At 35.0% G+C, this 72,089-nt stretch overlaps 2 protein-coding genes and 1 non-coding gene across 3 annotated transcripts; 2 read left to right on the plus strand and 1 right to left on the minus strand.

Annotated features, from left to right (window-relative positions):
* The first annotated feature begins 19,561 nt into the window (after positions 1-19,561).
* LOC112716034 (ubiquitin carboxyl-terminal hydrolase 18) lies at positions 19,562-24,238 on the plus strand. Its single transcript, XM_025767872.3, has 11 exons — positions 19,562-20,253; positions 20,524-20,728; positions 20,826-20,914; positions 21,034-21,119; positions 21,197-21,359; positions 21,494-21,617; positions 21,837-21,994; positions 22,384-22,468; positions 22,659-22,871; positions 22,976-23,037; positions 23,295-24,238. The coding sequence occupies exons 1-11, from the start codon at positions 19,958-19,960 to the stop codon at positions 24,040-24,042; spliced, it is 2,229 nt and encodes a 742-aa protein (XP_025623657.1). The 5' UTR covers positions 19,562-19,957; the 3' UTR covers positions 24,043-24,238.
* Positions 24,239-27,598: 3,360 nt separating this feature from the next.
* Positions 27,599-29,680, plus strand: LOC112716035 (F-box only protein 13). Its single transcript, XM_025767873.3, has 2 exons — positions 27,599-27,834; positions 28,199-29,680. Exon 2 carries the CDS (start codon positions 28,227-28,229, stop codon positions 29,478-29,480), a length of 1,254 nt encoding a protein of 417 aa, XP_025623658.1. The 5' UTR covers positions 27,599-27,834; positions 28,199-28,226; the 3' UTR covers positions 29,481-29,680.
* A 19,148-nt stretch (positions 29,681-48,828) lies between these two features.
* Positions 48,829-48,936, minus strand: LOC112718622 (small nucleolar RNA R71). Its single transcript, XR_003160954.1, has one exon. It is a non-coding gene; the product is annotated as a small nucleolar RNA R71 (small nucleolar RNA).
* Between the last annotated feature and the right edge of the window lie 23,153 nt (positions 48,937-72,089).

The following is a 72,089-nucleotide window of genomic DNA, read 5'->3' on the forward strand; positions in this document are numbered from 1 at the left end:
TAGCTTGAACTTACTAAAAACTACCTAAAAACGATGCCAAAAAGCGTATAAATTATCCGCTCATCACAGGGCTGCAGTGTTGTCATTGTGCCCGGCCTCTATGAGGTCGGGTAGGTGTAGAGGATGCATGATCTCTTGCATAGGCCTTTATCCTTTTTTGGGCCTGGCTTTATTTTAGGCCAGGGTATGAACAGTTCCCCTACTTGAGCTGGGACTTTTATAAGGTTGGGCTCAATCATTTATAGTTTTAGTCTCGCACTTCAGGTATACCGCCTTTGGTAGGTCGGATACTGATAGGCAAAATTGTGATTTATACTTTTTATAACTCGAACAATTCTTAGTAATGGCTCCAAAGACTTGATGCACACTACTATGGTTCTCTCACATTCTTCACAACTTCGCACAACTAACCAGCAAGTGCACTGGGTCGTCCAAGTAATAAACCTTACGTGAGTAAGGGTCGATCCCACGGAGATTGTTGGTATGAAGCAAGCTATAGTCATCTTGTAAATCTCAGTCAGGCAAATTATAATGGTTATAAAGGTTTTCTAAAATAATAATAAATAAAGCATAAAATAAAGATAGAGATACTTATGTAAATCATTGGTGGGAATTTCAGATAAGTGTATGGAGATGCTTTGTTCTTATTGAATCTTTGCCTTCCTACTGCCTTCCTTCAATCCTTCATACTCCTTTCCATGGCAAGCTGTATGTAGGGCATCACCGTTGTCAATGGCTACTTCCCATCCTCTCAGTGAAAATGGTCCAAATTCTCTTGTCACAGCACAGCTAATCATCTGTCGGTTCTCGATCATGTCAGAATAGAATCCATTGATTCTTTTGCATCTGTCATTACGCCCAACAATCGCGAGTTTGAAGCTCGTCACAGTCATTCAATCCCTGAATCCTACTTGGAATACCACAGATAAGGTTTAGACTTTCCGGATTCTCAAGAATGGCCGCCAATAATTCTAGCTTATACCACGGAGATTCTGGTTAAGGAATCCAAGAGATATTCACTCTAGCTCTTGCTTTTAGAACAGAAGTGGTTGTCAGGCACGCGTTCATAGGGACGGATGATAATGAGTGTCACGGATCATCACATCCATCAGATTGATGTACGAGTAATATCTTAGAATATGAATAAGCTTGAATTGAATAAAAGATAGTAGTAATTGCATTAAAACTCGAGGTACAGCAGAGCTCCACACCTTAATCTATGGTGTATAGGAACTCCACCGTTGAAAATACATAAGTGATAATGGTCCAGGCATGGCCAAATGGCCAGCCCCCAAAACATTATCAATAGTCTTCTAAGATGATCAAAAGATTAAAACTGAGACCAAAGATGTCTAATACAATAGTAAAATGTCATATTTGTACTAGACTAGTTACTAGGGTTTACAAAAATAAGTCTAAATGCAGAAATCCACTTTCGGGACTCACTTTGGTGTGTGCTTGGGCTGAGCTTGATCTTTACACGTTCAGAGGCTTCTCTTGGAGTTAAACGCCAAGTTGTAACGTGTTTTTGGCGTTTAACTCTGGTTTGTAACGTATTTCTGGCGTTTTACTCCAGAATGCAGCATGGAACTGGCGTTGAATGCCAATTTGCATCGTCTAAACTCGAAGAAAGTATGGACTATCATATATTGCTGGAAAGCTCTGGATGTCTACCTTCCAAATCCGTTAAGGGCGTGCCATTTGAAGTTCTGTAGCTCCAGAAAATCCATTTTGAGTGCAAGTAGGTCAGAATCCAACAACATCAACAGTCCTTTGTCAGCCTCCTATCAGATTTTTGCTCATGTCCCTCAATTTCAGCCAGAAAATACCTGAAATCACAGAAAAACACACAAACTCATAGTAAAGTCCAAAAATGTTAATTTTGCATAAAAACTAATAAAAACATCCCTAAAAGTAGCTAGATCATACTAAAAACTACCTAAAAACAATGCCAAAAAGCGTATAAATTATCCGCTCATCAGATACTCGATGTGTTTTCAAAAAATTTTGAAACGTTGTGTGCCTTTATGGTACTGCGCATGTTAATTTTATGGTTACCTTGAGAATTGTACACGTCATTAAAGAGGGGACGTGAAATGACCTTTTTGCCCCGAGTGTTTTATAAATCTCCAAACTCATTTTTCTTTCCTCTTTTTGGCTTCCTAGAAATGTTTACTTTCTCTTCTTTCCTCGGAATTTCTTTGATTTCCTTCACAAACTTCTTCAAGATTTCTCCATCTTGGGTTATTGGGAGTCTCTTCTTATTCGACGAAGGTGTTTGGATAGTACATGGCTTGCTGCTATTGTGCTCCTTTTTCTTTTCACAATCCTTTAAAGTTGGTCTTTTATCCCTTCTTTAAATTTCTTTTCAATGTTTTGGCATTCTGGGTAGCGTTATTTTTCCTTATCGATGACCCTTATGTATGTAATGGTGGCATTTTTAGAATACTGCTTGTCTAAAATGTTGCTTCTTTTTTTATCTTGAAATTTGTTATTTACTGCTTGAAAATGCGAGAAATTTTTGTGTTGGACTGTCCCCAAATGATGCCATTTTTAATAGATTAAGTGGCACCATTTCTATATCTACAAATGTAGTGCTTTGGTTGTGTTCATGGGAATTTTAAAAGCTATAACATTTTTGGTATTGCTGACGTTGACCTGACTTGATATGAGTTTGTGGATACTTTATTATACCTAACTGTCCGACTTGTTATGACGATTTTCCCTTGTTTGTTATATTGTAGGTATAGTGTTTGATGTCTCATTCAGTAATTCACAACATCTCCTCTAAAGTACTTTTCGATCTGACTTAGGTAGATATATATGTGCTTACTCCTGTCCCTGTTATTGATAAAGAGTACACTGAGACTTTTCATAGACATTATAGGCTATGCTTAAGCCGGGAGGATGAGAGAAACTATGAGATTGTAGTGGTTGACCTTGAAGAAAGAGTTTGTTTTTCCCGATTAGATAGGTCAAAACGTCACTTTATCTACGTATATGATTGTCTTTTTTCATGAAACTAGGAGTTAGCATTCCTTTTTCTGATTTTGAGTCCGAGGTCCTCAAGCTCTGTAATGTCACCCCTTCCCAACTTCATCCCACCTCTTAGAATTTCTTGAAAATTTATCAACTTTTGTGTTATGCTCTTGATGTCCTTCCCTCTGTTAAAGTTTTCTTTTACCTTTTTGTTCTTACGAAGCCTTTTAGTTCCAAAGAAACAAGGCTAGATCTCTTTTTGAGCTGTTCAAGAAAGGAAGGTCTTTGCCATATGATTCTTTTCATGACTTCAAAAATTACTTTTTTAAACTCTGCTCTGTGGAGGATGTCTGACCTTTCTTCCTTGATAAGAAGGACGAGCCCCTTTTTCCTTTATACTGTGAAGAGGTCCCTATAGTTATTAGGTATGGGTTGGACGACTTGGATGAGGTTGAGGAGAGTGTAATTGCTCTATTCCAAGAGTACTGGGGCCGAGCTCCTCATTTGAACACCAAGAAATTTTTAGAAAATCCTATCCAAATTTAATCTGAGCTAGGTAGTCTTCTTTTCAATTTTTTAAATATGTCTTTGTCAAATTGCCTTAATGTAACCTGGCTTTGATGTCATGCAGAAAAAATGGCTCCTAAATTGGCTGCTATGAAAACACTTCGGACTACTAGAAAAAATGTTGTTGCACGAAACATACAACTAACAGAGGCTAGTGAATCTGCGGATCTCTCCTCCCCTTCTAAGTTGGACTCAGGAGTTTCTGCCTCGATAAAAATAATGGATGATCTGACTCCTCAACCAACTCCCCCTCCCTCTATCTTGGTAAAACAAATAGCTCTTCCTCCACCCTCAATCCCAAGCCGAAGTCTAAAAGATGGAAGACCGTCGAATTAAAGGGTGTCTATAATCAGGGCTTTGAAGCGGTGGCTTGGGCCAAAAAATACATTCTTCCCAATAGTTCCATTAGTATGGATGATGTTTTCGTGCAGAACCACATTCAAGTACTTGTCGGAGGTGGAATTCGTGCGGCCGGGGTGTGTGCTTCATTATTGAAGGAGGTGGAGAGGACTCCCCTTGGCACTACCCAACGTTCTTTGGTTGACCTTCAAGTTAAAGTGGCGTCTTTAAGGGAGTCAAAGAAGGAATTGGAGGGCAAGAAGGAGTCACTTTTGTCCGACCTTGGAAAATCTCAGGAGAGAGTAAAATAAGCAGAGGCATCCTTAGCCATGGCTGAGGGCTTAGAAAAGAAGCCTGAGGAAAGTTATACTAGGGTCTTCAGGGAGAAGCTTGATTTGATATATTATATCGCCAAGTCCAGAGAGAAATATGCAGAGCTTAAGGAGACCATAGCCAAAGGTATGGATGAAATGGTGGGGAATCTAAAGGCTTAGTTCCGGGTTGTTACTCCCGAGGAAGATCTCTCCTTTATTAGCCCTGATAACATTGTAGTTGACGAAAAGATTGTTCCTGCGCCCGAAGACGATGAAGACACTCTCATGCTTGACCCAAAGACCTCAAAAGTTCGAGTTGAAAGGGCATTTCAGAGCTTCCCAACTCGGATGGAAGATGAGCCTATCTCTTCACAACCTGAAACTCTTCCGACCTCATCCGTGTAACCTGAAAATGCTTCTAACATGACTTCAAATGAGCAGGCTCCCCCTTTGTAGTTTTATTTTCTATGTGTTTGATTTGCCTGACTTGTGGGTCTTTTGGTGAACAATATTAATTTTGTAATAACCGTAGTTTAAACTCTCTACTTTTTTCTGCTAAAACCCCTTTTTCTACTACTTTGATGTGTGGTGGCTTTTGGCATGATTGAGTGTTTATCTTTCTTTTTACCTTTTATGACTTAGTTTTAAATCATTTTGGTAGCTTTAGATGCTACTTTGAAAATCTTGGTAAAGATTTTCAAAGATTTTCAATAAGTCAAAAAAGGCGTTGGTAAAGTAAGTCGGCCATCTTTGGACTTTTCCCTTGTAAACTTTGCTTTTCCTTAGTTATTTGAACTCCGACTTTGAGTAGTCGTGCTTAAGTTACTCTTACATTTAGTTTTAGGCCTAACTCTTTTGAGGTTGGACCATGAACTGCTTATGTAACTTCTTACACTAATTTGTATCTCATCATTTCATCTTGCCAACCATTTAGGTTGATCAATGATTTCGCGGTTTTTCGAGCTTAAATTAATGCGTTTAGATGGAAAAATTGGTGGAAAATGAATTATAATTAATAAAAGGAAAAGATTTACACAAGTCTGCTTGCTACTAAGGATTTTTCTTTTTACCCTTAGCCCTTGCAATGGTACCTCGTTAAAATCCCCTTTAGAAACATGCATTTCAGGAAAAAAACCATAAAGTCGGGAAACAGAATATATCAGGGAGAAAAGTGCGCTTTCTAACGGTAGTACCTCTTTAAGTTACATGCGTGCCATGACCTTGGGAGCGTGTTCCCCTTTAGGTTGGACACTTTATAGTAACATTTTCCTAAGACTTCGACAACCTTACAAGGTCCTTTTCAATTTGCAGCCAACTTTCCCTCGCCTGACTTCTAAACTCTGATGTCATTTCGGATTAGTATGAGGTCGCTTGTGGCGAAACTTCTTTTGATGACTTTCTTGTTGTACCTCAATGCCATTCTTTTCTTTAATGCTTTCTTTTTTATTTGAGCTTGTTCTTGGACTTCTGAGAAAAGGTCGAGTTCTTCCTTTTGTGTCGGACATTGTCCACTTTGTCATAGAACCTAACCGTTGGAGATTTTTCAGTGACTTCTCTAAAAATCATGGTTTCTATGCCGTAAGCATGTCGGAAAGGTGATTTCCCAATTGTTGAGTGAAGAGTTGTCTGATATGCTCACAAAACTTGAGGGAGCTCGTCTTCCCATGCTCCCTTTGCATCTTATAGCATTTTAGCACTGCTAGTACAACTTTATTCGTAGCTTCCGCTTGTCTATTGGCTTAGGGGTGTTCTATCGACGTGAACTAATGCTTAATTTTTTGGCTTGACACCAAGCTTCTAAAGGATGAGCTGGTAAACTAAGTTTCATTGTCTGTGGTAATGGAGTGTGGAACTCCAAATCGGGTAACAATATTTTTGTAGAAAAATTTTTGACTTCTTTGAACTGTGATGGTTGCCAAGGGTTCTGCCTCAATCCACTTTTTGTGAAGTAATTAATCCCAACTATAAGGTACTTTACCTACCGGGGTGCCTGTGAAAATGGACCAAGGAGGTCTAGATCCCATTTTGCAAATGACCAGGGTGAAGTGACACTAATAAGTTCTTCTGGAGGTACTACATGGAAGTTGGCATGATTTTGATAAGGCAGACACTTTATGACGAAGTCAGTTGCTTCCCTTTGCAAGGTCGGCCAAAAGTAGCCGGCTTGGATGACTTTCTTAGATAGTGATCGTGCTCCTAAGTGATTTTCACATATGCCGCTATGAACTTCTTCTAAGACCTTTTTAGTCTAGGAGGTCGGGACACACTTCAATAGGGGTGTGGATACACCTCTTTTATAGAGAACATTATGGACCAGGATATAGTTTTGTACTTCCTTTATGAGCCTCTTTACATCACTCTCTTCTCTAGGAATGATATCAAATTTAAGATATTCAATTATGGGGATCATCCACTCTAGGTTTTGGTTGGATACGGTCATTGTGTCCAACTTGTCATCTTTTTTTTAACACTGATGGTGTGTGGAGAGTTTCATAGATCAGGCTTCTATTGCTACCCCCTGCCTTGGTGCTGGCTAATTTAGAGAGGACATCAGCTCAGATATTAGATTTTTGAGCTATATGTCAGACCTCTGTTTTTGAGAACTGAACAAATTGTTCTTATGCTTCTTCCAGGTACTTCTTTATTTTAGCCTCTTTAGCCTAATAAGTCCCATTGATTTGGGAGGTTATCACTTGAGAGTCACTAAACACAATCAACTTTTTCTGTCCTGACTTCTTTAGGTAGCTTCAAGCTATCAAGTAAGGCTTCATATTATGCTTGATTGTTAGAAGCAGAAAACTGGAACTTTAATAAGAGTTCAATCCGAGTTCTTTCTTTATTTTCCAGAATTACTCCTATTCCACTTCCAGCTTTGTTGGATGATCCATCTACATATAAACTCCAAGTTTTTGGATTTCCCTGGAATTCTGTATTCTGCCACAAAGTCAACCAGATATTAGGACTTGATTGCTGTCCGAGTTTCATATATTAAGTCGAATTCGGATAGATCTATTGCCCATTGTAGTATTCTGCCTACAATGTCCATTCTCTGAAGAATATGCTTCATGGGTTGATTATTTCGGGCCTTTATAGTGTGGGCTTGAAAATAAGGTTAGAGCCTTCTGGAAATGATAATAAGGGCATATGCAAACTTTTCTATCTTTTGATTTTAGTTCTACCCCCTACAGATTTTGTTGACAAAGTAGATAGGTTGTTGTTCGTATTCATCTTCTCGGACTAATACCAGATAAAGGATGAGATCTTCTCCTAGGATAGGTCGAGTAAGTAATGGAGGTTGGCTCAAAAAATTTTTAAAGGTTTGGAAGGCTTGCTCAAATTTCTCAGTCTATTCAAATTAATTCCCTTTTTTAAGTATTGAAGACAAGGGTAAAGACTTCAGGATTGATCCTGCTAGGAATTTGGATAAAGTGGCCAATCTTTCATTTAGTTATTGGACTTCTTTGAGGTAATTCGGGCTTTTTATCTCTAATATTACTGTGCATTTGTCTGGGTTGACCTCAATACTAGGGGTGGGCATGGTTTGAATTTTTTAAAATCCAAACCGGATCCATTTCAGAACCAGATTTATGGTTCATGAAACTAAACCAGAACTGGATTGAAGAGAGAAACCGATTTTAAACCGATTTGAAAAAAAAAAATCGGTTTTAAACCGGTTTTAGAATTTAAATTCGGTTTTTACTTATAAACCGGTTTTAAATCCAGTTTTACATATAAAACCGATTTTTTTTAAATCCAAATCTAAAATCCAGTTTTTAAAAAAAAAATCCAAATCTAAAATCCAGTTTTAAATCCGATTTTTTTAAAATCCAAATCTAAAATCCGGTTTTTTTTTAAATTCAAATCTAAAATCCGGTTTTTTTTTATGAAATCCACTTTTAAAATAAGTTTTTAGAAATTTAATTTTCAAACCATAATTTTTTTAAAAGTAAAAATTAATACTAAAGTCATTTTAAAGTGTATAGGTTCATTACAACTAGAATTTGGTTCTTTATAAATCTAATGACAATAGCTAATCTATATAACATTTAATCATTCTCAAGACATCAAAAGAATAGCACCAAAAATCTCTCTAAAACAACAACCACAAAGTATCAAAAGATGCCAAGTTGCCAACAAAATCATCAAACAACCACAACCTTTGAGGAAAATATATCTGCAAATAACAAAATATACCTTTGTCATTTTAAAACAAATCTTTGAATGAAAATATTAAACCAAATGAGAATATTAAGCATACCTAGTCATCATCAAGATTATCAATTGATGCCGCCATAGAACAAGCACCATCATTAGAGGAAAATATATCTGCCAAGGGAATCAAATTAATTATCAAGTCTATATTCAACAACTTTTAATTGGTAACTAATACCTAAATTCTAAAATAGAAAGATAACAAAAACAAAAATAAAATAAAATGAGAAGAAATATGAAACAAATTTTATACCTTGATCAACTTGTTGAAGAACTTCATCATCATCATCTAAAGCAGAGAAAAGATCTTCTTTAAGCCAATCTCCTATGCAGACTAAGGCTTCTACCATTCTAGGTGTTAAGGAACTGCGGTATGGATCGATGACTCTTCCTCCAGTACTAAATGCAGACTCCGAAGCTACCGTAGAAACAAGTATAGCCAATACCTCACGAGCCATATTTCCAAGAATTGGAAATCGGGTTGAGTTGACCTTCCACCAGTTTAGTATATCGAACTTATAGGAGTATGGCTCGCATTCTTCTTGTAAATATCTATCAAGTTCAGATCTTGTATTTGTTCTGCGACCGGTTGCTTGCAGAAAAAAGCCCATGCCATGAAGATCGGTATTAATGTTGTTGGCTTGAACATCTTGCGTATCAGCTTCACTTGCTTCCTCAAAACTTTGGTATTGCTGATAAAGTAACTTTATGCACTTGGACACCTTTGACTTCAATTTGCCTCCTTTTTCTTCTCCAAAGAAGTAATCCAAGAAATAATTGACATACTCAATCTTTTGCATTGGATTAAGTACGATATCAATCAATAACAACATATTCACCGAATCAGGATTGCCCCAATACTTCTCATACTTAACCCTCATCCTTTCTGCCATTGACATAGTACTAAAATCAACAAAATCACAAGAATGACGAATAAATCATCCAATTGCAAATACTTCCTTCATATACATATCACTGGTAACATATAAGGTACCAGAAACACGTATAGTGGCATCCCTGAACACTCGCAAAAATGGTACAATGGACTCAGCATACTCCCAGTCTGAATCAGAAGGAACACCTCTCCCTTTTCCTCCATTCATCTCTCCTATATAGGTATTATCTTTCAAAGCAAGCACTCAAATGCTTTGCGATACTTCAAAGCTACCTCTAACATTTGATAGGTAGAGTTCCACCTAGTCTCAACATCCATGCAAGGCAAGCCTTTATATTGGATTTTTCTAATTCAACACACTTTTGAAACCTATTAGCTCTAGATGGAGAAGATCTAACATACTTTACTACACTACGAATCCTCAAGACTGATTCACCAATCTCTTTCAACCCCTCTTTTACAATTAAGTTTATAATATGTGCACAATACCTCATATGAATAAATTCACCATTCAAAATAATGCTATTCCAAGAATTCAATCGCTGCTTCAGATATTTAATTGCAACATCGTTAGAGGAGGCATTATCAACTGTCACACTAAAGACCCGATTCAAATTCCAATTATTTAAACAAGATTCAATTGTTGCTCCTATAACCTCTCCTGAATGACTTGTCACTTGACAAAAATTAAGTATTTTTTTATGTAATTTCCAATCCAAATCAACAAAGTGTGCTGTCAAACTCATATAAGTAAAATTTTGAATTGAAGTCCAAGTGTCAGTGGTTAGACATACTCTACCACAATTTGCCGAAAGAAAATCTTGCAACTTCATCTTCTCTTCAGCATAAAGAGCTCCAATGTCACGTGCTAATGTAGTCCGTGAAGGGACTTTGAATCTTGCTTGTAGGGCATGCACAAATTTTCGGAATTTCAGGCTTTTAACGAAGCGAAATGGTAGCTCTTCCCCAATAAGCATTTCCACAAGTGCCCTTCGAGCCTCCTCTTGGTCAAATTTAGAAGCACTGGGTGAATTAGAAACACCACGCTCATCTATAGTCGGTGTGGTCGTTGTTTTTCTTCTTTTATTCGAATCATTATTAGGATTTTGCTTGCATCTTCTCAAATGACCACCCATTGAGCTGGTTCCATTCCCATATTGTATTAAGCTACCACAATATTTGTATTTAGCCTTCTTCTCGGTAGCATTCTCTACATCAAAATGATCCCAGAAAGCTAACCGATTCTTACGAACACCTGACGGTGGAGAAGATGGTTGAATGCTAGCGGACATCCCTGTTGCTTCAATATTACTGTTTTTAGTCATCTTGCTCTGCATATAAAGCAAGGTGTACATAACTTAAAATCTGGTGCCAAACATGCTAAAATTAACACAAACTAATCCAAAGAAACAGCAGCCAATAAAACTTCAGCATGATTCATAAACTAATGCATGTTCATATATCTCGCAAAGAAAACACGGCCTAAAGATTATGAAAATTACTGTCCTGTACCTCAAAACAGCAATATCCTACTATCTGCACCTGCCTGCACTAACCAATACAGAGAGACAAAACACAAGCAGTTTTGGAATTGTTTAAGGCACTCTGCAGACGAGACAAGCTCTGTTGAAGAAATCATGACCACCATAAGGCCACTTTTTCAGAGGAATCAGATTATATAACTTATTGTTATTGTTATTATTACATGTTGTCATTGTTAATATAATATCCCATCACTATGTTCCCTTTTCTTATTAATTTATTAGTGCCGATGGCGATTCATTTTTCTTACCGCATAAGAAAGAAACCTAGCTATTTCAAAGTTTGCTACATATAAGATTTATATCAGCTTTAAATTAAATTAAAGTTGCATTACATATATACAATGTTTATAGAAATTACAGGGACCACCTTAGCAAAAGGGCAACAAATTAAATTTGGTTACAGGATTCTATGTTAGTACATACATGCTTCAATCCAGTGCTCAAAGAGTCAAAATTACAATATAGCATTCAATTGTTCAAAAACTACAAATAAATAATGTCAAAACTCAAAAGGCTACAAGGGATTTCTCATAAAGAACTCACAATAATATTAATGTGCCCAAATTTCAAAGTCTATGCGGGAGGTGAAATTGTAAATTACCCAGAATGCAGGAACCTCTGTTTATTATGTCAAATTTCTCAATTGCAAGAACTTAATAGTAATGAGTGCAGTTCTCTTCTAAAATTAAAGAACATGCATAGTTTAACTATTTATGGTTGTAGTAAGGTATTCATATGAATCTATGGCAGAGGACCGTGCCTTATTTATTTATATGTATATATACGTGCATATATTGATCATTGGTAAAGATAATATAAAGCACTTAACCCTAGCTTATTTTTATGTTATTATTATAGAATTTTGAGGCAAATACGAGATTGTATGGTCACGTGTATGAAAAATACAAGCTAAGTTAACAGAACATATAGAATCAAACATTGCAAATTTGCAAGTATATACATATATAAGTTAACATAACCAAAAGAGGAACATAAAAAGCTTGGAAGAGGACAAGAAAATGCTGTTAGATGATTTAGAAAAAACCAAGAAGCTGCTGAAGGAATTGGAGGAGGAAATGAAGAGAGTTAAGCTTGATTGGTTTGAGAAAAACAAGCATTGACTGTACAATAGTAAGAATAAATGACACTACATTAGTTTCTAGCTATGTAGTCAAATATAAGTTGGAGATAAAAACCTAAGATTATACAGAAAGTACCGAAAGAATCATAGTTGTATTCTTCTCTTTGTTTTTTTTTAATAATAAGATTCTTTTATAGTTCAAAAAGAAAAGGATACAACAAAAGGTTTCATTATGAAGAATAATTTGCACTAAACCAAAAGCTAATATATAGCAGAAGTTCTAATTAGAAAGAAAAATCATGCTTCTAGACTTACCAATAGTGTAAAAGTTAATCCAGCTGAAAAGCATATTGCAAAATTATATAACCTCTGCTCATAAACAGAGAGCTTATTAGTCCAACAGTTCACAGATAGAAAGCTTACCGAGTGAAAACAACAAAGGTTTTAAGATGACAAAGATTTCCAGTAAGGAAGAAAACTAGGGGTGGTTGACTCGTTGACACATAATGACATGTTTCAATACAAAATTAAAACAATACAGAAACAATAGCAACTGATTAGGATAAGTCAAACATCAGCTTAAACCATAGAGTTAATAGATCCACTACTCCTGTGGTTCTAATGGGAAAAATCAACAAAATTGGTGCTACATTGCATAAAGTCCTAACAAACCAATCTCCCACAATAAAAGTAATCTGAATGGGAAACAAATTCATTATTCAAAAGTCCTGTATATGTAATTCTTGACCCAAACAATAATACTCATAACTTTAGAAACACAATCCGTCAAAATTATCTCTGCTTAGTAACAAAGTCATATCTTACAACACAAACAAGCCTCAAAGTTATACTATACCACTCTTACATAACATGTATAACTCATAAGTATTCATACCAATAACAAAAGTACTGCATTCATGACTCATCCAGTTCATAGATTTCCTAAGAAATATTTCCCAAAGCATTTTGGTGAAGATATTCATAATCAAACTTAATAAAATAAAAACCTGGAACAGAGAACTAGTATAAACTTGATATTCAACTCTACTAATTAGTATAACAATGAAAGCTTGATATTAAAATGGAGACTTACTACACGTCCACACCCAAGTTCAACGAAAGCTTGATACAATGAGTCAGCGACGGTGAAGAACTGAAGATGATGACGGAGAAGACCAAAGGCAGAAGAAGAGAAACAGAGGTGAGACCCGTTCAACGTTGAATGAGACGGTGCTAGTGCCAGTTGCCTACTCCGGTGTCGGCTGTGGTGGAGAGTGGAGAGTTCCCGGTCGAAAGAGAAGAGGCGAAGGAGTAGAAGAGGAAAGTTCACCAAATCAGAAATCCAAAATTAGGGTTTTTTTAAGATTTGGATCTTAATTTGGATCTGGATCTGGATCCGGATCCGGATTTAAAACCATTTAAATGGATTAGATCAAAAACCAAATTATAAAATAAATATAATTTGGTTTGGATTTTTTTTGGTTTAAAACTGGTTTTTTTTTAAATGGTTTGGTTTGGATTTTTTTGCCCACCCCTACTCAATACCTCTTTGAGTGAGCATGAAGGCTAAGAACTTTTCGGCCTCCATCGCAAAGGTTCACTTTGAAGGATTTAGTCTTATCCCGTGCTTCCATATTTGGTAAATACTTCAGCTAAGTCGGACAAGAGGTTTAGGTCATCTCTGGTCTTTAAGAGCATGTCGTCCATATATACTTCCATCAATTCTCCAAGGTGAAATGAAAACACCTTATTCATTAATCGTTGATATGTAGTCTCAGTATTTTTCAATCCAAAAGGCATTACTACATTAATCAGGATTTGATTGTATCTCGAGTATGCGTCCATGAAGGATAGATATCTATATCCTGAAGCTGAGTCAACCAAGGCATCAATGCTGGGAAGAGGATATGGATCCTTAGGCCAAGCTTTATTGAGGTCAGTTTAATCAACACACATTCTCTATTTCGCATTTTGCTTTTCCACAAAGATCACATTGGCCAACCACAAAGGGTATTTTACTTCTCTTATAAACCCGGTTTCTAGTAAAGCTTGCACTTGTTCTTCTACGACTTATGTTCTTTCAGGACCAAGCTTTTGCCACTTTTGTTGAATAGGTTGGGAGCTTGGGTAAACGGTGAGCTTGTGACATATGAGGTCGGGTTCTATGCCAGGTATATCGGAGGCTTTCCAGATAAAGAGATAGGAGTTTTTTTGTAAGAACTCAACAAGATTTTCCTTTAGTTTTTCATCCAGGTTGGCCCCAATACTTGTTGTCTTTTCTGGCTGATCTCTGATTTGAACCTTTTCAACCTTCCCTTCAGGTTGTGGACACAACTCTTCTCGTGTTCGAACACCATCAAGCTCAATAGTATTGACTTCCGTACCTTTGATACTACCCCTTAAATTAAGACTTCATTGTAATACTTTCTTACTAACTTTTGATCTCCTTTTACAGTGAAAATTTCTTCTGTAGTTGGGAACTTCAGGCATAAGTGAGGTGTAGAAACGACTGCGGCTAGTCGGTTCAAGGTGGTTTGACCAATCAAGACATGGTAGGCTGATGCCACATCGACCACAATGTAGTCAATACTTAACGTTCTTGATTTCATACCTTTACTAAAAGTGGTGTACAATGAAATGAAACTAAGAGGTCGGATTGACATATCTCCTAATCCAAAAAGATTGTCTGGATAAGCCTTCAACTTCTTTTCTTCTAACCCGAGTTTCTCGGGTTTGAATAATATGTCGGCCAAACTCCCTTGATCCACCAAAGTTCTATGGAAGTTTTCATTAGTAAGGAATAAGGATCATTGTGATTACTATGGGGTCGTCATGACTAGGTGTCACCCATTGAGCATCTTCTTTATTGAATGAGATTGTGGGTAGATTGAGAACTCCGCACTCTTCCCCGACTTAACATACTTCCTGAAGATGTTTTTTACTTGAGGACTTAGTGATTTCCCCTTCTACAAATCCTCTACTTATCATGTGTATGTGCCTATCAGGGGTTGTGGTGGCCAATCTCGCTGACCTCTATCTTCGTCACCTCTCTTCCTTTTTCATGGGTCGTCCGACCTTTCAGCGAGGTATCTTTCTAGTTAACCTTCTCTGACCAACTTTTCAATAACATTTTTCAGATCATAACAATCATTTGTAGAATGCCCATATAATTTATGATACTCGCAGTCTCTGACTTCCAGTCTTTTTATGCTTAATGGGGCGGCAATGCGAAAATTTTTCAGTGTGACAGATCTTCCTGTAGATATTAATAAGAGAAACTCGAAGTGGGGTATAGTTATAGTATCTCTGAGGCTTTTCTGAGGTGTATTTCTCTTTTTTCTTTGTCTCCTTATCCTTATCCCGAGCTTGGTAGTGAAGGTTTGGCCTTGGGACTGGATCTCTAAGTCAAGAGTTCTCCTCTATGTTAATATACTTCTCTGTCCATTCTTGTACTTCATATAAAGAGGTCAGATGCCACTTTGATATGGATTGAAAAAATGACTGTTCTTTAAGTCCATCAACTAACTCCATTATTACTGCTTTGGGAGGCAAATTCTGTATTTCTAACAGACTTTGTTGAGCCTTTCCATATAAGCACGGAGAGTTTCTCCGACTTCTTGTTTTACCCCTAAGAGCTTGGAGTATATTTGACTTTGTCCTTCTGAATTGAAAATCAGGTAAGAAACTTTCTTGCCAGGTCATCAAAGCAAGTCACCGACCTGGGGGATAAGCTATCGAACCACTTCATTGCTGCTTTAGTTAATGTTGTCAAGAAAGTCTTGCAACGAGTCGATTCGGACACGTCAGCTAGATACATTCGACTTTTGAAATTGCTGAAATGATTTCTTGGATCGATCTTGCCATCATAGAGATCCATGTCGAGCTTTTAAAATTTCTTAGGACCCTAGCCCGCATGGTCTCTTCTATGGATGGGTCTTCTCCCTCAAAAGGGCTTTCTTCTCGTTTAGCATTGTTGGTTCGATTTTGTAGATTAGCTTCTAATTTTAAAAGTTTTTTCCTCAAGTTCCCTTCTACGTCATATCTCCTTTCAGAGATCTCTTTTGGCTTCTTGTCGCTCGATCTCCTGTTCGAGTTGCTCCAACCGACCAAGATGTCCGTGTACGAATTCTATGATCTCATTAAATTGTTTATGCAAGTGAGTAATCATGGATCAATTAATTGTGGGTGTTAAACTTACAAGTGAGCATAATATTTTTTTTGTGAATTTAATTTTCATAAACAATTAATCATGTATTGCCACTTCAGTAAAAAAAATAATTAATTTTCAAATTTTCTTCCTAAAAAGTTATCTAAATATATGAATTTGATTGAATAAACATACAAAACTCTTTATACTCTCAATGTATACAAATTAAAGGCATATGTTATTTACTTTTTTGGTAACAAACACAACCTCAACTTAAATAAAGAAATCCTCTCGAACTGAGCCACGGAGGCCAATAATGTTTTTGGTTGCAAAAGAGAGGCCAGTACGATGGGATTTTCCAGTATGGATTTCATTTGTAAAATTGTTTGCCATCTAATTAATAGAAGCAGTCACTGTTAATGGAATAGTTTGCCATCTAAAGTTCTTTCACGCTCATTCCAACAAAACCTGCAGACCATCCATTTTTTACTTTATTGAAAAAAAAAGGAAAACACCTATGAGACTGTTAATTACTAACCAAGTGGCGGATGGACTTGTTAATTTGCAATCAGGACCAAAATCTGCTAAGCTGGGATAATCCTCCTGTAAAGGTAGCATTTATTTTCAAATATCGAGATTTTAGAATTAGAATACTAAGGTTTAATATTGTGTTTAGTAGTTTAAAATTAAAATTTTAATTTTGAAACATAAAATTTTAATTTTTTTATCTTTAAAAGTAAAAATATAAGAGATTGAAATTTTTGAAAATAAAAACTAAAACTTTAATAAATTTTTACTAAAAAATATCTTTATTTAATATTTTAAATTCTAAATATATCCCTCAATTTTTATATTTATCTTAACCTAAATATAATATTAAATTCTCAATCTATACCTCAATATATTCTTTTAATTTTGATTTCAATCTTAGTCTTTTTTCTGAAGACGTGTTGTGTTGTTGCCGATTATAGCGTAGCGGGACGTTCTTTCATGAAGGAAAGCAACGAACTAAAACAAAATATAGAAAAAGGAATTGCAATAAAGATGAATCACGCCACAATAATGGAAAGGAAATAACCTAATTGGATTGCGCATGAATACTTATAGATTATTTGAGAAGCCATGAGAAAAAGAGTGATAACAAAATTTATTATAAAACCGCAAGCAAAAGGGGGAACCTCATGACATGTGAATGGATTATTGATTCCCTTTCCAAATGTGTTTGCTTGGACTCTTGGAGCATCATCTTTCTCTCTTTACAGTTACCCACTGGTGACTCAAAGGCACTCATGCACATAGCCCACCGCACGTGACTTCAACCATTCCTTTCTCATCCCAAAGGTAACTTTATAAAACCATCTTATTATATCTAATATCTTCTGTTACGTTACCCATACCAAACATAGAATAATGAGAGAAAGTTTGCGGCTAGGGGTGTTTAAGAATTAAGATTCCATCCGGGTCAGCTCCTCCAAGTATATGGTATGATTTAAAGTATTTTTATATTGAAATATGAATTTTTTAGGGGATACCGATAAATATATTTAAATTCTCTAAATTTTAAATTTTATTTAAAAAGATAAAGTATAATTTTTTATTATTTATTTTATAAATAAAATTTAAAAAATATAAAAAAATATTTAAAGATAAAAAATTATATTTTATTCTCTAAAATAAAAATTTAAAATTTAAAAAATTTAAATTTTTGATAATTATTTAAATTTTAAAATAATATTAAAAAATTTATATCATTTATAAAAATAAATTTTAAAAGATAAAAATGATAAATAAGTTTTTAAAAAAATTTAAGAATGTGATCAAAATGATAAACATATCAAACTTTTTATAAATAACAAAGTATTTGTATATTTGATTGAAATTTTTGTAAGAATATTTGGATAATTATTTAAAAATTATATATAAAAAATAAATTTAATTTTTAGACTTTTTTAATTATGATCACTAAAAAATGTTAAAAAATTCATTTGGCATAAAATTATATCAAAATTTGATATACTTTTTTAAATATACATAATGTCGGGTTATTTTATTATATTTTAAAACTTTTTAAAACTCATTTGTCTTTTACATTTTTTTGGTATTATTTTTGTCATAATATAAATTTTTAAATATTATTTTAATAATTTATTAAAGAGATATCTTGAATCTACAATAAATCAATATTCAAACAATAAGTATATCAATTTTTAGAATGTTTTATACTTTTAAAAGTAAATGAGAATTTTTATTTTATTTCATTCATGTTAAAAAGAAATATTTGTTTTAAATTATACCAAAACTAAACTTGTATTTATTTTATTCGATGGAGTGAATAATGTCTACTTTGGAGGAAAAATAAATATTTGTTTAAAAAATATTTTTTTATAATTTTTTATAATTTTAAATAATAAAAATAACTTATATTAATAATATATTATAGTATGAAACAAGGAAAAAATTTGAAAATTAATAAAATTTATTATTTTTTATTAATATTTTTAATAATTAATCTAATATCTTTTATTTAGTACTCCAACTATATATTTTTAAATATTACTAAGAGAAAGTCTAAGAGACTAGTATTTTGTTAAAATTTGGCCAACACTTACCTAACAAAAAGAAAATGATTAATCTTACATTATTAAATATCATCTCACACTATTGAATATATTGATAATGGCATTACAAATTCTACTGCCCCTAAGACTCCTCTATTACTAATTGTTTGACAAAAAAAAAATTACAGATTAATTAATAATAAAAGAATTTTAATAACTTTCTATGGTGCTCAAATATTAAAAAATGCATGCAGTGGGTTTTGATCCTGTGTCTCCATGCTAGACAAGGATAAGGAATACCACCAAGCTAGTGTGTTCATTTGGGAATTTATGTGCTAATTATTCTATATATTATATACATACACAACTAAATTATTTTATATTTATTTAATTTAATTTTTGTTTTATACTCATTTTTTTTAATTCTTTAAAATTTATAGAATTATTAAAATAAGTATCAAATATTTTAATATTTACATTTACATATTAAAATGTTAGTAAAGATATTTATTTTAAATTTTTTAGAGTATTGAGTTAGTAAGTCTTCGAAGATTTCGACTTAAGACTAATTAATAGGGATATCTAAACATCACCACTAAATTTCACATGAAAAATTAATGGAGGGACGTAATGTGTTCATCATTTGCTATCTTGAAGGACTAAATTGATATTTTTTTTTTTTCAAGGACTAATTAATTTAAAGTAAAAAATTTTAAGGATGGACCTAATTGTCACTTTATTCAATTTTTTTATTTTATATTTTTTATTTACGTACGACCGGTTCTATCAGTTCAACCAATAACCCATCGGTTGAATCAGTAATCCAGTGACCCAATAACTTAACCGATTCGATAATCGATTCGGTTCTGACAACTGTGCTTTTTGTATTCCTCTCCAACAAAATAAAGCAAAAATTTTCTTTTACCTGCAAGATGGAAGAATTTCTGCGAAAATTAATGAGAGTCTAGCAAGCACTAGTAATCAACTAACTAACCACACGTCACAGTCGCAGAAAGGCACATAAGCTGATGAAGTTAAGGGAATGAAGAAGGTTAACCTTCTAATGAACTAACCTTATAAACAGTGTTCTGGGTTGGGTAACTCTCTTCCTCTGTCTAGGATCAACAACTAACATTGCTTCGCAGCGCAGCACTCACTGCCAATTCGGATTCACTTCAGATATTACTCATAATTGAGAGAGACAGAGTACGAATAAAGAGAAACCCTAGAATCGTTGTGTTAATTTGATTAACGATGTGATGATATTGTTGTATATTTGGGTATGGGAAAAACCCTAGGGTAGGAGGAGAGGGAGAGGGAGATGCTTGTCTCTTCTGCAGGCGGAGGAGGAGGAGGAGGAGGAATCTCATGGGATCTCAAATGGCTTCTGCAGTGGGTTTTCTTAGCGGTTGTCGTCGCCGTTGGATTGCACGCTCTCGTCAAGAACACCGCTTCAAGATACTTTGAGGTTCACGCCAATTTCGATTCTGATCGGACTCATCCCATGCCTTCTTCTCCCTCCGCCGCCGCCGCCATTGCAATGGACCAACCTCTTTGCGCCGTCTGCTCCAAACACGCCTCTAGCAGGTGTTCCCGCTGCAAATCCGTCAGATACTGGTATTAACATTACGCTTCATTCTTCACTCCAATATGATTCTGGGCTATTCACTTTTCTTGCTTATTTTTTAATTTTCAAAGCTGTCTTAGGAAGGTTTTCATTATCAGTTGTTTTGATCCTAACATTAGCATCTAATTATTCATGAAGTTGATGCATTTTTATTGATTATTTCTTTGTATGATAATGCTGCTCAATATGTTTTTTTTTTCTATCTGTTGAGAAGGGGGCAAAGCACCGACCTTTTGTTTTTTCCTGTTTTGATTTTTCAGCTCCCAAGCGTGTCAACAGATGCACTGGAAATCCGATCATAAGTTGAAATGCAAGGAAGTTCATAGTACCATGAATTTGGCTCAATCTGGGCCAGCTAGTCCAGGGTTTAAAGCTTCTGCTGCTGTTAATAAAAGCACATCTTCAATTGCCCTAATACCTGCTTGTGGACGTGAAATTTCCAAGCCGATCAAGCAGCCTAAAAATGTAACTATTGATGGAGGTTTTGATGAAATTTCCTTACGTATTCTTTTACCCGTTTGAATCTTAAGAATGCTTTTCTTGTTTATTCTGGGTTTTGCAGCCTCTTTTTCCTTATGATGAATTTGTTAAATTCTTTAACTGGGATAAGCCTGGATTTCCTCCTTGTGGGCTCTTGAATTGTGGAAATAGGTATGACGTTATTATAATCTTGCTTTGGAATCTTGCTTTGGCTGTATTATATACTGGAATTGATATACTGCAATAAGTGGATTCTGGGGGAGACTTACATACACTGTGAATCTGTGCAGCTGCTTTGCAAATGTGGTTCTCCAATGTCTCTCATTCACAAGGCCGCTTATTGCCTACCTGTTGAAAAACGGCCACCGCAGAGAATGTAATGATATATATTGCTGGTTTGGTTCTTGCTGCACTATTCTTTGTACTTACTTTTGTTAGTATGTGGTGTTTCAGGCAGTCGTAATGATTGGTGCTTTCTGTGTGAATTTGAAATCCATGTTGAGAAAGCAAGGCAAAGTTCACAAGCATTTTCTCCAATGAACATTCTCTCTCGTTTGCCTAATATTGGTGGCACACTGGGTTATGGAAGACAAGAGGATGCTCATGAGTTCATGAGGTTTCTTCATTTTTGCTGCAATTTTACTTGACTTTCTGTAGAGAATTGTGCATTTAATGTTTATCTTATAATTAGTTTCATGCAACACTGAATTTTTTCCTGTTTTTTCTTTCAATATTTTGAACGCTTTGTAGGTTTGCAATCGACACTATGCAGTCTGTATGCCTTGATGAATATGGTGGAGAAAAAGCTGTGCCTCCTAACCTTCAAGAGACAACACTTATTCAACACATTTTTGGTGGCCACCTTCAATCTGAGGTTAGATATCTAATTATAAGACTTCCCATTGTTAAATTCCAGTGGTCAATAGGCTGCCATGCATCATTAGTCTATGTAGTTGACCCCACTTAATAGAATAAGGCTTAGTTGTTATTGTTGTTACATTTTAGTTGTCATAGCAACACAGTAGTTGTATCAATTTCAAATTTTATGTTATTTTGCTGCTAACGTCCCTCCCCCTCCCTCTGATGAAAATAGGTGTTTTGCACAAAATGTGAGAAGCAGTCAAATCAATACGAAAACATGATGGACTTGACTGTTGAAATTAATGGAGATGCTTCTTCCTTGGAGGAATGTCTAGATCAGTTCACTGCCAAGGAGTGGCTTCATGGTGAAAATATGTATAAATGTGATGGGTAAGGCTACCTGAGAAAATGTGTGGTTCCAACTAAATTAATTAATAATGTTTTAAGTCTCGCTTGGTAGTTGGACATAAAATTCTAAATTAAAAACTCTTCAACAAATTTAAGAGCTGCTTTTGGTTCTGATTTAATTCCAGAATTCATAGTTAAGTTTTATTTCCTATTTAAATGTGTCTTTGCTGTTGTTATTTTATCATATTCTTTTTAAAGATGTTGCAGTGTATTTTGATGACTTGAATTTGGAAAGTGATTATTAATAGAGAAGTTTTAGAATATTGCTTATGGTCATGAAATATAAGAATTTAAGTACTTGCTATTGGTAATGTGCTTTTGCTATTATTAGGTGGATCCTGTCTTAATAAAGTTTTTTCTGCTGTTTGCAGGTGCAAAGATTATGTCAAGGCTTGGAAACGTCTCACTGTGAAACGAGCTCCAAATATTCTTACTATTGCCTTAAAAAGATTTCAGGTCTGAGCACTTGATCTGGATTATTTAACTTTTGGTTGTATGATTCATGGCTATTGCCCTCCATGCAGTGTAAATTGTACCAGTGGATTATGACTGTGTTCCAATTAAATTATTACATCTTGTAATGGATTTTCTGGTGGACTTCTCTGTCATTTTTTCTCATTGTCTTTTTATCTGTGCTGTGTTGCAGAGTGGGAGGTTTGGCAAACTTAACAAGAGAGTAACGTTCCCTGAGACTCTAAATCTTAGCCCTTTCATGAGTGAAGTTGAAGATGGATCTGATATTTATAAGCTGTATGCTGTTGTAGTCCACATCGACATGCTGAATGCTTCCTTTTTTGGTCATTACATTTGCTACATTAAGGATTTCCATGGAGACTGGTATAGAATTGATGATTGGAAGGTAGATAATAAGAAACTTTGAACATCATCCCTTTTGTTTATTGAATCTGTATAATGTGATTGGAGTTTTAATATCATTGTTTGAATTGCATTTTTCTTTCTCAGGTAATGCAAGTGGAATTGGTGGAGGTACTTTCTCAAGGTGCATACATGTTGTTATACAGCAGGTATACTTTTTAAAAAAAAATGTTTAAGTGGTTAATGTTCTCTCTTTAGATGTCCCCATATCTGTTGCAGTATTGTAGTGCCTGAAAGATGATATGCCATTGACCATGACCTTTCACCTAGGAGAGTTTTGAGATGAAAAGTAAATGTACTAATCAAAGTTATATCCGAAGCATAATGCATATATCTTTGGAAATTAATTTATGTTGATTACTTTCTTATTGAAGTGGAAACTATTGGATGATTTACTCTTGGACAGGGTAACTGCTCGGCCATCAGGCCTTCAAACTACAGAATCTTCAGACACACACATGCAGACAGTTGAAGTGGAAGTGGAGCCCAGCCCAACTGAACAGGCCGAATGTCTCTCAAATATGGAGACTGTAACTTGCAATGGCACATGTGATGCTTTTCCAGCTGAACATAGTAGTAATTCAGAACTGAAGGTTTCTGCCTGTGAACAGTCTAAGGACATCCGCTTGATTGATGTTGCAAATGGGACTCCAAGTTGGGCAACCGAATCGTCTCATGTACCTTCTAAATCCGGCAAAGATTTGGAGGATATAGATATGAGGAGATCAAATCTGTGCTCATCTGTTGTGGAAGATATTTTATGCTGCACGGAAGAGCAAGACGATACTGATATGGCTAAGGTCAGTGTTTCTCCACGCTTGGCAAATGGATTTTCTTCCCTGAATGATTCTTCTGTTTCAATGGATTATCAAAACTCGGGGGAAGATCAAGAGCATGTAGAACTTGTCAAATGCAAGCCACTGACAGCACAAGGCCATGCAAATCATGGCAACGGGTATGCTAGTGCAAACAAATATGCTATTCCAGTTGAAGATGATGGCTCTGTGTTTTCTGGCGTTGGTTCTTTCTCCACTGAAACATCCGCATCAGAAATGCATCAATTGAAGCGGAGATTGCCATTTCATGGTTCTGAAACTGGCCACGCAAATGGAGTCAAGAAAGTGGAGGTATCTGGGGACAAGTTAACAACGTAGGTGCTGCTATTTTTGTTGTCTGTTCATATCATTTGATTATCCCATCATCGAAGAAAGGAGGTGCTGGGTTGGGAAATTTTTGTCTGAGGTTTCATTATTTGCAGGAACCTTGGATCTTATTGTAACACTTTCATAATGAATTCTCTAATTTAATTATAGTGATAGAATATAACACGTAACTCTTGCTTTCCCTCAACTGTGTAGTGTGTACTATGTAGATGATACATAAAATACCTGAAAGAGCTGCGGAATACCTTAGTATATATTTTCCAAGGTAACTTGTTCGTTATTCTTAATACTTGAAGGTCATAAGGTATAATAAATGATCAATTAAATACTTTGACAATGGAGTACAAATGATAAGTTATTTGGTCCTTACGAGGACAGATATAATATGAGGTCTTATTTTAGAAGTGCACTAGTTGGTTCAGAGTGATTTCTACATGCTAACCTCATGATTTTGGAAGAGAATTGTTTTGAGAACCATCCAAAACGATTTGCAATTTTTGGGCTTTCTAGTGTGGGGAGAATCCAAAAGAATGTGCCCATTGCACTACTATTTCAGTATAAAGATTTTTGTTTTGGTTTTCCTGTACAAAAATTTAAAATATAACATAAATCTATGTTTAGATTTCAACAGTGGCATACTGACGTACCTTTAAGAATCTAACGTGAATCCATGTTCTCAGACTTGAGATTAGAGGGAGAGGCCCCTGAACTGAATTTATCTTAGTAATTTTTTTTTAGTTAATATTGAAAACAAGAATTTATCTTGGTAATTTTGCTATTCTTTGGTGAAAAAAAGGATTTTCACCTGGTCCCCACTCCACTCTTTAATTGTGTTATAAATATCAATGAGTAAGATAGAATAAGACTTAAACTTCACCCTAATGTTATTTGTAGATATAAAATTTCTCCAAAACTCTATACTATCTTATTTGCGAATTTAAAATCTTTTCATGCAAGGTCGGATTGGATATCAAGGTTGGATTGTCAACCCACTTCGGTTGAATTAGAACCAATTGGATATCTGCAGGTGTACGTATGTTTGGATGCTAATTCTTAAATTTGCATTTTGTAAAATTAAATTTTGACCCCTCTAAATATTATGTTTTTCCTTCTTCCCCCTGAACTTTTTTCCCCCTCTTATCAGTGTTGTTGGACCTTTGGGATGTAAGTGGCCGGTAAGAAAGGGTACCATCTTATACGCACGGAAAAAGGAGCAAAGACAAATATTGATGGTGGTGGCAGGGGTATGATCGAGGAAGCAGAAGGAAAATCTTGACATTTTATGGGGTGAAAATCTAATTTTTCAAAATACTATTTAAGTATGTACCTAAACCTCCACATTACTGGGTGCACCAAAACCAAAGAGGCGTAAAAAGCAAGGCCGAATATGAGAGAATGAAGCACGCACGAGTAGAGGAGCTGCAAAACAAACAAAAAAGGATCTCAATTAGCGGCTTTTGCTTTTCTGTTTTCAATGGCATTGCACTAATCTTGGTTCAAAATATAATAATGAAAGAAATGAGTTAGCTTGTGAATCGGGGCTTTGAGCAATGAGCATTGACTTTGTAGCCAAAAGAAGACAAAGATTCCCTTAACGAGGAGCCAAAGTTAGCCGGAAATAGAGGGTTTTCTTTTGGCTTTGTGAATGCACCCCTTTGACAATATTGACATTGCTCCTCTTCCCATATGACTTTGGAGTTTGAAGAGTGGTCCTTTCTCTTTCTTTCATGCAGACGACGATTAAAGTTGTTACATTACATGTGCCAGCAGTGTTTTTGTTTGTTTGTTTGTTTACACGTCTACTCTCTCTTCTCTTCTCATTTTCCAACCTCCGAATCCTAAGCCTTAGATTCCTTCAACCCTAGAGTCAACCCACTTCCATCGCCATATTTAATTTGTATTCATTATTAGGATAAATCACATAAATAAATTAAATTATGTCCTAAAATAAAATGGATTATATGTATGTCTTAAAGTAATTTTTATGCAAATCGAATTAATTAAATTAAATTTTTATTTTTTCAATCTAAATTAAATTAATTAGATTTGATTTATTATATATGATATATCAATCTTGATTCGATTTATTATTTCTTTAGTATATATATATGTAAATTGAATCTAGTTAATTTGGTTTATTACTAATACAAAATATTGATTTACTACTGATATAGAGTATTTTTTATTAATATTTATACTTTAAAATCAATAATCAGTAATAAATCTAATTAACTAAATTAATTTACATGTATATGCTGCGAAAGTAATAAGATATAACATATATAGTAAATAAATTCAATTTAAATAGAAAAATCATAAATTTAATTTAGTTGATTCGATTTACATAATCTTATTTTAAGATATGCATGTAATCTATTTTATTTTAAGATATTGATATAATATTGATCTTCATTTAATTTATTTGTATGATTTACTCTCATTATTATGTACACATATAACATCACAATTCCCAATTCACAACAAGCACACTTGCCAATTTTTTGTTTTCAATTTATAAATTGACAAAAAAAATGATGTTTTAAAAAATTAACTATGTGTATACTAAAAATTAATTAAAATGTGTTGTTTAATTTATTTTTAATATGTATTTTATATTTTATGATGTATTTCAATGATTGATTTACTAATTTTGTATACATATAACATAATTGCATATTAAAATACAAAATAATATTAAAAATAAAATAAAATAAAAATACATGTCTTTATACATAAATATATTATAACTAATTTAGTATCTAATTTTTAATGTATTTTAGCATTTTTATAAAAAAAAATAAAATTTACATAAAATAAATCCATACTTTAAAAAAAAAGACACCTATTCCAATTAAAATATTAAGAATATTTTCTATATGAAAATATTTATATTAAAAATATAATTTATTTATTTAGTCACAAAGAATAACATTTTTACAATATACTAAAATTAAACCTTATAATTTATATCTAATAATAAAAAAATCTTTGCATGATAACAATTACAAAATCTTCACTCAAGTATAAAAAAATAATTACTATGATATCTACAAATATTTGTCTAATTTATAAAAAATATTAAAAATTAATATTTAATTTTAAAAATATAAAAATAAATAATTATTAAATATTTAAAATTTGTCATAAAAAATAAATTAGATAAAAATTAGACACCAAATTATAATTACTATTAAATTTTCAAAAAAAATTATACCAATATATGTAATTTATGAGATATTTATTAATTTACATAATATTATTTATCTCATTTACAGTGTAAACAAGATAATTATAAACGTATCTTATTTGCAAAGGAGATAAAGTCAAACAAAAATATTATTTACAGTAAACGAGATATATTCATAATTATTTTATTTACACCATTAATAAAATAAATAATATTACGTAAATTGATAAATATCTCATAAATTATATATATTGATAAATAAAATATTTAATTTATTTATATAAAAAATTTCCCTTATTTATTTCCCATAAAAAATGGTATAAATTTGATATTGACATTTTGAGATACATAAGAGGCAAGCGTGTAATGCATATATACATATGTGATTGTGTGAAGGAAGCTTCCTAGCATGGTTCCCCCTCTCTCCGTCCCCTTTGCTTTTCCCTTTCCCTTTCTCTTTCTCTTTTTGGATTTCCTTCTGCACAATTAATACACACGCTCCCATCTCCTCTTCTCTTCTGCAACCAACCACTCTTTCACTTTCACTCTCACTCACTCACTCCAAAGCACCACCAGTTTCCCCTTCTTTCTATTAGGTATGTTTCCTTCTCCTCCTTCACTCACTATCACCATCTTTCTTTAGCTCTCTTTTTCTATGTTCAAAGAGTTTCCTAACTTGGATTCTTTGATTGCTTGAGTATCTATCATCAACCTTTAAAATCTTAATGACAAATTAACTAACTATAAGTCTATAAGGGATATGATGTAGCTAGAGGTTCTGGGGAACCAAGGAGAAAATCTTGAATATCTGTACTTGCAATTAATCTTTTAGTGTTTACTATTTTATTTTTTTTGGGTTCAATTGTTTTAATTATTGGCTTCTGAGATTATTATTATAAGGCTTTGAAATGTGAAAAGAAGTTCAATGCTTGATGACATCTTTTTCCTTTGTTGTTGCAGTTGTTTTGTCCGATTTCTTTTCTCATCAATGGAACATTCTAGAGATTGGAATGGTCAAGGTAGAAGTCTAAAGAGAAAATCACAAGAAAATGGAGATCATAAACTCCTCAATAACTTTTCTCTTGATGACCTCAATGAGGATCTGTTTGAAAGGATACTTTCATGGCTTCCAACTTCCACATTCTTTCGCCTTACTTCCGTGTCGAAACGGTGGAATTCGGTTGCTGATTCGGCTAGTTTCAAGCTTGCCTGCTCAAGCATTCCTTCCAGGGATCCTTGGTTCTTCATGGTTGCTCCCAACCTTAACCAATCTATAATCTTTGACTCTGCTGAAAGAACTTGGAAAAGACTCAATCACCCCCCACTTTTACATCAAGATTCTAACAAAGGTTGTATGCCGGTTGCTGCCTCCGGTGGCTTGATTTGCTACCGTAATTCATCAGGAAGCTTCATTGTAAGCAACCCTGTGACAGGAACTTGTAGTGAACTCCCTCTGCTTGAGTTTTCCCCTCAAAATCAACCACTCAATGCAATTGTGATGAGCACAACCACCAAAGACCAACAACTATACTACAAAATTGTGTTAGTCTTCGGAGAACTTCAGAATCTTGTGTTTAGAGTCTACAATTCTTTCTCTGGAAGTTGGGAAGGTGAGACTGCTCTAAGGAGAAAGGTTGATGATTGTTCTATGGAGTTTGATTCGACCGAGGACGACAATGTTGTATACTTCCTTAGTAAGGCTGGCATTGTGGTAGCAAGCAACATGCAGAGAAGCCCTTCAAAGCAATATTCGTCGGTCATTACCGACAAAAATGGCGAAGAGATTGTCTATTTTCTTAGCTCCACGGGGACAATAGTAGCTTGCAACCTGACAAGCAAGTGCTACATCGAGTATCCAAGGTTGTTGCCTGTTCTGAGTGAGTATTCAATTGATGTTGTGGAGTGTAATGGGGAGATGCTAGTTGTTCTGTTATCGGAGTTCTTGGAAACCGCGAGTCTTCGTGTGTGGAAGTATGATGAAGCTAAAAGAGGGTGGCACCAGATTGCAGCAACGCCTGCATCAATTTCTCATGAATGGTATGGGAAGAAAGTGGATATTAACTGTGTAGGAGCTGGTAACCAGATATTCATATGCTTGAACTCCTCTGAGCTATGTACTTATGTTCTGTGTGATTTGGTTAGCAACAACTGGGTTGAATTGCCAAATTGTTGCATAAATGGTGAAGTCATAGACTTTATGTCTTCATTTTCATTTGAGCCGAGGATAGAGGCTTCTGTATGACACAGCAAAATGGTGCCAAATTTGTAGTTCAATTCTAACTGTTGAAGAGAAATAGGTAAAGTAGCTACTGGAAGATATGATATGGAAGCTAACCAACCAAATCATTGATTGCTAACTGAGAATTGAGATATTGTAATTTTTCTTGATTGATTTGTTATATGTACACCATTTTTCAGTGAATGCAGTTGTTATTGGTGAAAGAACTTGTATGTGGTTCCTTTTGGTTTTGTTTTGTTTTTTGTTTTTTGTTTTTTGTTTTTTGTTTTTTGTTTTTAATGTAAAGTAATGTCAGTGGCTGAAGTCAACGGATATCGATAGTTTCTGTTGCAAGCTTGTCCTCTTTCTTATAGTGCTGCATAGTCTTGGTTATTTGAAGCTTTCTCAGTCAATTCAAGATGACTAAGATTGTTTTTTAGTAATTGCAATTAAGTTTCTTTTTTAATTAAAAATTTAAAATGTATGTATTAAAAGAAAGAAAATTATGTGGTGTCATGTGATGCTATATCTGCATGGCATACTGGAAAGTAGACGCGTATATGGCAACATGTGTCACAGGTATGGCATTTATGTCTACATTGTGACGAAGGGTGTAACGAAGGGCCAAATGGCCCATTCTCTGTTTCTGTCATGGAGGTTAATTACGTATAATTATATTGTTATGTAATCAATGAATGGGGGCTGGGTATAGGGATTTGGGATTTGGGACGTAGATTTATTTATTGTTGGAACATTGATTGGATACACAAGGAAACTCGTTGAAAGAGAAGAATTATGTTTAGATTTTTTGAAAGTTTTAATTTTTGATTTCACAAAAGTTTTTTTGTTTTTATAAAAGCAGAAGTGATTTTGCTACCAAAATTAACATTTACAAGAAGTAACTATTTTTAGCTTCTGAGTTTTCTTAACGGGTTTTTAGCCATGGATACTAACTATATATTTAACTTTTATCAACTTTATTCTTCATGTATGTTATTATATTATTTATAAAATTTTTGTTATTTTTATTTATATGAGTTCTATTTTTTTATATTTTATTTTTTTCAACTGTTTGTTTGATATTATACACTTTTATAATTGTATTTTTGTGTATTATGTTTGTTATTATCTTTTTATAATATGATTTATTGATTCTATTAGGTAAAGTAAATTAAACAAAAATTTAACTGTAAATAATAATAACAGTAAAAAATTATAGCATACTAAAAAAGAATACTAAAAATACTAAAAATATACTATATAAAAATATCATCAAGAATTTTTAGATTTGTTTCAATTACTATAAAATAAATATTTAATTTTTTATTATTTTTAATACTCTCTTTTATAATTGTAATTCTCATATACTATATTTTAGTCTAATTTTTTATAATATAGATTATGCTTTCATTAAAAAAATAAATTAAATAAAAAATTAATCATAGATAATAATAAAATCATAAATGTTGGATTCCAAATTAATATTAAGAATAAGATTATTAAGAGTATTAGAATAAGAGTACGATGTAAAAAAATACTAAAGGTACATTCTTAGTTAATACTTAAAAAAATATAACATATTTGATTAAATATTCTTTTATATATATATATCTAAAATTTATATTATTTTATTTTTATTTAAAAATATATTTTATCTATTTTTATATGTTATTTTTATTTTAGTAAGTAAATATTAATTTTATTATAAAATTAACTAATAAGATCTATTTAAATATTTAGATTAAAATGATAGAATAATATAAAAAAATTATTTAAGTTGAGGTCTATTTTAGTAATTTTTTATCTAAAAGTGATTTTGAATCGTATAAGTCAAACAATATTTATTTTACTATAATCAATTTTGATACAAAAATTACCAAACATAAATCACTTTAACACAAACTTACTTTTTATCAAAATCAAGTTTGCAAAATCAATTTTATGCAAACTTCCGTTTACAAACTATAATCCAAACACACACTAAGTAGGTTTTAGGGTGTTTATGGTCCGGTCTGGTCTGAAGATCCGGCCCAGTTCTTAATCTTTTAGGGGCTAATTTGGTGTGATTTCACCGGCTTTAGGGTCGAGTAAGGGTCTCAAAAATAGACTCAGTCATTATTTCGGGTCGGTTCAGGCCATAGTTCGGGTCACTCGAACTCAGCCTGGTGGTCCGGTCATCATACACAATTAATATTTTGTGTTATTAGTGATGGATGATGACTATTCTTATGTGGAATTTAAGTAATGTAAACCTTAATATTTTGTGTTATTAGTCATTATAAGACTATAAGTTAATGTTTTATATTTAAAATGCATAAAACTTTAGACTAATGCATAATATTGTATTATTTGTATTGATTTAAATATTTGGTGTTATTAGACAATATTAGTATTGATTGTAGTTATGTTTTAATTTTAGAGAAGGATTGGTTCTTGTTATATTTTTTTAAGTGAATTTTACGATGTTAAATAATGGTTAGAGTCTTAAAATTTTGAATATTTTCATATGCTAGCTATGTTAACGACCCGGCTTTCATCCGGTATAATCGTGGCCCAAAAGTGTATAGGTTTCATCGAGTTTAGAATTGGATTCGGATCTAATAAATAAGCCCGGTATATATTTCGGGTCGAATCTAGATCACATCAAATCCAATTTCACCCGTCTCATAAACACCGTAAGTTAAATTGGAAACAAAATAAATGTTGAAAATCTATTGTTAAATTGTTGTGAATGTTCTTTTATATTTAATATCAAGGCGAGGTAAAATCCAACTCTTGTAGATTACGTATAATTAGAATTAATAAATTAGGAATACATTTTTTTTGGGTGACTAATTAGGAATACATATATTATATGAGTATGCATATACGCATATACTAAATTAGTTAGTAGACATATATGTGTAGGCCAAAAAATTTTTTTGTTTCGAATCTTTTTTAATTTACAAAATCGTTCCTAAGATTTAATTCCGTTTTAAAATCGTCTTTATTTTAGGGACTAAAATTATACGAATGTAGCGGCAAAAACGGAGACAGAAGTGGATTGTGGACAGTTTCTTCTTTTTCCTTTCACTCTTCTTCTTCTTCCCTTTCCCCTTCGTAGGAGTAGAAACATCCTCATTCTCTTATTATTTTTCTTTCTTTTTTTAATTTGGTCTAAAATTTTAATATTTAAGTCAAAAAGATATTTTTAAATTTTGGCTTAAACTTTAGGGATGATTTTGTATGCAAAAAAAAAATTGGAGACAAAAAAATTTCAACCTATACCTTAGGGACCAAAATCGTACTTAACCCTATTTAATATGTATTAAATTAGTGAGTATATATTTAATTAGTTAAATATGAAAGACCGAAAACAACACAAATATCCAACACAAGAATAATATGAAAGCACTCTCAATACAATATGGCAGTAACTATGAACATGCAAATATAACAAGTAAAGCAATAACAATAACACACCGAGATTTTAACGTGGAAAACCCTCTCAATGTAAGAGGTAAAAACCATGAGTCGTCAAGACTAATGAAATAGCTCCATTATAATCAAATGAGGTACAAGAGAGTCTCAAATAAAGCACAAATCATGTATATAACCAGCCAAAATATCAAAGAACCAAAGCTTACAAATGAGAAGCAAAAAGATGAAAGATACCCAAAAAACAGAGCTACTGTTCGAAGCCTATTTCTCCCTTTGCAGACCTCAAATTAACATCTCTACCGTTCAGAATGAATAACAAGATAAGAAGAATCTGCAGTCCAATTTCACGTCGATCCAACGGTGAAAGAATGAGAAACTGCTATTCAAAGATTGCTGCTCTATGTAAAATCGAAAAACTTATTTTCTTTCTTGCGAAGCCAATTTCTCCTACTGCAGACTTCCAATCAACATCTCCACTGTTCAAAATGAAGAACAAGATGAGAGGAACTCGCAGTTTAAGTTTCAAGCCGATCCAACGGTGAACTCATAAGAAATTGCTATTTGAAATTTGTTGCTTTGCATAAAAATGAAAATTCTATTTTCCCTCCTTTCTCTTAGTTTGGTGGCTATACTCTCTCTCTCAAAATTGACTCCAAAACTTGATTGGGATAGAGACACAAGGGTGCAAGAATACACCCCAAAAAATTTGGGTTTGGGCCTCACAGAGGAGAGGAAAAACCCAACAAATCTCCCCCTTCTTGACTAGGTGGAGGCCCTTGCCATTCCGGCGATCAAACAACATGTTTCAAGCTTATCTCTTGACAATGCTTTTGTCATCATATCTGCACCATTATCATCAGTGTGAACTTTTACAAATTTCAATGACTTGGAATCTAACACATCCCATATCCAGCGATACCTAACATCAATATGTTTAGATCTTTCATGAAAAATAGAATTCTTGGCAAGATGAATAGCACTTTGACTATCAGACAACAACATATAATGGTTTTGCTTGAAACCAAGTGCTACAAGAAACTTCTTCATCCACAACAAATCTTTACATGCTTCAGTTGCTGCAATAAACTATGTCTCTATGGTAGAAAGTGCAACACACTTCTGTAGCCTTGACTGCCATGAAATAGCTCCCCCTGCAAACTTGACCAAATAACCTGAAGTAGACTTTTGAGAATCAATATCTCTACCATGTCTGCATCAGTAAAGCCAACTAGCAATGGTTTCTCACCACCAAAATCCAAACTCAAGTTAGTTGTACCTTTGAGATATCTTATAATCTATTTAACAGTATTCCAATATTCTTTACCTGGATTAGAGAGAAAATGACTCACAGTATAAACCGCATGAGTAATATCTAGTCTAGTACACACCATAGCATACATCAAGCTTCCAACAGCTGAGGCATAAGGAAATTCATCCATTGCTTGTTTCTCCTCATAAGTGGTTCGACACTGCTTGGTGCTCAACTTAAAATGAGGAGCAAAAGAACTAGCATCACATTTGGCATCATTCATACCAAACCTTTGAAGTACCTTCTTTATATACTTCTCCTGTGACAAATAAAGCTTTTTGGAATCTCTATAACGAGTAATAGTCATGCCCAAAATCTGTTTGGCAGGACCCAAGTCCTTCATAGCAAAGAACTTGCTCAACTGTTTCTTTAACTCATTAATCCTCAAAGCATTCTTACCTACAATCAAAATATCATCCACATAAAAAGAATGATAAAATCACCATCAGAAAATTTTTGCACAAATACAAAGTGATCTGAAGTTGTCTTACGGTAACCATGCTCTCCCATAACAGATTCAAACTTCTTGTACCACTGTCTTGGAGTTTGCTTCAACCCATAAAGACTCTTCTTAAGCTTGCACACAAAATCTTCTTTTTCTTTAACAACAAAGCTCTCCAATTGCTCCATGTATATTTTCTTGTCCAAATCACCATGAAGAAAAGCTGTCTTCACATCCATTTGCTCAATCTTCATATCAAGAGATGATGCTAATCCAAGCACAGCATGAACGGATGACATCCTCATAACAGGAGAAAAAATCTCCTCATAATCAACACTTTTTCTCTGGCTAAAGCCTCTAACAACCAATCTAGTTTTATATCGAGGCTTAGAATTGTGATCTTCATTCTTGATTCTGAATACCCATTTGTTCTTCAAAATTTGCATACCCTTCTGTAGCTTCACCAACTCATAGGTATCATTCTCAAGTAAGGACTTCATTTCTTCTTGCATAACTTCAAGCCATTGAGCTTTGCTTTCATCTTCAACAGCCTCTCCAAAACATTCAGGTTTTCTCCCATCAATCAACAAAACAAACTCATGTCGAAAATACCTTGACAAAGGCTTCCTCTCTCTTGTAGACCTTCTGAGTGCATTTGCAGAAATTTCTAAAGCTGGTTGTTTGTCTTGATCATCATCACCAACTTCATCAAGTATCGGATCAATTGTTCCATCTTCATTTGCACCTATATCATGCTCATTATTTTGAGCTTCAACTCTATCATCTTCGACCATAGGCATAAAGGGAGTAATATCCAAGTCAGAAAAATCACCACTAGGCTAAATCATTGGCTTCTCCGCATTATCAATATTCTTCAATGTTTGGTCTTCAACAAAGACAACATCTCTATTCCGAATCACGTTCTTGCTAACAAGATCATAAAACCTGTAACCAAACTCATCCATACCATAGCCAATAAAAATACACTGCGTAGTCTTTACATCAAGCTTAGATCTCTCATCTTTGGGAATATGAACAAAAGTTTTACATCCAAAGGCTCTTAAATGACCATAAGAAATATCTTTACCTGACTATACCTTCTCTGGCACTTCAAATTGCAAGAGAACATGTGGTGTCTGATTCACGACATGAACAACAGTGCTCAAAATTTCACCCCAAAAGAATTTTGTCAATCCAGATTGTGACAATAAGTACCTAACTCTTTCAACCAATGTTCTGTTCATCCTTTCGGCCAAATCATTTAACTAAGGAGTCTTCGGAGGAGTCTTCGGATGTCTTATACCATGCTCTTTACAATAAGCATCATATGGATCTGAGTACTCACCACCATTGTTAGTACGAATGCATTTCAACTTCTTCCCAGATTCTCTTTCAACAGAAGCTTGAAATTGCTTGAACACATTCAAAACTTGATCTTTGGTCTTCAAAGTATAATCCCATAATTTTCTAGAATGGTCATCAATAAAGGTTACAAAATAAATAGACCCTCAAAGAGTTCTTGTCTTCATCGGTCCACATACATCATAATACACCAAGTCAAGTATCTCCGGCTTCTTTGAAGGTATCGGCTCTTGAAAGAAACCCTGTTTTGCAACACCTTGATGAGTCATTTTCACATCTCTAAAATCACCAGAAATATAAGATGTAAACAAATCATTCCTAGATGTAACATGAATAGAAGCACCACTATCAATCACCCAACTAGTGCTATTATCAACAAGGTTAACAGATTCAAACTCCTGAACAAGAAAAAAATTATCATGAGTTACATTAACTTTATCTTCATTGCTACCATCATCTTTATTTTTACTCTTGTCTTGACTTGCCTTGGCTTTCTCCTTTTTTAGCTGCCAACAAAATTTTTTCACATGTCCCTTTTGACCACAATGATGATACTAAATATTTTTATACTTTCTTCGAGACTTGCTTCTGCTTTGATCTCTACTTTTAGGACCTCGACTTTTGTTTTTCCCCTAGACTCAGAAACAAGAACATCTGAATATATAGTTAATGTACCTTGTGACTTTCTTCTCATTTATTCATTCAAAACACTACTCTTGGTAAGACCAATAGAGATTACACCATCAGGAGCAGAATTGGACATTGACATTCTGAGAATTTTTTACGAGTCTGGTAAGGAGTCAAGAAGTAACAATCCTTAAACCTCTTCATCAAACTTGATACCCGTGGAAGATCATTATTCCTTAGAAGTTATTCAAGTGATCTGTCATTGATGTCCCATCTGTATATTTCAAAACCAACAACTGCTTGATCAAAAACATTTTGTTATTGCCAGTTTTCCAAGCATACAACTATTCAAGTTTAATCCAAAGGGTCTGAGCATGTGTCTCTCCAATAATATAGTTCAACACATTATCGTAAACCCACTGCCTAATATATTCACAAACTTGTCTATGAAACAAAGTCCAATCGTCATTAGATTTATCATTAGGCTTCTCTGTACCAAAAACTAGTTGATAAAAATTCTTGACATAAAGCAAATCTTCCATCCTTAACTTTCACAAATCATAATTAGGGCCATTAAGAGTAATCATCCTACTAGTATTAGTATTAGCTTCCATTGTTTATAGAATCACAAGCCCAAAAAATACCAACAAGCTCTGGTAGCAGTATGAAAGAGCCTAGCAGTGAAAACAATACAAATATCCAACACAAGAACAATATGAAAGCACTCTCAACATAATATGGCAGCAACTATGAATATGCAAATATAACAAGTAAAGCAATAATAAGAACATCGAGATTTTAACGTGGAAAACCCTCTCAATGTGAGAGGTAAAAACCACGAGTCATCAAGACCAATGAAATAGTTCCACTATAATCAAATGAGATACAAGAAAGTCTTAAATAAAGCACAAATCGTACATATAACCAGCCAAAATATCAAAGCACCAAAACTTACAAATGAGAAGCAAGAAGATGAAAAATACCTAAAAAATAAAGCTGCTGTTCGAAGCCTATTTCTCCCTCTGCAGATCTCAAATTAAAATCTTCACCGTTCATAATGAAGAACAAGATAAGAAAAATCTGAAGTTCAAATTTCACATTGATCCAACGGTGAAATAATAAGAAATGCTATTCAAAGATTGATGCTCTGTGTAAAATCGGGAAACCTATTTTCTCTCTTGCGGTGCCAATTTCTCCTACTACAAACTTCCAATCAATATCTCCATTGCCGAGAATAAAGAATAAGATGAGTGGAATACACAGTTTAAATTTCAAGTCGATCCAACGGTGAACTCATGAGAAATTGCTATTTGAAACTTGCTGCTTTGCATAAAAACGAAAATTCTGTTTTTCCTTTTTTTCTCTCATTTTGGTGGCTACTCTCTCTCTCTCTCTCTCTCTCTCTCATTTTGGTGGCTTCCTTTTTTTCTCTCATTTTGGTGGCTACTCTCTCTCTCTAGTTTTATGAAAAATATATAATTTTAAATTATCGAAATTCTATTTTTCTTATAATTTAATTTTTTATTTTAATTTGACTATCAAAGTGAAAATATCGATAAAACTGTACGAGATGAACACAATTTTTAATTAGGTAAATAAAAATTTATTTTTCGTTATATTTTGAACGTGATTTATAATTCGGTCTAACCATCCAAATTTAGTGGAAACAAATAACTTAAAAAAACTAAACAATGAATTATTCTAGATTTTTTTATTTAAACTAAATAAATATAAAATTTATGAAAATACATAAAATAAAGCGCAATTACATAAATATACAATTAGTCGCATCTCATTAAATGGGGTCTCAATACCAAAAATATGCAAAAATAGATATGCACAATGCGCGAATTCATGATTCTGTAATGAGATATGCTTATCCAATTTAATTCAAATAATTTTAAATTTTAAAATTATAAAAATAATTCATTTAAAATTTAGATGATTTAAAATATTTCAAATAATTTAAATTAATAATTTAATTTAATTCAACAAAAATAAATATACTTATATTGTTGTACTAGTTATTTATGAGTACTGCAAAATTAATTTAAAAAATGACATTATTAAATTAAGTCATGTGCGTGTAAAAATAAATTGGCTACACTATATACTTAATCTAATAACTCCATCTTCTATGTTAATTGGTATGGTAAGATAATATCTCTACAATATAAAATTAATTTAATAATATCACATAATAATATCTAGGAGACAATAATTTTATTAAATATAGTACTCTTTTAAAATAATCATAAATAATTTAATTATAAATAATCAAATATACGAGTATAAATAAAATTAAATATAATAATTTGTCAGTACACATAAATAATCAGTATAATAATATGAGTATATTTAATTAATAATTTAATTAATAACTTAATTTATTTCAATAAAATAAATATACCTATTCATTATTTATTAAAAAGATTTTATTTTTTTTATAAAAAAATTATTTTTTATTTTATTTATTATTTATTATTAAAATAAAAATTTAAATTTTTTATTTATAAATATATAAATACCATCGGAACCTAAAGAAAATAACAAAATACAAAAGTTTACATACTAAAAAATTTCTTGCAAATAGTCCATCTCTCCATTATTTATATGGAGAAAGACGAATCAATTATTATAAATATTACAAAGAACTTACTAACGTATATATTTGAATATTTTTTTAAAAAATAAATATTTTTAAAATTTTAAAAAGTACTTTCAAAATACTTGTCAAAAAAACTTAAATTCACCAAAAACAGTTATACAGAGGGATAAGAAGCATCCATGACGATTCCACATAATCCAAGATTAGCACCTATGCCTTTTTTATCCTTATGTACCCTGCTTCATCCTATTCAGTACCCCATGAGTTCTTAACAATCTAATAATCAGTACCGATTTTATTTGTACCATAACTAACAGTTGTAACACCATGATCAAACTCATACTCACATGTTCTATCAAAAACACTATCGAAATAAAAAATGACCATATCTCAGATATTGAATCACCAATTTGTGCATGTGTATATCTCAGGTATCGAGTCCATATTCTATTTTTGCATGTATTTCGGCTACTAAGATCCCATTTAACTCTTCTGGCACAGATTGAGATCTCAGTATCCAAGATGTGTTCAATTTTTGAAACCCTTCTCTATAGTCAAAATGTGGCCAATTGTATATTTATGTAATTATGTTTTACTTTATATATTTTCATAAATTTTATATTTATTTAATTTAAATAAAAAACCCCTTATTCTTCTATTGACACCGCTTATTATGAAAGCATACGAAAAAAATAGCCCAATATCTCCCACCTAAATTCACATTAGTTTTCAGCCCAACAACCAATAGAACACACTTTAAGTTTTCTTAACGACGTTTACAGTATAAACGAGATACGTTCTGACAAATTTTCAACAGCTATAAAAGGATGTGCAACCCTTTGTGTTCTTCACAAATATTTTACTTTTTCTCTTCTATTTTTCTTCCAAAAAAATAAGCTAAAATATCTAGTAGTAGTAGATATGTGGTTGTAAGTGTATATCTCAATTGCCATATGAGAAACAGTGATACTGCCGTGATATTTGAGTGCCAGAATCCCATTCTGTTGCATACCCGGCAAGTAAATTCTTTGTCAGAGCTGAAGAGTCTGATATTGGGTAGCATTGGTGGTAGCGGAAAAAAAGAGATCGGAAGGGTGGGGTATCAGTCGCTAGCACCGATGAAAAATGTAGTTTTTTGGTTTCGTCTGTTTTGGCTCTATGGTGACGAGCATGTGCGCCTCATGTTTGACATCCATGGGAGTATCATGACGGAACATGTAACACCCTACCACACAGAGTCTTATGCTTAAGTCATAAAATAGAGGTGGTGAGGTATTACGACCTTTAAAAGTAAAATTACATAAATGTAATATAGTTGAAAAAGATTTTTATAACTAGGAGCCTTTTTAAAGAAGGTTTAAAAAGAAAGCATAAGCAGAATAGCGCGTCTGTCGCGTAAACGTGAACGTAACAAAGTAGGATAAGAGAGTTTCAAGATATAGATAACAAGGCTCCTGACCCGGCTTGCAAAGTTAAAACTTGACAGAGCATATAAACATATATACATATGTAGATGAGAATCCCAAAACGAACCGAAGCAGATAAATGACAACCTGTTTCTCCAAGTCAACCTCTAAGAGGGACAAACATAAAATACAAGGTGGAGAATCTATATTCCTGTATAAATATAAACAAAATACGCCCCTGAGTCCCAAGAGTTCTTTGCTTCATCCGAGTATCCAGAATACAGAATGGTGCTTCTCAACCTGCATCTGAAAAATAATACTGTATGGGATGAGAATTGGGGGTTCTCAATATGGTTAACATGCCCACATATATAATAAATAAGGTCCTAGGAAAGCCGAAGGCAATCCTAGAATGCCGACACTCAGATTATAAAGCTTAAAATACTTAACACCAACCATAGAGAAGGGTGATCTTCTAAGGGTTATTCAACCTAACTTAAACTTAATTTAAACACTAAACTGTTTCACCTTTCCTCCGTTCCTCCATCTCTGCTAATTCGCATAGACAAACAAACAGACAAGGCAAGCACAGGTAGAAAACAATTAGTTCAAGTAACAATTACAACAGTTAGCAGAATATAATCAATTAGGCATTCCCAATTAATGTATAGTAAACAAAGCACACATATGCATATGATGAATGTCTATCCTACTGGCCGTGAGTTCACGTGTCGGTTACTTTGCCAGAACCCGACACATCTGGTAGCTAACCCAGACATTGGTCTCTAGGTTGTGCATCTCCAGGAGGATCATAAACGAAGGAGAGTGCCTTTCCACATTGAATGAGTGTACCTTTCTACCTTCTCCTAGAGGAGATACGAAAGAGAGTGCCTTTCCACATCGAAGGAGCGTGCCTTTCCACTTTGCAACCAGAGAAGAATGTGGGGAAACAATACGAAGGAGAGTGCATTTCCACTTTCCCCACTTCCTCATCACAACAAGAGAGGGTACTTTCGTCCCTAACTTGCCATCCGAATACATTTTCAAATTAACAAGCAAGCAGGATCGCACCCAAACCTTGCCCTCTCAACCATTCCGGCCACACACATCTCGACCGTTTCGGCTTCACACAGTTATCCCCAATCTTATATCTCAATACTAAAACTCTAAGCCTTTTTGACAATATCTAACCTTACCAAGTCACATTTCAATATCCAGTTCATGTCCCAAAACATCCCTAATCAATTCTCACTGTCAACTCTCTTAACCCTCTTCAACTCAAGCCACACATAAATAATTATTCATACAAGCATCACTCTTATAAATTCAATATCATCATTATCATCGCTTGTACAAGCATCATTCACCTTTCTTACCTTCTTCCGACCTCCAGCCCAATTTCAAGGCCTCCGGCCCCAATTCACGGCCTCCGGCCCAACATTTATCAATTTACTAACATTCATAAGTTCACGCTCAAAATTCTCATCTATTAGCATCAAATCATCATATAGTATCCTATTTTCATCATATAACAACATTCACCAATTCGTACTCAACCTAAATCCACAATCATCTTCAAGAACACAAAACCTTTAATACAATCATGCATTCCAACCTATCATATGGTCATCTAACCTAAGTTTTTACAAAATATTATATATTATATACGAGAAACCAAAACCATACTTTGGCCGATTTCCTGTAAAACCCAGAACATCACAATTTGTCACTGTTCCACGACACCCAAGGTTCCAAAGTCTCACCAAACGAGTTTCTGCCTCCCCAGAGTCCAATACCAAGTCTCTAACACCACCAATTTGTTTCCAAAGTACACAATCCAAACTAATTTCACAAAATAACACTAAAATTATCATAGGATTCACTAATTAGATAAATTGAAAAGGATTAAATATTTCTCACCTTACCAACATGAAATTAGGACAGAACCCAGAAAATTCACAAAGCTAATTTGCTCCTAAACACCAAAATTTAATAAACTCTCAACACCTAATCTCAACAAATTTTGAAACTGAGATGAGAATATTTGGGTAAGAAAATTCAATTTTCTTACCAAATAGTTGAATGGATTTTATAGAGGATTTCAAGATGAATGCGTGTTCACTGACGGCTCATTAATCGGAGCTCCGGATCAAAAGTTACGGCAATTTGATTATGGAGTGGGGGTTTAGTTATATGGAAGTGTTCTTCCTCTCCTCCAATTCAGTTTCAGCGTGCCTCCCACTTTGAAAGGAGAGAGAAGGCTGATCCATGGGTTTGAATGTGCTTTGGGTTGGACCTTGGGTCCAATACAGGCCCGATTCACTCGGTTCAGCCCGTTCGGCCCAATCTTGGGCCAAATTCTTTAAGATTAGTGTCAAAATTCCTATTTTAATTTTCTCTACTCCATCAAACTATAAAATTTCATTTTCTAATTTCTTAATTAATGAATAATTTATTCACTAATTACTCGGGGTTTATAGAACAAGTGATAGAGCTTTCTACGGAGGTAGGTGATGTCAGTGGCAGTGGATCTGGCCACTCGGATTTTGTGCAGGATGATCCACCTTTCACACCACCACCGATATACGTTGCTAATCCAACGGGAGACATGGACATGGATGGTAAGGAATCTGACGAGGAGTATGTTGCGGATAGCAACGACAGTGGTTCTTTTAAAGATGATGATGAGGAGGAGTTTGTACTAGGGATGCCAATCGAGCTATCAGTATGGTATCTTTTGCCTACTCCGCACCCAATTTCAGCCTTATCAGCTGTACCCAGTCACTATCAAACATTGGATTTGAATGTGATGCATGAAAAAACTCTATTTTCCAACACAGGTGAAGATGATTACAACTTAGACGGCAGTGTGGAGTTTTAGATTGGCCATTGATTCAAAAGCAGAGATGCAGTAATGCATGGTATGAAGAATTATAGCATTTGCAGAAGTGTTGAGTACCAAGTTGTGCAGTCAGATCGATTAAAGTACCATGTGCACTGCCGACAATATGAGCAGGTTGCCCTTGGAGTCTCTCTGTTATTCTCCGACAGAATCTTAGATATTGGTGAGTTTAAGTTTAACCATGGTGTATTTTTTCATTTTTTTATTATTATATTTGTATTAAATGCCAATCATATATGTGTTATTTCGTTAGGGTGGTGCGTAGGGTTGGAGGAGCATACACATGCTTAGCACCCACCATGTCCCAGGACCATCGACAGTTGGACATCAATTTCATCTGTAGTGTCATCCTGTCGTTGATACAATCTAGCCCATCCAACAACATCCCTGTTCTACAAGGTGCAAGTTAGGCAAGGCTATCATTGCAAACCCTTGTACAGAAAGGTCTAGATGGCGAAACAAAAGGCTATTGCATAGATATATGGTGATTGAGATGAGTCATACGATAAGGTCTCAAGGTTGCTACAAGCACTGCAGAATTGTTGTCGCGAAATGATATGTGAGTTCAAGGCTATACCGTACTATGATGGTCACCTTTTAGTGCATGACTGTAGCATGTTTGATAAAGTATTTTGGGTCTTCCTTGCCTGTGTGCAGGCTTTCAAGCATCGCAAGCCATTCGTCTCTGTCAATGGCACGTGTTTGTATGGCAAATATGGTGGTGTTTTGCTCATTGTAGTGGCACAAGACGGTGACAATAATATCATTCATGTAGCCTTTGCAATTGTTGAGTTTGAGACCACAAACTCTTTGTCTTTCTTTCTTACCAATCTGAGACGACATATGACCCCATAGGATGGCCTGTTAATTATATCTGATAGATCCCAGGCTATCAAGGCTGCACTGAGAGCCGTGATAGTAGTTGGCAACCTCCTAGAGCGTTTCATGCTTATTGTGTCAGGCACATGGCGGCGAACTTTGTGTCTCATTTCAAGTCTGTCGAGGGAAAGCGATATCTCATAAATGCTGCTTATAGTCCAAGCCAGGCTGGATATGAGTGGTGCATGGATGCCTTGAGAGGTTTGTCGTGAGAGATGGTAGACTGGGCCGGTAGGTTCAATAAAGAGATCTGGCTACAACATTGCGACGATGGTCACCAATTTGGACACATGACAACGAACCTCTCCGAGTGCATGAATGCAGTACTTAAGGGTACATGTTATTTACCATTTCAATCATTGTGTGATGCACCTACGAGAGGCTACAGCAATTATTTGTCAGAAAAGAAAGGGAGACACAGGCACAACTTAGGGCAGGGAATCAATTTTGCCAATGGGTAATAGCTGCTGTTGAGAAGAATAGAGAGGGGATCTCAAAGATGCGTATTACTCACTACGACAGACGAGTTTCAGTATTTGTGGTTGAGGAGCTAGAGCCTTTTGAGGGTTGGTCGCATAGTTCATTTTGTGTTTGGTTGACGGCGGGTACGTATGATTGTGGCCTTTTCCAGTCACTCCATTTTCCATGTCGTTGATGAGCGGATAATTTATACGCTTTTTGGCATTGTTTTTAGTATGTTTTTAGTATGATCTAGTTAGTTTTTAATATATTTTTATTAGTTTTTAGTTAAAATTCACTTTTCTGGACTTTACTATGAGTTTGTGTGTTTTTCTGTGATTTCAGGTATTTTCTGGCTGAAATTGAGGGACCTGAGCAAAAATCTGATTCAGAGACTAAAAAGGACTGCAGATGCTGTTGGATTCTGACCTCTCAGCACTCGAAGTGGATTTTCTAGAGCTACAGAAGCCCAATTGGCGCGCTCTTAACGGCGTTGGAAAGTAGACATTCTGGGCTTTCCAACAATATGTGATAGTTTATACTTTGCCCAAGATTTGATGGCCCAAACCGGCGTTCAAAGTCACCCTCAGAATTTCCAGCGTTAAACGCCGGAACTGGCACCAAAGTGGGAGTTAAACGCCCAAACTGGCATAAAAGCTGGCGTTTAACTCCAAGAAGAGTCTCAACACGAAAATGCTTCAATGCTCAGCCCAAGCACACACCAAGTGGGTCCGGAAGTGGATTTTTATGTCATTTACTCATCTCTGTACACCCTAGACTACTAGTTCTCTATATATAGGACCTTTTACTATTGTATTTTCATCTTTGGACATCTAGTTCTTAGATCATTGGGAGGCTGGCCATTCGGCCATGCCTAGACCTTGTTCTTATGTATTTTCAACGGTGGAGTTTCTACACACCATAGATTAAGGTGTGGAGCTCTGCTGTACCTCGAGTATTAATGCAATTACTATTGTTCTTCTATTCAATTCCGCTTGTTCTTGTTCTAAGATACCACTTGTTCTTCAACTTGATGAATGTGATGATCCGTGACACTCATCATCATTCTCACCTATGAACGTGTGCCTGACAACCACCTCCGTTCTACCTTAGATTGGGTGGATATCTCTTGGATTCCTGATACACGATGCATGGTTGATCGCCTGACAACCGAGCGCTGGCCTGACAACCGAGCCAGCCATTCCATGAGATCAGAGTCTTCGTGGTATAGGCTAGAACTGATGGCGGCATTCAAGAGAATCTGGAAGGTCTAACCTTGTCTGTGGTATTCTGAGTAGGATTCAATGATTGAATGACTGTGACGAGCTTCAAACTCCTGAGGGCGGGGCGTTAGTGACAGACGCAAAAGAATCACTGGATTCTATTCCGGCCTGATTGAGAACCGACAGATGGATAGCCGTGCCGTGACAGGGTGCGTTGAACATTTCCACTGAGAGGATGGGAGGTAGCCACTGACAACGGTGAAACCCTTGCATAAGCTTGCCATGGAAAGGAGTAAGAAGGATTGGATGAAGACAGTAGGAAAGCAGAGAGACGGAAGGGACCAGCATCTTCATACGCTTATCTGAAATTCCCACCAATGAATTACATAAGTATCTCTATCTTTATCTTTATGTTTTATTCGTATATCACCCATATCCATTTGAGTTTGCCTGACTAAGATTTACAAGGTGACCATAGCTTGCTTCATACCAACAATCTCTGTGGGATCGACCCTTACTCGTGTAAGGTTTATTACTTGGACGACCCAGTACACTTGCTGGTTAGTTGTGCGAAGTTGTGTTTATGCCATGGTATTGAACACCAAGTTTTTGGATTCATTACCGGGGATTATTTGAGTTGTGAAAAGTATTGATCACAATTTCGTGCACCAAGTTTTTGGCGCCGTTGCCGGGGATTGTTCGAGTATGGACAATTGACGGTTCATCTTGTTGCTTAGATTAGGTATTTTTTTTCAGAGTTCTTAAGAATGAATTCTAGTGTTTCAAGGTGATGTTCTTATCATCACCAAAGCTGATTGATCTTCATCAATTTAGCTCTTGAATGCAATGTTCTGCTGAAGCTTGGCTAGCCATGTCTAATTTCTTTAGACTAACATTGCATGATTCCTGGAATTCTCATTAAGAATTTTGATATCTTTATTTTCTTTTCCACTTAATTTTCGAAAAAGCACAAAAAAAATTTACAAAATCATAAAATCCAAAAATATTTCTTGTTTGAGTCTAGTGTTTCATTTTAAGTTTGGTGTCAATTGCATGTTTTTGTTCTTTTTGCATTCATGCATGTGTCTTCATTAATCTTCAATTTTTTCTTGATGGTTATATTGCTCTGATTTTTAAAATTCTCTTGACTTGAGTGTTTTGTGTGTCTCATATGCATTCTCATTTTGTTAGTGTCAGTAGTATACAAACTGCTAAGTTTGGTGTCTTGCATGCATTGTTTATTTGATTTTAGTTGCATTTTGATTATTCCTCATGATTAAAAATCCAAAAATATTTTTAATTTGTGTCTTTTCAAGTCAATAATACAGAGAATTGAAGATTCAGAACATACTGCAGAGGAATTACACAGAAAGAGCTGGGCATTCAAAACACCCAGTGAAGAAGGCAAACTGGCGTTTAAACGCCAGCCAGGGTGCCTGGCTGGGCGTTTAACGCCCAAAAGGGTAGTAGTTTGGGCGTTAAACGCCAGAATGTGCACCATTCTGGGCGATTAACGCCAGGATGGCACAAGAGGGAAGATTTTGTTTTCAATGCAAATTTTTTTCAAGTTTTCAAAGTTTTTCAAAATCAAATCTTTTTCAAATCATATCTTTTCAATCATATGTTTTCAAAATTGATTTCTTTCTATTTTCAAAAATACTTGCTATCAATTAATGATTTGATTCAACATTTCAAGTATGTTGCCTTTTCTGTTGAGAAAGGTTTAATGTTTGAATCATATCTTTTCTTGATAGCCAAGTCATTAATTTTTAAAAATCAAATCTTTTTCAAATCATATCTTCTCAATCACATTTTTTTAAAACCAATCATATCTTCCTAATCACATCTTTTTCAAAATAGTTTTCAATCATATCTTTTTAATTTCTAATTTCAAAATCTTTTTCAAAAATCACTTGATTTCTTCTCCAATCATGGTTTTCGAAAATCAATTAAAGTTTTCAAAATGTTTTCAAAATCCTTTACTTGATTTTCGAATACTACTTCCCTTCTTCTCACATCTTTCTATTTATGGACTAACACTATTCCTTAATGCAAAATTCGAAACTCCATCTTCTTTGATAAGTTCGAATTTTCTACTTCTGCCTTCTATTTTTCTTTTCCTCTGACATCTCAAGGAATCTCTATACTGTGACATAGAGGATTCCATATTTCCTTGTTTTCTTCTCTTTCATATGAGCAGAAGCAAAGACAAAAGCATTCTTGTTGAGGCTGATCCTGAACCTGAAAGGACCTTGAAGCGAAAACTAAGAGAAGCTACGGCACAATTCTCTGTAGAGGACCTAACAGAAGTCTTCAAGGAAGAAGAACACATGGCAGCCGAAAACAACAACAATGCCAATAATGCAAGGAAGGTGCTGGGTGACTTTACTGCACCTACTCCCGACTTCTATGGGAGAAGCATCTCTATCCCTGCCATTGGAGCAAACAACTTTGAGCTTAAGCCTCAATTAGTTTCTCTAATGCAACAAAATTGCAAGTTCCATGGACTTCCATTGGAAGATCCTCATCAGTTCTTAGCTGAATTCTTGCAAATCTGTGACACTGTCAAGACTAATGGGGTTGACCCTGAGGTCTATAGACTTAAGCTATTCCCTTTTGCTGTAAGAGACAGAGCTAGGACATGGTTGGACTCACAACCTAAAGAAAGCCTGAACTCTTGGGAAAAGCTAGTCAATGCCTTCTTGGCAAAGTTCTTTCCACCTCAAAAATTGAGTAAGCTTAGAGTGGAAGTCCAAACCTTCAGACAGAAGGAAGGAGAATCCCTCTATGAAGCTTGGGAAAGATACAAACAATTAATCAGAAAGTGTCCCTCTGATATGCTTTCTGAATGGAGCATCATAGGTATTTTCTATGATGGTCTCTCTGAACTGTCCAAGATGTCTTTGGATAGCTCTGCTGGAGGATCTCTTCATCTGAAGAAGACGCCTACAGAAGCTCAAGAGCTGATTGAAATGGTTGCAAATAACCAATTCATGTACACTTCTGAAAGGAATCCTGTGAACAATGGGACAAATCAGAAGAAAGGAGTTCTTGAGATTGACACTCTGAATGCCATATTGGCTCAGAACAAAATATTGACTCAACAAGTCAATATGATTTCTCAAAGTCTGTCTGGAATGCAAAATGCACCAAGCAGTACTAAGGAAGCTTCATCTGAAGAAGAAGCTTATGATCCTGAGAACCCTTCAATGGAAGAGGTGAATTACATGGGAGAACCCTATGGAAACACCTATAATCCTTCATGGAGAAATCATCCAAACCTCTCATGGAAGGATCAACAGAGACCTCAACAAGGTTTCAACAACAATAATGGTGGAAGAAACAGGTTTAGCAATAGCAAGCCTTTTCCATCATCTTCTCAGCAACAGACAGAGAGTTCTAAGCAGAACAATTCTAACTTAGCAACCATGGTCTCTGATCTAATCAAAACCACTCAAAGTTTCATGACTAAAACAAGGTCCTCCATTAGAAATTTGGAGGCACAAGTGGGACAGCTGAGCAAGAAAATTACTGAACTCCCTCCTAGTACTCTCCCAAGCAATACAGAAGAAAATCCGAAAGGAGAGTGCAAGGCCATTAACATGGCCGAATTTGGAGAGGGGGAAGAGGCAGTGAACGCCACTGAGGAAGACCTCAATGGACATCCACTGGCCTCCAATGAGTTCCCCAATGAGGAACCATGGGAATCTGAGGCTCAAAATGAGACCATAGAGATTCCATTGGACTTACTTCTGCCATTCATGAGCTCTGATGAGTATTTTTCCTCTGAAGAGGATGAGTATGTCACTGAAGAGCAAGTTGCTAAATACCTTGGAGCAATCATGAAGCTAAATGACAAGTTATTTGGAAATGAGACTTGGGAAGATGAACCCCCTTTGCTCACCAAAGAACTGGATGACTTGTTTAGGCAGAAACTGCCTCAAAAGAGACAGGATCCTGGGAAGTTTTCAATACCTTGTACCATAGGCACCATGACCTTTAAGAAGGCCTTGTGTGACCTAGGGTCAAGTGTAAACCTCATGCCTCTCTCTGTAATGGAGAAGCTAGGGATCTTTGAGGTGCAAGCTGCAAAAATCTCACTAGAGATGGCAGACAACTCAAGAAAACAAGCTTATGGACTTGTAGAGGATGTTCTGGTAAATGTTGAAGACCATTACATCCCTGCTGATTTCATAGTCCTAGAGACTGGGAAGTGCATGGATGAATCCATCATCCTTGGCAGACCCTTCCTAGCCACAGCAAAGGCTGTGATTGATGTTGATAGAGGAGAGTTGATCATTCAAGTGAATGAAGAATCCTTGGTGTTTAAGGCTCAAGGATATCCCTCTGTCACCATGGAGAGGAAGCATGAAGAGCTTCTCTCAAAACAAAGCCAAACAGAGCCCCCACAGTCAAACTCTAAGTTTGGTGTTGGGAGGCCACAACCAACTTCTAAGTTTGGTGTTGAACCCCCACATTCAAACTCTAAGTTTGGTGTTGGGAGGTTCCAACATTGCTCTAAGCACTTGTGAGGCTCCATGAGAGCCCACTGTCAAGCTACTGACATTAAAGAAGTGCTTTTTGGGAGGCAACCCAATGTTATATTTTATCTATTTTCTTTTGTTATTTTATGTTTTCTGTAAGTTGATGATCATGAGAAGTCACAAAATCAATTGAAAAAGCAAAAACAGAATGAAAAACAGGAAGAAAAACAGCACACCCTGGAGGAAGAACCTGCTGGCGTTTAAACGCCAGTAAGGCTAGCAGATGGGCGTTTAACGCCCAGTCTGGCACCATTCTGGGCGTTTAACGCCAGAAAGGGGCACCAGACTGGCGTTAAACGCCAGAAAAGGGCAAGCACTTGGCGTTAAACGCCAGAAATGGGCACCAGCCCGGCGTTTAACGCCAGAATTGGCCCAAAATGCATTTTTGCATGCCATTTGGTGCAGGGATGACTTTTCCTTGACACCTCAGGATCTGTGGACCCCATAGGATCCCCACCTACCCTACCACTCTCTCTCTTCTTCACCCATTCACCAATCACCTCAACATCTCTTCCCCAAAAACCCTTCACCTATCAAATCCCATCTTTCTCTTCACCACTCACATCCATCCTTCATAAAACCCCACCTACCCCACCCTTCAAATTCAAACCACTTTCCCTCCCAAACCCACCCTCACAAAGCCGAACATCACCCTCCCCCCACTCCTATATAAACCCATCTTCACTCCTTCATTTTCACACAACCAAAACACCACTTCTCCCCCTTTTTGGCCGAACACAAAGCCATTCCCTTATTTCTCATTCCTTGTTCTTCTACTCTCTTCTTTCTTCTTTTGCTCGAGGACGAGAAAACCTTTTAAGTTTGGTGTGGTAAACGCATTGCTTTTTGTTTTTCCATAACCATTTATGGCATCCAAGGCCGGAGAAACCTCTAGAAAGAGGAAAGGGAAGGCAAAAGCTTCTACCTCCGAGTCATGGGAGATGGAGAGATTCATCTCAAGGGTGCATCAAGACCACTTCTATGAAGTTGTGGCCTTGAAGAAGGTGATCCCCGAGGTCCCTTTTTCACTCAAAAAGAGTGAATATCCGGAGATCCGACATGAGATCTGAAGAAGAGGTTGGGAAGTTCTTACCAACCCCATTCAACAAGTCGGAATCTTAATGGTTCAAGAGTTCTATGCCAATGCATGGATCACCAAGAACCATGACCAAAGTGTGAACCCGGATCCAAAGAATTGGCTTACTATGGTTCGGGGGAAATACTTGGTTTTTAGTCCGAAAAATGTAAGGTTGGCATTCAACTTGCCCATGATGCAAGGAGATGAACATCCTTACACTAGAAGGGTCAACTTTGATCAAAGGTTGGACCAAGTCCTCATAGACATTTGTGAAGAGGGCGCCCAATGGAAGAGAGATTCAAGAGGAAAGCCGGTTCAATTGAGAAGGCATGACCTCAAACCCGTGGCTAGGGGATGGTTGGAGTTTATCCAACGCTCAATCATTCCCACTAGCAACCGGTCCGAAGTTACTATAGACCGGGCTATCATGATTCATAGCATCATGATTGAAGAAGAAATAGAAGTTCATGATGTTATAGCTCAAGAACTCTATAAGGTGGCGGACAAGTCCTCTACCTTGGCAAGGCTAGCCTTTCCTCATCTCATTTGTCACCTCTGTTATTCAGTTGGAGTTGACATAGAGGGAGACATCCCCATTGATGAGGACAAGCCCATCACTAAGAAGAGGATGGAGCAAACAAGAGACCCCTCTCATCATCAAATCCCTGAGATGCCTCAAGGAATGCACTTTCCTCCACAAAACTATTGGGAGCAACTAAACACCTCCCTAGGAGAATTGAGTTCCAACATGGGACAACTAAGGGTGGAGCATCAAGAACACTCCGTCCTCCTCCATGAAATTAGAGAAGATCAAAGAATCATGAGAGAGGAGCAACAAAGACAAGGAAGAGACATTGAGGAGCTCAAGCACTCCATAGGATCTTCAAGAGGAAGAACAAGCCGCCATCACTAAGGTGGACCCATTCTTTAATTTCCTTGTTCTTTATTTTCCTGTTTTTCGAAAATTATGCTTGTGTTTATCTATGTTTGTGTCTTGTGATCATTAGTGTCTTAGTGTCCATGCCTTAAAGTTATGAATGTCCTATGAATCCATCACCTTTCTTGAATGAAAAATGTTCTTAATTGAAAAAGAAAAGAATTGCATGAATTTTGAATTTTATAACAGTTTAATTATTTTAATGTGGTGGCAATATTTTTGTTCTCTGAATGTATGCTTAAACAGTGCATATGTCTTTTGAATTTGTGGTTCATGAATGTTGGCTCTTGAAAGAATGATGAAAAAAGGAGACATGTTACTGAGGATCTGAAAAATCATAAAAATGATTCTTGAAGCAAGAAAAAGCAGTGAATACAAAAAAAAAGGAGAGAAAAATTTCGAAAAAAAAAAAGAAAAAGAAAGAGAAAAAGAAAGAAAAAGAAAGAAATAAAAGTGTGATCCAAGGCAAAAAGAGTGTGCTTAAGAACCCTGGACACCTCTAATTGGGGACTCTAGCAAAGCTGAGTCACAATCTGAAAAGGTTCACCCAATTATGTGTCTGTGGCATGTATGTATCCGGTGGTAATACTGGAAGACAGAGTGCTTTGGGCCACGGCCAAGACTCAATAAGTAGCTATGTTCAAGAATCATCATACTTAACTAGGAGAATCAATGACACTATCTGGATTCTGAGTTCCTAAAGAAGCCAATCATTCTGAATTTCAAAGGATAGAGTGAGATGCCAAAACTGTTCAGAGGCAAAAAGCTAAAAGCCTCGCTCATCTAATTAATACTGATCTTCATAGATGTTTTTGGAATTCATTGCATATTCTCTTCTTTTTATCTTATTTGATTTTTAGTTGCTTGAGGACAAGCAACAATTTAAGTTTGGTGTTGTGATGAGCGGATAATATATACGCTTTTTGGCATTGTTTTTAGTATGTTTTTAGTATGATCTAGTTAGTTTTTAATATATTTTTATTAGTTTTTAGTTAAAATTCACTTTTCTGGACTTTACTATGAGTTTGTGTGTTTTTCTGTGATTTCAGGTATTTTCTGGCTAAAATTGAGGGACCTGAGCAAAAATCTGATTCAGAGACTAAAAAGAACTGCAGATGCTGTTGGATTCTGATCTCCCCGCACTCGAAGTGGATTTTCTGGAGCTACAGAAGCCCAATTGGCGCGCTCTCAATGGCGTTGGAAAGTAGACATCCTGGGCTTTCCAGCAATATATGATAGTCTATACTTTGCCCAAGATTTGATGGCCCAAACCGGCGTTCAAAGTCACCCTCAGAATTTCCAGCGTTAAACGCCGGAACTGGCACCAAAGTGGGAGTTAAACGCCCAAACTGGCATAAAAGCTGGCGTTTAACTCCAAGAAGAGTCTCAACACGAAAATGCTTCAATGCTCAGCCCAAGCACACACCAAGTGGGTCCGGAAGTGGATTTTTATGTCATTTACTCATCTCTGTACACCCTAGACTACTAGTTCTCTATATATAGGACCTTTTACTATTGTATTTTCATCTTTGGACATCTAGTTCTTAGATCATTGGGAGGCTGGCCATTCGGCCATGCCTAGACCTTGTTCTTATGTATTTTCAACGGTGGAGTTTCTACACACCATAGATTAAGGTGTGGAGCTCTGCTGTACCTCGAGTATTAATGCAATTACTATTGTTCTTCTATTCAATTCCGCTTGTTCTTGTTCTAAGATACCACTTGTTCTTCAACTTGATGAATGTGATGATCCGTGACACTCATCATCATTCTCACCTATGAACGTGTGCCTGACAACCACCTCCGTTCTACCTTAGATTGGGTGGATATCTCTTGGATTCCTGATACACGATGCATGGTTGATCGCCTGACAACCGAGCGCTCGCCTGACAACCGAGCCAGCCATTCCGTGAGATCAGAGTCTTTATGGTATAGGCTAGAACTGATGGCGGCATTCAAGAGAATCCGGAAGGTCTAACCTTGTCTGTGGTATTCTGAGTAGGATTCAATGATTGAATGACTGTGACGAGCTTCAAACTCCTGAGGGCGGGGCGTTAGTGACAGACACAAAAGAATCACTGGATTCTATTCCGGCCTGATTGAGAACCGACAGATGGATAGCCGTGCCGTGACAGGGTGCGTTGAACATTTCCACTGAGAGGATGGGAGGTAGCCACTGACAACGGTGAAACCCTTGCATAAGCTTGCCATGGAAAGGAGTAAGAAGGATTGGATGAAGACAGTAGGAAAGCAGAGAGACGGAAGGGACCAGCATCTTCATACGCTTATCTGAAATTCCCACCAATGAATTACATAAGTATCTCTATCTTTATCTTTATGTTTTATTCGTATATCACCCATATCCATTTGAGTTTGCCTGACTAAGATTTACAAGGTGACCATAGCTTGCTTCATACCAACAATCTCTGTGGGATCGACCCTTACTCGCGTAAGGTTTATTACTTGGACGACCCAGTACACTTGCTGGTTAGTTGTGCGAAGTTGTGTTTATGCCATGGTATTGAACACCAAGTTTTTGGATTCATTACCGGGAATTATTTGAGTTGTGAAAAGTATTGATCACAATTTCGTGCACCAATCGTCATGTGCTTGCTGCCTGTGCCGCTGCAAGTGTCGAGTGGGGGTACTTACATGCATCCAGTATACAGGCAGGAGGTTGTGTTTAAGATGTATGAGGTGGAGTTCCCCCGATACCTGACAAGAAGCTTTGGCCGGAGTAGTATGGGAAACGACTGCGTCCTAATCCTGCCATGCGCAAGAAGTCTACTTGCATACCTATATTCACCAGGTTCCGTAATGAGATGGATGAGGGTGAGCGCCAACAGAAGAGGTGTAGTCTTTTCAGGCAAATTGGGCATACACGAAAATGCTGTCCAAACAAACCTACAGACGAGGCTTAGCTTAGTGTCACATCTTTATTTGTCTTTATTTTTTGTTGTTGTTTGTGTATTTTCTATAGTTGTTCACCTTTTTCTATGTTTACTTACCTCGTTTTGTACCTGAATGTAACAAGATGTGGCTTTTATTTAGTTATTTATGTACATAAATGTTGTTTCTTTGTTTATGTCGTTCATATTGTACTTAAATGATTAAACCAAAATTCCAAGAAGATAAGAGGTGTACATAAAACATCCATACGAATAACATTAATAGTGTGTCACAAATTAAAAACATTTACTTAGTAAATTAACTGAAATAAAAATATTTACTTAATAAATTAATAACTAAATTAATAAACATGTAGTTAATAAATTAATTTAAATAAAAACATTGACTTAAATAATCAATAACTAAATTAATAAATATCTAGTTAATAAATTAACTTAAATAAAGATATTTACTTAAATAATTAATAACTTAATTACCTAACATATACCTAATAACTTACTTTAAATAAAAACAAAATGAATAATATTTACTTAAGAATTTAATTTAACTAATACCTAAAATCATACCAATACATTCACCTACCAAACATGTGTTGTATACTAGTTCTATAAAAGTATCTTAAATATGGTTACACATACATGCTCTAACATAAACAGAAAGAAAACAACACTAACCTCGAAGTCGACTGCCCCTGATGTGCCATGTCGCGTTCAGTCAGGTGATATCTGGATCATGTGCAAATGTGGACGCCATGCTCGCCGAGTAAGTCGATAATATGGTTAGAAGAGGATAAAAATTGGAGGAAAGTTGAAGAAATATATGAAAAACCTATCCAAATGGCTCTGGAAATGAATCGTATTTATAAGTTGCATTTAACATTATCTCGTTTACACATTAAACGAGATAAGGCACAATACGACGTGGCCGTATCATATTTGTATACGTGGTGTGTAAACGGCCTTATCTCGCTTACAGTGTAAACAAGATACGTGTATTCTTATTTCGTTTACACAAACGAGATAAGAAATATGATGGATTTTGGTAAAAATGCTATAAATTGTATATTTTGGTAAATAAAATATTTATTATATTTATTTAAAAAAATTTCACCTAAATATCATTGCTTATCAAATTACTTAAATAGTAAATAATTTTTTTTGGACATACACACATACTCACTCACACGCACCTTAACATATTCTATTAAAGGTGTGTGTGGTTGGGGATATTAGAGTATTTTCAGGAATGTTTAGATGGAAATAATATATTCACATGTTTGTTTCGAAGTTCAAAAATATATTCTCAAATAACTTTAATTTTCTGAAATCAAAATAACTAATTTAATTCCCATATCCTCTCTAGTTATCTTTAATTCCAATGGAAAAGGAATGTGCATAACAAAGTAAAAAGACTAAATTGCGCTTGATAATGTAACTCTAACCCTTTCTTTTCAGATTTTTTTCCTTCTCATTTCATCAGAAAACCAAACCCTAATAGAGTCCCTCCCCATTAAAAACCAAACCCTAGCAGAGCTTTTTCCCCAAATTTATGGAGGCTCCACCGGCATTGGCACAGCCTCACCACCGATTTGAATTTGTACGACCATCGCACACCTCATTCTAGAAGGAAAATTCACTTTGATCGTCACGTTCTTGTTCCATCATCACAACTCACCTCGGTTCACCACCATTGTATGCTTGCCGTCGTCGCCGCGCCTCTAGCCGGATCCTCTACGTCGCATGCTTGCATTTGGCCCCTCCCCTTCGTCTGAGCACGGTTGGTACAACATTTTCTAACATTTTTAGTTTCTACTAGTTCATTCAAAATGAGTTTATTTACGTCTTTGAATTGTTGTTTTAATTGATACGTCCTAATTCCTTTTTCATGATATATAGATGTTGATTTATTTTTTCAATGGAAAAATTTGATGGTATGCCCACTGTCAAAGTAATTTCAATCATAGTCTCTTCCTTATTATATTTGCATTTCGATGGTTGGAAGAGGGAACTAATTAAAAGATGATTTAGATTACAGAATTGGTTTGTTAAAAAATAAATTGCTGTTTATTTTATTTCTCAAATAAATTACTAAATTATATGGTTTTAATTCTGTTTATTTTTTGCTGATCTCTGTGGTTTGAACTATGTTTATTTTATTTCTCAAATAAATTGCTAAACTCTGTGGTTTGAACTCTGTTTATTTTTTTGCTGAATTCTGTGATTTGAAATCTATTTATTTTATTTCTCAAATAAATTGCTGCTTCAATTTGGTGGGTGCTTTTCTCCATATTTAATAGTGTCTGATGATTTGCCTCAATGTGTTTGATGATTTTCCTCAATAAAGAGTTTAAGCTTAATAATTTTGATGATTTTTTTGTTTCTTATTTTGTGATGTGAAACAGGTATTTGGCGACGCTGTGGTTGGCGAGTCCACATGTTCAGACTTGTTTCTTGAACTTCTTCAGCAGGCCTCGACGTTTCAGTTATAGAAAATCATTCTTCATGCCTTTCTTTGGGACATTGAAATGATGTTGTTGTTGTTGTTGTAGTAGTATTAGTAGTAGTAGTAGTGAAATGTTAGGTATATCTTTCTCATAATTGGGGTGAAATATCCGTGTTGTAAAAGCTTATTACTACTCTGTTTCATAATGATAGTCACTTTTTCATTGTGATGCATTACTTTTTGAATTTATCATTGTGTTGTGATTGCTAAAAGAGACACCATGTTGAATCCACTTAAGTTATAAAGCTTATGTTCTTCCAATTGTTTCCCTTTCCTTTTATATCCTAGTGTTAGTTGAGGGGGGCATAATTACACATAAAAAAGGAATTCATACTTCTTGCTGAAATTATGTTGACATTTCTTACTTTTTTGACTTGTCTTCTTTTTCAAATAATTTGTATTGAATTATATTTTTGTAACACCCTACCACGTGAAGCTTTACGCTTAAGTCATAAAACAGAGGCCGCAAGATATTACGACCTCTAAAAATAAAATATACATGTTGATATAATTGAAAGAATCTGTAACTAGGAGACTTGAAGAAAAGTTTAAGCAAAATAGCAAAAAGAAAAACGCATCGCACTCGAAAACATAAAATCGGATAAATCGAAAGCATAACCAAAGATACATAAAGAGTAGAGTACGAAAATACAGAATATCAAGCTCTTGGCGCAACCTGTGAAGTTAAGGCTAGCCAGAGTATAAATACACACACACACACACACACACAAACCATGTTTCTCCACGTCGACCTCTAAGAGAGACAAACACAAGTTATATATATATATATATATATATATATATATATATATATATATATATATATATATATATATATATATACCAAAATAATCCAAAATATAAGACAGAAACCCTATTTCTCCATGTTGACCTCTAAGAGGGACAAACACAAGTTATACATATATATATAATCCAAAATATAAGACAGAAACTCTATTTCTCCATGTTGACCTCTAAGAGGGACAAACACAAGTTATACATACATATATATATATATATATATATATATATATATGTATATATAGGAGAGTCTATAAACATAAATATATAACCAACAGTTCAAAATATAACATCCCAAAAGCTAAACTTCGCTTGCCATAGGAACATTCAGACGCTCATCGAGGTGTATCTCGACCTGCATCTGTAAACAACAACATATATATGGAATGAGAACCGGAAGTTCTCAACATGGTAAAGGTGCCAACGTACATAATATATAAAGTTTCGGAAAAGTTAGAGGCAATCCTATAACTCCAACACTTAGATTTAAAACTTAAAGAATAAACAAAATCAGAATTTAGGTAAACTGTCTAAGGTCAAGTTCCGAATCTAATCCTAACTCAACACTTCACTTTTACCCCCTCTAATCCTTTGAAATACCAGTGGAACTACCCTCATCCCGCCTTTGCCATACGAGGGGTCTCTTAGATGCACAGACATACAGTTCAAGCAAGAAAAATTACAAATAAAATACAAATATAGCAAATAGGCAATTAACATATGAACATAGTTAAGCAATTAGGCAATCCCAGATAATGCACACTCAAGCAAATCATTCAAATGCACATGATGCATACTTGTCTTATGCCTAATGATATCATCTATTAGTTACATAGTCAGCCAAATATGTCTCGGTAGCTAACCGTGGACAGTCCCTCTGTACATACATCTCCAAGCTCAAAAATTATCCATGGGAAGAATTCCAAGCTGACATGGGGGAGACAACACCCCAACCTCAAAAATATCTATGAAAAGAATCCCAAGCTGACATGGCGAAGACAACACCCCAGGATCAATTCATATATATATATATGTACATGCCCATGGGAGAACCCAGCGAGTTAAAGTGCCTAGTCATATCTTACGTAAAGGGGGTCAACGAATGTCTCAAAAATCTTTAAACACATAAGTCATATGATCATTCAATCATAAATCATCAATGTTAATATCAATCTCATTTCATCTCAACTCATTCAACATTATCAACATTGCTATTAATTATAGATCATTTATCATTTATCACTTTATTGTCTTAGCAACTGAACCATTCACTTCTCAATATCTTCTCAACTCTCCATTTAACTTCTTCAACTCGTCCACCCTTTTTATAAAGTTTGAAGACTCGTTAACAGATTTTAAACCGGTTTTAAAATGGTTTGAAAAGATACAGGATTAACTTAACACTCAAAAATCTCATTTTTGGCTAAAATAAGGGGTCGCGTATGCAAGACTATGTCCGCGTAAGCAAGATTGCAAAAGAGGGGAGAGTGCTCGCATCGTGTGCGTAATCTAGCGTACGCGAGCTTTCCAAATTGGATTTCGCGTATGCGAGATGTCTAGACAGTTTCCAATTCCCACGTCGCGTGCAGGTTCTCACATACGCATGTTCCTCTTTTTCATAAAAATGGCTAAGTTGCAAAAAAATAAGATTTTCCACCGAACATCGCACGTGCATAAATTTCTTGTTTTAAATGATTTTTCATCCGTTCTTTGAATAGCATAAACTTCACAGACCCAATTTTTATTTGAAACAAGTTTCACATAAATTGGGGGTCCAGAAGTCGAGTTATGACTCGTCAAAGTTGGTAAAAGATTCAATTTTTAACAAAACACCAAAATTCTATTCTTTCCAAAATCTAATTTCAAACCATTATTTTTCTCCTCAAAACAATACCAAATTTCATCCAAAATAATTCCATACCCTTTTCACCCCTTTTCTCAACATACCACTATCCAATTCCATCAATTTCTATCCAAGAAATTCCTAATCATACCACATTATTCATAAATCACCAATCTATTATTATCATTACTCATAATCATTATCAAACCTCATCAACAATCAATGATTCACCACATTCTCAACATCATTACATACATCCCTCGTCAACACACTCAAAATCTTCAATTCAATTACAACCATTATTCATTAATTTCATCATCATAATTTACTATCATTATCAACTATTCACAACCATCAACAATTCTTATCAACCCTCATCCACACCAATACTCAACACACCCTTATCACAAAATCAACAATTTACACAAGGCTTACTAAACCTTAGCAATTCCATTTGATTCAACTTAACCTATGGTCAACTAGCCTAAGTTTTCACGCAACATTATATATTATCTACGAGAAACCAAAATCATATCTTCACCAATTCTTCCTTAAGCTTGGAACACCACAAAATACACTATTTCTCAAGCTCAAATGCTCCAACTCCTCACCAATCATAAATTCAGCTCCCAGGGTTCAAATCTAAGCTTCCAACGCCACCAACTTGATTCCAACACATATAATTTAATCTAACATCATATAAATATCACTAAATCAATATAGGATTTACTATACCAATAATTTCACAAGGGCTAGAGGATCCTCACCTTACCAGTAAGTACCCAAAGCTAATTCAATCTTATAACACCACAATCACATAATTTCTCAAAATCAAACCTCAAATTTGAAATTTAGGAGAGAGTGGATGAGTGAGAAGTTGTAAGATTCTTACCAAATTATTTGGTGGGTTTTGTAGAGCTCGACATGGTTGTCGCGTGGCCATAAACGATGCGACGATCGGAACTCCAGATTGGAAGTTATGGCAAATTGAATTTTGAGTGAGGATTTGGTGTTCTTCCCCTTCTCCTCAAGTGTTTCAGCGTGTTTTCCCTTGATTTGGGAAAAAAGAAGAGTTGATGCTCTTAGTATTGGGTGGATTGGGTTGGGCTTTGAGCTTAATATAGGTCTGGTTCAACTGGTTTAGCCCGTTTAACCCAATTTTGGGACAAGACTTTTAAAATTAGTGTCGAAATTCGTATTTTTAATATTTCTATCTCTTTGTATTAATAAAATTTAGCTCTTTAATTTTTTTATTAATAATTAATTTATTAGTTAATTATTCACTAATTACGCAGGGTTTACAATTCTTATGTTGTAGAGTGTAGTTATTAGTAATACATCTACTGAAATGAAGAAACTTTGTTGTAATTAGTATAGTTTTCTATTCTGGATTGAAGTAGCATTCATAAGTAGTGCATATATGGCTTGAAGATGAAAATAAATTGTATGATCTGTATTATGTATTATATACTTGAATTAATTTACAAAGCTTGTATATTCTATATTATATTTTAATGTCTTCGAGCAATGCTTGGAGTAGATGGAAGGATCAACTTACACAAAAAATGTGGAACCAATGGAGGAGAAAATATCACGTTCGATAATTATGTTTTTTTTATGTACGAGACTGTCTATTGTAACATTGATTTCATTTTGTTGATGTTTTTGTGTTTTTGTATAAGAGTTGTGCATGTATGCTTATTAGTGCTAGTAAGTTTTAACTTTTGAGACTTCTTTGTAATTTTAATTTGGATAATAGTAAAGCTTTTTAATACATATGTGATTAGAATTGTTGAGATTTGTTTTATATAAGTCCAACTATAGATTATGAGACAAATTATGAATTATAGGATTTTTGAAAATTTAGATAAGTATTTTGTGTTAATTTTAATTGTGATAATGTTAATTTTAATTAAACATATTTGTTATTAGGGATATTTCAGTAAATTTAAAAAATTGTAATCAATAATTATTTTAATATCAAATGATATTTTAGTAAATCTAAAAAAAATTAGAATCAACAATAATTTTAACTAAAGATATTTAAATTTAAAAAAATTAAAATCAATAATAATTTTAATTAAATATATTTATTATTAGAAATATTTTAGTAAATTTAAAAAATTTAGAATCAATAATAATTTTGACTAAAGATATTTGATATTAGGGGCATTTTAGTAAATTTAAAAAAAATAGAATCAATAATAATTTTAATTAAACATATTTATTATTAGGGATATTTTAGTAAATTTAAAAATTTAGAACCAATAATAATTTTAACTAAAGATATTTGATATTAGGAGTATTTTAGTAGATTTAAAAAATTAAGAATCAATAATAATTTTAACTAAAGATATTTGATATTAGGAGTATTTTAGTAAATTTAAAAAAATTTAAAATCAATAATAATTTTAACTAAAGATATTTGTTATTATGGGTATTTTAGTAAATTTATTATTAGAGATACTTTTATAAATTTAAAAAAAAATCGATGTAAAAAAGTAATAATATTTAATAGGATTATATTTAATTTTTAGTCATTAATATTTTAATTTAGATGATTAAGGGTAATTTTGATATATTATATAATATGACTAAGAAATTTAAATTCAACCAAACAAAAATTATTCATTTCTAGGATTATTACATAATATTTCAAAGCATTAAATTTTATAACCAAACATAAAAATCTTATACTGATCAGCTACACATCCAAGTCCAACCAAGCAGGCCTAACACCAACAAAAACCACTCTGATTAAACAGAGCGTGTACACGCGCCGAAATCCCAAAAACGTTATCTGTATCTTCGCGCTCTAATATGAAAAACCGTTCATATCTCCTACTCAAAATTGCAACAAAGAAATTTGAAATCTTTCTCAAAATCTCTAAAAAACCTTTCAAATTCTCTACGAAAACTACTGCAAAATCCGGTGGTGCCTTTGAGAACATAAACAAAAAACACAGAAAAAAAGAATAAAGATTCCTCAAGGTACTGACAAAATTACTTGTTATTATGTTCAGTTTTCTCCTTCGCACTTCTCGCAATTCTCACATTTCTACTAGTTCGGTTAGGTTTAGTGGATCGAGTTCGTTCATTTAGTAGATTGAGTTTCTCTAATTCAATTTTTCTTATTTTTCTTTGTAACTAGGGCATCGAAAATGAAACTGTGTTGTTAGTTTATTAATTCTAATAAATAATTTGGTTCATTTCTTAGTTTAATTGAGGTTCATTTGGATCAAAAAATGAATTAGATGTATTTTTGTTGATGATTAAGTCTTTATGACTTCTTGTTCAAATCTGAACTAATTTCGGTTCATTTGTGAATTAACTGAGATTCACTCTATGCTGCTATTAAGTATTGTCCAAATTATTTATTCCTTTAGAAATTTAGGTTCATTTTTTTAGTTTAATTTAGGTTCATTTAGTTTGGTTACACTTGAATTTGCTTAACTTGCTTATGTGGCATTGTTTAGATAGTTTTTGTTCAAATCTAAACTAATTTTGGTTCATTTGTGAATTAACTGAGGTTCACTTGATGCTGTTGTTAAGTATTGACTAAATTTTTTATTCCTTAAGAAATTTAGGTTTATTTCTTAGTTTAATTTAGGTTCATTTGGTTTGGTTTCGCTTGAATTTTCTAAACTTGTTCATGTGGCATTGTTTAGTTAGTTTTTATTCAAATCCGAATTAATTTCTTTTTATTTCTTAATTGACTGATGTTCACTTGATGTTACTGTTAAGTATTAAACAAAGTTTTTATCCCTTACTACCAAAATGACAAAGAAGACCATCTTAAAAAAGGAGAGGCCAATTTACGATGTAAGCATATACACATTAAAGCAACTCTATTTTTGTATTATAAATATATCATGTAACACCCTAATATTCAAATCCTTATGCTCGAGTCATAAGTCAATGATATTACGGTGGTACGACTCTCAGGTGGATTTTTAATATATAAACATAGGTAATTTCGAAAGGAGTATTAATCGAGAAGCCTGAAAAGAGTAGAAATAAAATCGCGAAGACGTATCACTCACGATTCGACAACGAAAAGATAAAACGTGAAGCCAAAAGCGATATATGGACAAGGCATAAAGGAGATTAAGAGATAGATAACAGATAGATATATATAACATAAGTAAATAGCCACTAGTCGCGACCCGCGAAGTTTAGGCCGGCTAGGGTACAGTATGAAAGTAGTTGACAACAGTACATCCTAATCTCTCCCAAAGGAAACATAAGAGCCTCTATAGGCAAGTTCCAAAAGAGTTCAACACATAATATAATATCTTCAAAACAAAGGTGGAGAGATTCTAAGCAAAACACAAAGTAGAGAAAATAAAGATCTTCGCCGGCTCTCAGACGAACCACAGCTCACTTCTGAGCACCTGGACCTGTATCTGAAAAACAAGAGATATATACGGAATGAGAACCCCGGGCCCATGGGTTCCCAGTACGGTAAAAGTGCCAAATAAATACAATGCACTGCAATAAAAACTCACTAAGCATCCTAAACTCCTTTTTACCAAGTATCCAGCCTAGATTCTCACTAATCCATAAATAGGCATCTGCCGTAAGGGGATACTAAATCTAGTTCATGTTACACATGTTTTCCAACTCGCTGATTCTTACACGAATCAGACTCAGAATCATAAGCAAAACCATCACCAGTTGTTCTGTCTCAGCAACTCTATATCAATACATCATACCCTCGCCTGGAGCTAGTGAAATCACATCACTGCGTCTACCCAGGGGACTCAAATTATCTCATTCAAAAATCATCATCATGCAATCGCATTATCAATTCATCTCATCAAGAACAGCCACCAACATCCACCGACACCAACATGAGGGATCTCTCAGTTGTACAAACACAAGCAATACAGACAAGTAATACACAAATAAGGTACAAGTAGAGCAAGTAGCACGTAATCAGGTAACATAGCATATATGATATAGAAATCCAAAACAAATAGGCAAACCCAAACAATTCAAACATATGCAAATGATGTATGCCTGCCCTATGGCTGATGATATCATCTGTCGGTTATATAGCCAACCCGACATGTCCTGGTAGCTAACCATTGGACAGAAACACCCCTTGCGGAGCAAGTAGGTTTGAGCTACAACCCCCTTGCTACTACCCGCTCAGCCCAGAGCCAGTGGAACAACCACTACTGCGGCTACTACCCAGGCGGGTGTTTAAAAGCTCAACCTGGAGCGAGTGGATTCACCACTACTGCCACTACTACCCAGGCGTCACAATCTCTGACCTGGAGCAAGTGGGACGAACCACAACCCTTGCTACTGCCCAGGTATCTTAAGCATTAACCCGGAGCAAGCGGGACGAACCACAACCCTTGCTAAACATATATTCATTCAATCTCAATTCATATTATCAATCTTCATCGTTATCAAATCTCAAACATTAACCTGGAGCAAGTGGGACGAACCACAACCCTTACTACTACCCAGGTATCACAAATACATTCATTCAAAACTCCATAATTAACTCATTTATCATAAACATCCTTTTCCGTCTCATACCCGGAGCAAGTGGACAACGCCACTGCCTACTACCCGGGGTTACACATCACATTTCAACATCTTCCATTATTATCCATTTAACACATTCATTCATTAATCATATATGCAATTATTCTCAGCCATAATCAATAATGGCTTTGCCGTGACCCGGCAATAACTCAGCCATCCGGCTCATGGTCCAATCAAGAACCAGCCATTTATCAATAAATATAGCCCTTCGGCTCATGGCATACACGGTACTCCCACCGTCATCCTTCATATCTCATATAATCATCGTTGATCATCATTGATCATAACTTTTTCCCTTGCTTCACTCGCAAGTTACCACATCCCCTAGCTCCTTTCTCATTGCTAGGCATATCATAATGATTTAATATATAAGGGGTGAGATCGGAGGCTTAGAAGTATGAGATTTGGCTTTTAGAACTCAAAAATCAACTTTGGCATGAAAGCAGGGCCACGCGTACGCGTACTCCACGCGCACGCGTGGATGGCCACAAAACTCATCGGCGCATACGCGCCATTCACGCGGACGCGCGGATTGAAAAATAGATAACGACGCGTACGCGTCAGCCACGCGTACGCGTCAGCCACGCGTACGCGTGGGTACACTTGCGCCCCAGGCACAAGACTGGCACAACTCTGGCACAACTCTCGGGAAAATGGCTGGGCAATGGGTGCAGCGCATCGACGCGCATGCGCACACCACGTGCACGCGTGGATGGTGCCTTCTCGAAGAACGACGCGTACGCGCCAAGTGCGCCTACGCGTGGAGGGTCATTCTGCTAAAAATTTTCTAAGTTAAAAGCTGCAGAATTTACAGATTCAACCCCCAATCTTCCGACAGACATAACTCTCTCATTTTAAGTCGTTTTTCGCCTGTTCTTCGAACGACATGGACATCCTGGATCCAATTTCATTTCTAAACATATTTGGCACAAAACAGAGATCCGTAGTCCAAGTTATGTCCTGTCAAAGTATGCCCAAAAACCATATTTTTCATACAAAACCACAAAGTGCCATTTTCAAAACAAGTCATTTTCAACTCTTTTCAAAATCAACCAAAACATGCCAATTTTAACCCTTTTTGAAATCAATCAAAATATACCAAAATCAACATCAAGCCTCCTCAACTCATACATTAATACTTTACCACGATTCACAGAACCGCCATATGACCATTTTTACCCATTTCAACAAATGGCGAAATTACAACACATTAACATGTCATACATCCTTCCCCATCCCAATTTCCAACAATACTATTTCCAATCGGTCATCATTATACATAATCAATATCATACTCACTATCACGTGGTTTCACCCACAAATCAACCTTAATCATTCCTCAAGCATATATCACAACATACATATCTCTCATGCATCATCATATCCTCAAGGCATCAATAATCATAATTACATATATGACCACATAATATATCTCAACCAAAACCAAACATACCTCATCTACATAATTTCACCCAAAATTACCAAATTCCACACTTCAACTCCTCAAACCTTATTATTCAATAACCAACCCAATCATTCATACATTCATTATTTAAAACTCATCCAATCACTTGTGTCATCATACAATGCACATATCAACTTACCTTCCTTACCTCTTCTCGGCCTCCGGCCCAAAATTCACGGCCTCCGGCCCAATTTCACAATTTAAAAGCATAAACCACAAATCAATACTCATTACCCCATACATTCAATTCTCAATACACCAAACATACAAGGCCACACAATTCTCAACCCAATCATTAATTCACATTACATACCAACTATGCATATTAGCACCAACCATTTACACAATCCAAACTTAATCCTAGGGGCATCTAGCCTATGAATTCTCATCACACCACACGGTACTTAAATGAAACTTAAACCGTACCTCTTGTAGCCAAATCAATTGAGCCTCTTCTATGGAAGTCTCCACCAACCCTTAGCTCCAAGCCTCACCAAAGCTCCACAAGCAATACCAACCTCCCAATTGTGCATCAAAATCACCAAATACACTAACATAACCAAAATCACATACATACATCAACCTAGGGCTCATAAAGATGATAAATCACAAGGGTTTGAGCACTTCTTACCTCAGCCCATATGAAGTAGGGATAGAACCCACTTAGAATCCATGTTGGAGTATCCCTAAACACCCAAAATCACAAGATTTCAACACTAACTTCTCAAAAACGTGTAACAGTGGGGAATTTCGAAAACTGGGCAGAGATGAATGGAATACTCACCACAAAACTTAGATAGAGTTGTAGAGGATGAGAAGATCGACGCGTGACCGCAAACGGCTCGTCAATCGGAGCTCCGTAGCTCAAGTTATGGTGGTTTGAAGATCAAAGAGAGTTAGGTTTTCTCTCTTCTCTTCTCTCTTCTTAATTCAGCGCCCCAACCCTTCTTTTTAGGGTAAAATGAGCTGAAATGCTCATAACTAATATTTATATATGTTGGGTCTTGGGCCCACTTAGGCCCGGTTCACTTATTTTTGTCCGTTGGCCCAATTTTGGACCAAAACCTTTAAGATTAGCGCTCTAAATCGCACTTCAAATATTTCTACCTCCCCTAATTATAATCCCTCATTTCTTAATCTTATTTACTCATAATCAATTTTCTCAACTGCAGTACCAGACAGGTCTCAGCCGGTACTGCCGGTCAAAATTCCACTGCGCGCTTTTACGCAGAAAACTATGTCTTCCGACTCGGAAAAATTCACTGAATCCAAATATTATATTTAAATCATCAAATTCCAATTGCCAAATATTCCAATCATACTCGCTCCTACTTAACTCATTATTTAATTAATTTCGGTTAGACCGGGTATTACATATCACATAACATAATATTTCAAATTCTTACAGAAAACTCACAATTTGAGATGCTCAACGAGATCGTTAGCTAACATATTCACCAACATGAGTGAATGAAAGAAAGCTATCGTCGAGGAATGGGATTTGGTGCCTTAAGACATATCCCATCATTGAATGTCTTGCACAAGCTCTTAAGGCAATTGATACTTTTCTTTCATCTCTATAAAGGATTCTTGGAGACGCGCTATGAAAAAATCTACATAACCCTTGCCAAAATAAGAGATGCATTGGGTCTAAATTCAAGTGGAATTATACTTTTCAGTTTTTATATTTGTATTTTTTTATCTTTTTGTTATTTTTATATTAATTTGTTTATATTAAACTATTTTGGTGCTGCTGCGATTGTAGGGGTTAATTTTTCTGAAAAACTTGAATACAACAAACTGAATGAGCAACAGAAGAAAATTATTGACAGCTTCAAAAGTGCTACTTTGGTGTCTTTGACAAAATCTGTGATTGAGATCAGTGTTAAAAGGGAGAAAAACTTGATGAAATTCAAAAGGACATTCACTGTCTTCATCCAGAAATACTTTTTGTTACCAACAACAATAAGCATAGTCTCCCCAATTCATAAGCCACTTGTCTTTCATGTGGAGACAGTTCGAGATTGGAATTGGGCGTCTCGTGTGTTTAGCTTCCTGCTCAAAGGGATCAAAGCCCAGAAAGTAGGAGAGAAACTTTCAATTGATGGCTACATCTTTGTATTAATGATGATCTATTTCCATGAATCGATGTTCGCTGACGTAGCAACAGATGATGCTCCTGGACGTACTGGACACGAAGGAGGCTGGTCGACAGGATCTCCTTTGAGGCAAAGAATAAAATGGTAACTAAAAAAAATATTTCTTTGAAATTTCGGTTCAGTTGCTACTAAATTATTGTGCAAACTAAATAAGTTTCTGTTTTAGGGCCTTGTAAAAATAGTGAAGTTAAGGGGGGAAGAGAAAGAAAAAAAGAAGGAAAAAATAAAAGAAAAAAAGAAGAAAGAACAAAAGAAACCTGTCATCCTGCATTCGTCTTCGGAAGAAGAAACTGATTTTGAATGAGTATACTTCTCACTATGACTTGTCAGAAACTATCTATTTATTTAAAGTTATATATTGTTATTTTAACAAAATTTCTTGTATGTATTGTAGAGAAGAAGAAGAAATGTAAAAAATACCACCAAAGAAACGAAAACAATCATAAAGAACGGCAAAGAAAAAAAGCAAGATTATTCAACCAGATTCATTGACAAATCACTATTTTATTGTTTATCTTGTACTCAATTGAGTGATTTTTATCAACTCTTTACCCACTTATTCGTATGATTTGCATGTTTTACATTTTCCTTCCTGATTTTGTGCTATGATTGAAAACATGCTTCTTTGGTCTTAATTTTGCTATGTTTAATCATCTCTTATTACCATTCGATGCCTTGATATGTGTGTTAAGTGATTTCAGGGATTACAGTGCAAGAATGGTTTAGAGGATGGAAAGGAAGCATGCAAAAGTGGAAGAAATACAAGAAGTTGAAGACATTGCTAAGCTGTCCAGCCTGACCTTTTCGCACTCAAACTGTCATAACTTGAGCTACAGAGATCTAAATGATGCGGTTGGAAAGCTAACATCCGGGGCTTTTCAACAATATATAATTTGAAATATCTGTCCAGAAGTTAGACGATACGAACGCGTGGACGACGCCTCCGCGTCACTTTCCCGCGACCTGTACATACCAGAGCGATTTCTGGGCTATTTCTGACCCAGGTTTTGGCACAAAAAGCATAGATTAGAGGCTATAAAGTGGAGGAATTCATTATTCATACTTCAGATTCAATCATTACTCACAATTTTAGGTTTTAGATGTAGTTTTTAGAGAGAGAGGTTCTCTCCTCTCTCTTAGGATTTAGGATTAGGATTCCTCTTAAAGGATTTAGGATTTCTTCTTCTCAATTTCCAGGTTCAAAGTTTCTTTTATTTTCCCAATTTAATTTATGAATTCCCATGTCATATTTGATATCTTTATTAATTCAATTTGAGGTATTTCAGACTTATTACTTCTTTTATTAAATTATTCTCAATTGATGTTTTAAATTATATTTTCTCTTCTTGGCTTTGGTTGAGTAATTGGTAACACTTGAGTTGTCAAACTTAGCAGTGGTTGAAATTGGCAGATTCTAATTGATCTAGATCTCTCTAAAGCTAGTCTTCCCACAGGGATTGACTAGGACTTGAGGATCAAGCTAATTAGTCCACTTGACCTTCCCTTGTTCAATAAAGGATAACTAAGTGAGATTAAAACCCAATTCTCATCACACCTAATAAGGATAACTAGGATAGGAATTCCGATTTTAATACCTTGCCAAGAGTTTATTTTATCATTACTATTTTATTTTTCTTATCATTTAACATACTTGTTCCTTACTTTCAAAACCCCCAATTTACAAGACTCATAACCAATAATAAGAACATACCTCCCTGCAATTCCTTGAGAAGATGACCTGAGGTTTAAATGCTTCGGTTATCAATTTTATCAGGGGTTTGTTACTTGTGACAACCAAAACGTTTGTAAGAAAGGACTTTTGTTAGTTTAGAAGCTATACTTGCAACGAGAATTTATTCTGAATTCTAGACCACACAAAAAGTTCTCTCTTCAAAATGGCGCCGTTGCTGGGGAATTACAAACGTGTGCCTTATTATTGGTTATTGTAAATATTTTTCAAAAAAAAATTCAGATTTTTATTTTAAAATTTTTTATCTTATCCTATTTTATCTTTTTTTCAAAAAACATATCTTTTTCAAAATATTTTCTTTTTGTTAGTTTTTGTTTTCAGTTTTTTCCTACTACTATGAACTCTCACCCCTTTGGCTATGAGTCTGGTTATAATTATGTTGCAGGAAGAGGATATTATAATGACAACATGCACCATGGTTGAAACAATCAAAGATGGGAGGAGC

This window comes from Arachis hypogaea, chromosome 10 (genome assembly GCF_003086295.3).
Source record: "Arachis hypogaea cultivar Tifrunner chromosome 10, arahy.Tifrunner.gnm2.J5K5, whole genome shotgun sequence".
Lineage (NCBI taxonomy): Eukaryota > Viridiplantae > Streptophyta > Magnoliopsida > Fabales > Fabaceae > Arachis > Arachis hypogaea.

Coding starts and splice junctions, on each gene's coding strand:
- LOC112716034 (XM_025767872.3), top strand. CDS start 19,958: ATGCTTGTCTCTTCTGCAGGCGGAGGAGGAGGAGGAGGAGGAATCTCA. Junction 20,915..21,033: donor CTCTTGAATTGTGGAAATAG/GTATGACGTTAT, acceptor GAATCTGTGCAG/CTGCTTTGCAAATGTGGTTC. Junction 23,038..23,294: donor TACATGTTGTTATACAGCAG/GTATACTTTTTA, acceptor ACTCTTGGACAG/GGTAACTGCTCGGCCATCAG.
- LOC112716035 (XM_025767873.3), top strand. CDS start 28,227: ATGGAACATTCTAGAGATTGGAATGGTCAAGGTAGAAGTCTAAAGAGA.